Below are 72,089 nucleotides of genomic sequence, written 5' to 3'. Positions count from 1 at the left end.
ACAAAGAATATCAGACTATTTTTTGAAGTCCATATAAAAGATGAGTGCTCTTATTTTATAAGAACTAAGTTTTTGAGATAATTTTTGAAAACCAAAAGGCAAAGATTTGAAAGATCAGCATATAAAATCAGTCTACAAATAATAAATTAAGACTTCAGGTTTCCAGGGAGCCAATAAGAAGATAGAGAACCTGACAAGAATAGAGGTCAGGACCGTCTGGACCACCTGGAGGAATCACTTGGAGGAGACCAGAGATAATTTTTAGAAAGAACCTAGTCTGTGCCCACAGAAAGATTATTATGGCCAGTCCAGGAACAGATGATGGAGCCAAGCCTATGCTCAGAGCTGTCCATTTCCATTCAACAGAACCCTGAATGTCATTCTGCCCAGGAGCATTGTTAGTGTCTCTCTTATTGCCTTCCAGTGAAGATCTTCCTGTGGGAGTGGTTTGTACCTCAACCCCTGACCCAAGTATACCCCTATAGGAATATCGCATGTATATCCCAAGATTTCACTCAGCCCTTTTAAAATCTACTGATTTTTAAAAAATTTTTGCCATGCTATGCAGCATGCAGGATCTTAGTTCACTGACTAGAGACTGAACCCATACCCCCTACAGTGGAAGTGTGGAGTCTTAACAACTGGACTGCCAGGGAAGTCCCTGTATTTCTTTTCAATAACTAATACATTTTTTAAAATATAAATTTATTTTAATTGGAGGTTAATTACTTTACAATATTGTATTGGTTTTGCCATACATCAACATGGATCCGCCACAGGTTCCCCAACCTGAACCCCCCTCCCTCCTGCCTCCCTGTACCATCCCTCAGAGACTTGGATACTTGAGGTAGTGTAGTAGTATAGAAGGAATCAACACTTGAACTTCTGTGAGGAAAAAAAAGAAAACAACTCAAAACTTCACTCTGAGCCAAAATGGTAGAGACTTACTCCTGTTATGTCAGCATGAATGTTAGTAGAATGTGCTTAGACCAGTCTTCAGCTGTCTTTTACTTGGAGAATTACAACCACCACTTAACTTATCTGTCTGGAACTATTCTGTGTACCCACCAGTCTTTTCTCTATGTGAAAAAGTGAAAGTCGCTCAGTCATGTCCGACTCTTTGTAACCCCATGGACTATATTGCTTACAATAATTACCTTCTCTCCAAAATCAAATGTTGTCATGGACCTACTCTAGAAATTTTCATCACCTTGTTATTACATACAAGAGAAAGGTCAAATTTTGTAGCATTGACTGCCCTGCCCTTCAGAACCCATCCCAAACCAAATTTTTCAGCTTCATCATCTGCCTCTGCCCATGATTAAACCTATATTTCTGCCATGCCAAATAGACCTGAGCTTTTAAATACTGATGAATTTTTACTTACTGGTCCCATCTAAAACATCATGAACTCCCTTTTCTGCAAGCTTCGTCTTCCTATCACAACTTAAAGTGTCTCCTCTATCTTTCTCCCTGGACTCTGTAAAAAGGTCTTCTGTACATCAAACATGCTTCATTCGTTTAAAACATCTACCAGATTCTTTTATAATAATATACTTACTCTTTGTAACCCCATGGACTATATTGCTTACAATAATTACCTTCTCTCCAAAATCAAATGTTGTCATGGACCTACTCTAGAAATTTTCATCACCTTGTTATTACATACAAGAGAAAGGTCAAATTTTGTAGCATTGACTGCCCTGCCCTTCAGAACCCATCCCAAACCAAATTTTTCAGCTTCATCATCTGCCTCTGCCCATGATTAAACCTATATTTCTGCCATGCCAAATAGACCTGAGCTTTTAAATACTGATGAATTTTTACTTACTGGTCCCATCTAAAACATCATGAACTCCCTTTTCTGCAAGCTTCGTCTTCCTATCACAACTTAAAGTGTCTCCTCTATCTTTCTCCCTGGACTCTGTAAAAAGGTCTTCTGTACATCAAACATGCTTCATTCGTTTAAAACATCTACCAGATTCTTTTATAATAATATACTTACATCTCTGTCTCTCTTCCAGCCTGAGGGAACTTTGAGAGCATTGCATGGTCATCGTTCTATTGCATGGTCATCATTCTATCTCTGGCTCCAAGCACAGTGCCTGATGCAGAGGGGGCACTCTGTAAACATTCTCTGAATGACATGTCCATAATAAGTGACTAATTAGCTGACTAATAAAGCTTAAATACTCTTTGCTCACATAAGAGTCTACTTTCATTCTTTGTTGTTCTGATCCAGCTATCTTTTGGACTTCAGTTCATTGTATTTACTCATTATACACCACTTCTTTATATTTGGTCAATCATTCTCCTCTGATAAGATTATTTTCTTTCATCTTCTTTTTAAAAGTTTGAGTCTGTTATCCAAGGAATATACTCTCTCTTCCAGCTGTATCAGCAGCAACATTTTTATCTTGCCATCAATTTCTTCATCCAAGTTATAAATAATAATTCTGGACAGGACCTTTTACATGACATTTATCCTTCTCCTCCTTAGTATTACAGTTACTCCTTTTCTTGTTTTGGTAACTGGATTGCAACCACCTCATGGCTCACTCATTTTTATATTCCCTTAACTTCCCTGAGATTAATAAATACCATGAGATGTCTCAACATCCCTTGATGTAATCAAGGGATTATATCAAGGGATCAACCATTCTGTAACCAGATGGCCTAGGATCAGATCACAGCTCTTGGGGATAAACTGGCACAAATTTCTCAAACCCTGTTATATACAAAATGTGGATCATATTAGTACCTGTATCATAGAAGTATCCTGAGAGAATAAGAGAGATAATGTATGGAGAATGCTTAATTCTGCACTTAATACATAGTGAATGCTTCATGTTTGTTAGGGATTACTATTATTATGGGTATTAACTGAATAAAGTAAAAAGTAGAAATATCAGTATTATAAACTCTGGTAATTTGTTCATTGATGCATTAGTTTGCTAGGGACACTATAACAAAGCATCACAGTATGGGTGACTTAAAAACAGAAATTTATTTTACCACAATTCTGGAGGCTAGATATCCAAGATCAAAGTGGTGGAAAGGTTGGCTTCATTCTGAAGCCTCCCTTTGGCTTGTAGATGGTGGTCTTATCTTTGTCTTCACATGGTCTTCCTTCTGTGTGTGTCTGTCTCCTGATCTTCTGTCCTTATGGGAGCATCAGTCATATTGGATTAGAGCACACCTCAATGAACTCCTTTAACCTTAACTATCTCTTTGAAGATCCTCTCTTAAAATATGTCACATTGTTATAATTACTGGGAGCTAGGACTTCAAGATATCAACTTTGAGGGGACATAATCCAGTGTATAACCCTTAGCAATAGACATCACATACATTATAGATAATATCTAAGTAACTGTGTAAACACTAACAACTATTCTTTTAAGAGGATTGTACATCCCCACTCTCTGTAATTCAGACTGGCAGTGCCTCTGGGAGTGGGGGGTACTCCACAGTCGTGGGCTCAGCCACATGGCTTGATTTGGTCAGTGGCTAGTGGTGGTGGCACACCCTACTCCCAAGCAGAAGTTTCAAGGATCATCAATTGTTTTCCCTTTCTCTTGCTCCTTTTCCACTGCCACAGTAATGTTAAGGGATGCTCTTTCAGCCTTATGACCAGAATGAGGGAATGATGGAGCAGAACTGCCTAGATGATGAGCAGCTATTAATTTGTAAATGCAAGTGGCCAGTACATGGTTTTTTTGTTTAAGTCACTGGGATTTGAGGGATTGTTTATTATTGCACAGAAGTTGTCCAGTGTGATAACTTGCAACGAGCTAAAAAACAGATGCTTATAAATGCTTATTATTTTTCCTTGAAAAGGCACAGAAATTTAATATACCATCAATGAGGTCATTCTAATAAACCTTAACTACAAAACAAGGAGTTGAGTATAAGCAATTTCATGGGAGATCAAAGACCTATTGGAAATACTGCTATTCCCATTTATGTGGAAAACATGTCAGCCTCCCTTGTGGTTAAATTTTCCCTGAATATAAAGGAATTGTACCACTGCAACTTTTCTAGCCCTGCCTCTCCCTATTCTAGAGAGAAATCCTCTTCTGTTCATGGAGAATCACAGTGAATATAGAAAATCGGAAATGTCTGCTGTCACTTGGCAAATACTAGGACTCCCTAAACCAGTGCCACTTCACTCCAACCAGTATCAGTTTCACTAAAACACACACATTTCAATAGCCATATTTCAATCTCATGCCATTTCCCAGTTCATGCGTGAAAGTGACTGCTGAGCTAGACTCTGCTAGGAAAGGAGAATAAGGACATTTAAGGCAAAGTGCACTTTAAACAAAAGCACAGAATATATTCTGGGAATAGGAGGGTGGTTGTACTAAAGGGTAGGGAATGGCTACAAATAGGACTAAAAAGGAGCTGGAGGGCCATCCATGGCAACCGGTATTGGTGATTCTAAGCCAGGGCATGATTCAAAAACAATGGGAAAAAAGCTAAAATGGTATGGATAAAAAATTTATATGTTATACCTGATTTTCAAAGTATTTATGTTCCAAAAATATATAATATTATGTAGCAGTTTAAAGTGAAGGTTTTTAGAGCAGACAACCTGACTTCATAGCCCAGCTCTGACATGGCCATGCCCTGTTGAACTAGTGCACGTTAATTTACCCATGTAAGTTTCAGGTCCATCTTCTGTACAACAGAATGTGATAATTATAATGCTTTCCAACCTATGTCCATCAACAGATGAATGGATAAAGAAGATGTGGTATATTTACAATGGAATACTACTCAGTCATTAAAAAGCAATTTGAACTATTGCCATCTCCAATAACATGGATGGACCTGTAAGGTATTACGCTAAGTGAAATCAGTCAGACTGAGAAAGACAAATACTGTATGTTTTCACTTATATGTGGAATTTAAAACAAACAAAATGAAAGATCAAATATAACAAAACAAAAACAGACTCTCAGATACAGAGAACAGACTGGTGGTTGTCAGACATGAGGAGGATGGTCAAAACAGGTGAAGGGGATCATGAGATACAAATTACCAACTATAAAATAAATAAGTCACAGGGATGTATTTATAGTACCAGGAATATAGTCAATAATACTTTAACTTTGCATAACCTATAAAAATATTGAGTCACTATGTTATACACCTGAAATTAACATAATATTGTAAATATTATAAATATATTTCAAAAAATATTGTAAATTTCAAAAAATTTTTCGCTTTTTAATTTAAGAAAACAACAAAAATAGTACTTTCTTTATATAGTAAGGATCACTGACTATAATGATGCCTATAAGACTCTTGGAAAATGTATCTGAGTCAAAGCAGAAGCTCCTGAAATGGTACTTGCCACATAAATTATTACTAAGGCAGCTGTTCTAAAATGAAAATTTAGTGATATGCCTCTATATAGGCATATAGATATGACAACCTGTATCCTTTAATTCTCTTCAATATCATAAATATTGTCTGAAAATATGCATAAGACAGAGCCAAAGAGAAAACCCCCCATATGACGATCAGCCACTGCTGTGACCTGGGCCAAGAGGGCCCCTGCCATACCTCTCAGTTCCTGTCTCAGCTCCAAAATGGTTAAGCTCACACAATTCTGAACCAGCCATAGGCCTCACTTCCACTGTGACCACACCAGATACCACTTCAGAGCAGGGAAGAAAGAAAAAGTGCCCAGCAGCTGCTCTTCTAGAAGCTACTTGAGAAATCAGTCCTCTTGGCCACCTCTAGGCTTCTGAGCCATTTAAACTAAAAACTGTGATTCCACATAAGAAGGTAACTTTTTCTCCATAAGAATATTATTTTCCCTTTTTTTTTAATTGAATCACTGGATTCATCACTTTGGGGCTTAAGAGCTGAAATTTCTGTCTTCCTTGAATTAAACCCTGTGGTTAGGTAGTGGTTCTTTTATACTTATGCTGATTGGTACCTTTGAAGAAAAGAGGGGAAAAGAAGAAAAAGAAAATGATGAAGATAAAACCACCAGTTGGCTTTTTTTCTTCTTAAATATTTGCTAGTTTAATTTCAGATAAAACAGTATTTGGTCAATTAATGTTTAAAATATTATTCCACTATGAGAACTTTGAGATGGTATTGTCATAGGAATAGGTGGCATAATCCAGAATTATTTTTCCCTTTCCTACAAAAAATAAAACATCTGGGCATAGGTCTTGAGTGGAACTGTAAGTATTGATATTTGTTTTTGAAAGATCTTCATACTTTTTTTCAAGACTTAACCAGAAATGCTGCTTCTGTTATTAATCAAATGGTCTTAATAAAATATGCCAAGTCAGTTTATGATATGGTGCCTCATCATAATATAATAGCTATTTTTTGTTACTGATGGGTTGAGGGTTCCACTTAAATAACACATTATTATTGGATGATTCTGACCATTCTAGACAGTGTTTTTTTTTTTTTAAGGAAAAGAATTTCTCAAATCAACTCTCTTTCTCCTGCATCTATCCTCTAGCTTCTTCTCTCTGTCTCTTCTGACCACCTTTTCCTTCTCTCTTTCTCAAGGTCATTTGTTTATTCAATCATTCATTCAGTCTATATTTATTAGCACTTTAAGGGGCTCCATATACAGAGTAGGATAAACTTGAAAATAATCACAATTCGGGAAGACACAGCAGCCCCTCATTAACCCTAAAGATCAAATATCTCAAGACATTCAAGGGAGAAGAGTATCAGTTGAGATATTTAAGCTCTGATGGGCATAAACCAGGTAGATATCTAAAGTAACATGTAAGTCTATTAAGGCCTCTTTCTATATTCTTTTAAATTTTATTTTATTGAACATAGTTTATTTACAATGTGCTAATTTCTATTGTAGATCAAAATGATTCAGTTATGCATATACATACATTTTCTTCATTCTATTCCATTATGGTTTATCACAGGCTATTGAATATTGTCCACTGTGCTATACAGCAGGACTTTGTTGTTTATCCATTCTCTCTATAATAGTTTGCATATGTTAATCCTAAACACTCAATCCTTTCCTCCCCCAGCCCCCTCTCTTTTGGCAACCACAAGTCTGTTCTCTATGTCTTAAGTCTATTTCTACTTCATAGATAAGTTCATCTATATTGTATTTTATATTCCACATATAAATTATATCATATGGTATTAGTCTCTCCTTTTCTGACTTACTTCACTTAGTATGATCATCTCTAGATCCATCTATGTTGCTGCAAATGGCATCGTTTCATTCTTTTTTAAGACTGCATAATATCACATTGTATATTGTTGTTCAGTTGCTAAATTGTGTCCAACTCTTTGCAACCCCATGGATTGCAGCATGCCACTGCAATCCTGTGGTTCACTATCTCCTGGAGTTTGCTCAAATTCATGTCCACTGAGTTGGTGATGCCATCCAATTATTTCCTCCTCTGTTGCCCCCTTCTTCTGCTTCCCTCAATCTTTCCCAGCATCAGAATCTTTTCCAATGAGTCAGCTCTTTGCATCAGGTGGTTAAAGTATTGGAGCTTCAGCATCAGTCCTTCCAATGAATATTCAGGGTTGATTTCCTTTAGGATTGACTCGTTTGATCTCCTTGCAGTCCAAGAGAATCTCAAGAGTGTTCTCCAGAACCACAATTTGAGAGCAACGATTCTTTGGCACCCAGCTCCTTTATGATCCAACTATCACATCTGTGCTTGACTGTTTGAAAAACCGTAGCTTTGACTACATGGACCTTTATTGGCAAAGTAATGTCTCTGCTTTTTAATATGCTGTCTAGGTTTGTCAGGTGGTGCTAGTGGTAAAGAACCTGCCTGCCACTGCAGGAGACATAAGAGATGTGGATTCCATCCCTGGGTCAGGAAGATGCCCTGGAGAAGGACATGAAAACCCACTCCAGTATTCTTGCCTGGAGAATGCCATGGACAGAGGAGCCTGGAAGGCTACAGTCCATAGGGTCACAAAGAGTCAGACACAACTAAAGCAACTTAGCACACATACACACTAGTTTTGTCACAGCTTTTCTTTCAAGGAGCAAGTGTCTTTTAATTTCATGGCTGCAGTCACCATATCTGCAGTGATTTTGGAGCCCAAGAAAATAAAATCTGCCACTGTTTCCTTTTTTTCCCATCTATTTCCCATGAAGTGATGGGACCAGATGCCATGATCTTGGTTTTTTGAATGTTGAGTTTCAAACCAGCTCTTTCACTCTCCTCTTTCACCTTCATCAGGAGACTCTTTAATTCATCTTTGCTTTCTGCCATAAGGGTGGTATCATCTGCATATCTGAGGTCATTGATATTTCTCCCATCCATCTTCATTCCAGCTTGTGCTTCTTCCAGCCCAGTGTTTCTCATGATGTACTCTGCATATAAGTTATATAAACCGGATTGACAGTATACAGCCTTATCATACTTCTTTCCCACTTTGGAACCAGTCCATTGTTCCATATCTGGTTCTAACTATTGCTTCTTGACTTGCATACAGATTTCTCAGCAGACAGCTAAGGTAGTCTGGTACTTCCGTCTCTTTAAGAATTTTCCACAGTTTGTTGTGATCCACACTAAGGCTTTAGTGTAGTCAGTGAAGCAGAAGATGTTTTTCTAGAATTCTTTGCTTTTTCTCTGATCCAGTGGATTTGGCAATTTTATCTCTGGTTCCTCTGCATTTTCTAAATCCAGTTTGTACATCTGAAATCTCCTGGTTCAGGTACCACTGAAGCCTAACTTGAAGGATTTTGATCATTACTTTGCTCCATTGTATATATGTACCATATCTTCTTTATCCATTCACCTGTCAATGGACATTTAGGTTGTTTCCATGTCTTGGCTGTCATATGGCAACTCTATTTTTAGTTTTTTCAGGAATCTCCAAACTGTTTTTCATAGTGGCTGTACCAATTTACATGTCCATTAGTGTGGTTTCCTTTTTCTCCACCCTTCTCCAGCATTTGTTATTTGTGGGCTTTTTAATGACCAGTGTGAAAGTGGTACATCATCGTAGTTTTAATTTGCATTTCCCTCATAATTAGGGATGTTGAGCATTTTTTCATGTGCCTATTGGCCATCTATATGTCTCCTTTGAAAAAATGTCTGTTTAAGCCTTCTGCCCACTTTTCAATTTGGTGTTTTTTTGTTTGTTTGCTTGTTACTGAGCTATGTGAGCTGTTTGTATATTTTGGAAATTAAGCTCTTGTCATTAACATCATTGACAAATATTTTCCCCCAATCTGTAGACTGTCTTTTTATTTTGTTTATGGTTTCATTTGTACTACAAATAGCTTGAGTTTCATTAGGTCCTATTTGTTTATTTATGCTGTGTTTTTATTGCCTTGGGAAGTCTGTGTGTTTTTATTACTTACAATAGCCAAAATAAAATATCCAGTGCTTTTCCAGCTTATAGACTCCAAATTCATACTCCCTCTAACTAGGTTCCACTGAGTTTCCAGAGACATAGAATGGCTTGAATGTTGGTTGGCATAGATAGTGATAAAAATAGATCATCTTAATAACTGGTTGACTTGGTTTTGCTTGTCAGGCAAAGGGATACACCTCCCTGCCTGATTTTTAGGGACCTGGATGACACTGAAGTTTTGACAATCAGGGCATACTCCACTTCATCAATGAAATACAGAAGATGTGATACTCTCATGTAGGCAGCACCCAGAGTGTGTATCAGAAGTGTGTCTGGGGGCTGCTCATTTGCCCCATTCTGCACCTTCTCATGCTGCCTAGAGATAGATATGGAGTAATTTAAATATGCTTCAGCTGAGAAGATGTGAATGCCCAGACTGAAATATATCTTTTTTTTTTTAATAAAAAGGGAGGGGGAGCGAAAACACCTTTAGAGTTCAATAAAAGAGAGTTGCCATTGCTAGTTTTAGATTTATATCCATGTGGGTGTATGACTCCTCTAGTAACAAGAAATGCTCTGTATTTATGTTCTGCAAAAAAAAAAAGCTATCATCCTAGTTGCCAGCTCTTATGGAAACAACTGCCTTAATTTAGCAAAATACCTGGACAAACCACTTGGAATAGCTGAGTCACTGAGAGCCTTGGTAGGAAAAGGAAAGGAAGTAAAGAAAGAACTCAGCTCCTCTCAATTAGTAAAGAATGTGGATGTGGGAACTGGGGAGAGGGGAAAAGATAGGAGAGAGAATTATTGAAAGAGTTGGCCAAGCATCAGGGAGCAGTTTCCAAGGGGCTTTTGAAGAGCTTTCATGTTCATTCTTAGACTGCATCCCCTTCTATCTGCTTAAAACTGCAGCAAAGACCTTGAATAATTTTCTTGTTTGTCTTTTTGTTGAAACAATGGAAATGGGTTGAATCTATGTCTCAGTCAGTGCCAAGATGTGGATGGATCATAAGGAATAGCAGCAAGTGCGGAGCAGGGAATGATTTAGCAGTGTCTGGACATCATGGCTGAAGGTGACTGTGAAAATGTAAACTCTTCCAAAAATTCAGTGCACCAGTATTAGCTGCAAAACTCTGAGCACTAAGGGAAAAAAAAAAAACATCCAAAAGTGGATGCACATATATTGGGATTACCCAACACAGGAACTCACCACTGGAGAGCGATTGCTATATATGCTAATAGATTTTGTACAAAACTTTTTGGAGTCCCCAAGGAAAGAATGACGAATTGAACTGAGCAGAAAGGAATTTGCCCAGAGTAATGGGGTTTGGCTGAATGAGTGACTTGCTCAATATAATCCATTAATGATGACTAGAACAGATAATTCTTGCTGGACAAACTTCCCTTCAAATTTCATAATATAATATTTCTGTCATGGGAGCAGGGGAGAGTACAGACAATTTAAGGAAGCTGTTCCTGAAGTACTCAGAGGCTCTTCTTATAATCGATTCTTCCATACATAGTCCTTTCTGAGTTCTCTCCTGTCCTAGAAGGGTTCAACAATGGAGCACGTGAAGTATCAGCCAAATAGACAATTATGAGAATTTTGCACTCAGGTAAAATTATGAAGCATCCAAGGAAATAAAATAAGTCTACTATGACTCATGAGGGGCCTGGCAGGTGAATCCTTTTCAGTACTGAGTTAAAGCCAGTTAAAAAGAAAAACACACACAAGAGAAAACAAGTTCCATTTCAAAGACTGTGAACTGAGCCACATCAGGAGGACAAACCTAGACTAGCATTCAGGAAGAACTGCCATAAAATGGGAGAGATTTAGGGGCTAGGACAGGGTTGATTGTCTCAGTTCAACTTCGGGTTCTTTTGTTTGCCAGTACTTGCTGTGGTTTGAGTTTCTGGTTTTGTGGTTTGAGTACCATGTGATTTGAGTTTCTGGCTGACTAGTCTTAACTTAAATGTGTGGGTCAGGACAAGATATCTCAAGGAAAATGCTCAGAAAACTCGATGGTAGCTGAGTCTTCATGGGAGTGAGAGAAACCAGTATGACTCAAAGTTCTGATTTTTCACCAAATCTATAATCTAGACTTTGAGATATAATCAAAAGAACATCAACTACAAAATGAAAATGATTGATTCCCAGCCCCAAATACCCACCTTGCCAGCATGCTTGTGAGGATTAAATATTAATATATATGTGAAAGCAAATTGTGCTGTGTTTAGTAAATACTGGTTTGGATCTTTTTCTCTCTTGCTCCTTTCTTCTCTCTTTCTCCCTCTTTCTTCCTCTATTCCTTCAGATTCTCTTCCACAATAGGTACCTTAGAAGCATCACTCTCTGAGCATCAGACCCACCGGCTTCCAATTAAATCTGATTTTCAGTACTCACGTAGACCTTGCCACATCGACATTCAAATGCATTCAGCCACTGGCTAGGGAGATATGCTATGCCCACATAGACGTAAGCAGAGGGTGACTGTAACCCTGAGTCAGGGTCCCTCAGGGAAGATGAGCAGAAACCTCAACAAACTCAAAGCATGTGTTTCATGTATAAGGAGAGAGCACAAGGCAAACTATCTGTCAGCTGTTTCCACTGCTGACTGGGAGGCCTTGCTGAGAGCACCCCAGCAATCCTTGTTCAAGCCTTGAATCACTTTGTTCAAAGGTGATTCATTCTCTTTCACCCTGTGGCAAATCTGTGTTAATAGTCCAAATGATATGGGTTTAATAACATCATCTATATAGAAGTTACGCATAGCATTCCAAAACAGAGTTCAAGCAGACCTTGTTGATATTCATGTGATCAAAATTGTGTAGTGTTTATTTCATAAGCAAATAGCAAAAGGCAACTGCAGCCCAGAGAAAAAGTTTTGGAGATGTCTACAGAAGGGTGGTAGCTGAAACGATGCAATAGGATGAGATGACTCAAGAAGAGAGTGGAAGGCAACAGATAAGGAACAGACAGGAAAAAAAAGAAATAACATTGAAAAGGCATAGCCAGAGTAATAGGAAGGTACCAGAATAAAGTAGCATCTCTAAAGAATCAGGGCTCAGAATTTCAAAAAGTCAAGAGGAGTAAGGCTAAGAGTATAGGTTGAAACACAGGTTAAGATGGAGACACCTTTTGGTGGTTTCACATTTCTCCTAGGATGAGATACCAAATTATTCACAATGTCCAAAAGTTCCTTGGCTTCACCTCACACCATTCTCTCACTCTCCCACTTCCAGATCTCTGCTCCAGCCTCATTGGCTTTCATTAATTTCTCTAAGGTAACATGTTCCCTCCTACCACAGGGCCTTTGTATGTGCTATTCCTCTGCCTGAAATACTCTTCTCCTTAGGTGCACTTGAATTTGTTTTTCCAATCTCAAAGGAAGCATCATTTCCTCAGTGAAACCTTCCCTGACTAATTCAGGCCAAGTCAAATTCCTTAATTATATGCTTTTATAGAATCATTTTTCTTTCTATCCTAGCATTAATGTCAATGTATAATTATTTGTTCTTTATGTTATTTGATAAAAGTGTGTCACCCACGGGAATGTAAACTTTATGAGTGGGACTCAAGGAATTCTTAACACAGCCATTAAGATTTTAACCAAATAGCAACGGTTCTGCTAACCAGGACCAAGTCTGGTATGAAAAGAGACTTTCTGTACTCTCCATCCATTAGTACATGCCTAAATAACCCCATCAAAATCATGTTGTTGTTTCTCCATGATTTAGTATTTAAGACATACCCTGGCACATCTCCAGCCTACAAATTTGTTGATTAGATTTATATAAGACAAGCCATAAAGCAGATTTTCCAGCCACTAGTTTTTAATCTTTAGAAGGACTAAAGACTCCTTTAGGAATCCAGTGAAAGCTATGGGTATTGCTATGAATGAATTGTGTCACCTCTAAAGAGCTATATTGAAATTTAACCCCCAGATCCTGGGAATATGATGTAATTTGGAAATAGGGTCTTTGCAATTGGTTAAGTTCAAGGTAAGGTAATTAGAGTGAGCCCTAATTCAAATATAACTGGTACTCTTATACAAAAGGGAAATCTGAGCACAGAGACAGGGCTTCCCTGGTTGCTCAGTAGTAAAGAAGTCACCTGCAGTGCAGGAGATGCAGCAGGAGCCAAGAGTTCGATCCCTGGGTTGGGAACATCCCCTGAAGAAGGAAATGTCAACCCACTCCAGTATTCTTTCCTGGGAAATCCCATGGACAGAGGAGATACAGAGACATGTATAGAGGAAGACAATGTGAAGACACAACGTGAATGCCTTCTAAAGCCAAGGAGCGCCTGAGACCACCAGAAACTGGAAAGAGGCCTGAGACAGATTGTCCCTCACCACCTTCAGAAGGGAGCAACCCTGCAGACACCTGGATTGCACACCTCTAGCCTCCAGACCTGTGAGGCCCAAGTTTTCTATTGTTTAAGCCACCAAGTTTATGACCCTTTGTTGCGGCAGCCTCAGGAAACTGATCCAAATACTCTCTAGAAATAAAAGCCCTTATCAACTTCCACAGCTCTTCATGTAATTTCAGGGTGTTCACAGATCCACTGAAGCCCAGTCAATAATTCCTGCAAAGATGCTATAAAATTCCTGGACCAAAATCCCATGGGATAAGGCAAAGAAAGAAGAGAGAAAAGAAAGTTGGCATCAGCTACTATTTGCTATAAGTTTGTCCCTTCACCAGACACTTGACATTTATTTCCTTGAGCCCTCATAACCACTTCATGAAGTCCCCATTTCAGAGAAGAGGAAATTGAGACCATGAGAGATTTAACTTCATGCACAAATTCACATATCTAGAGAGTGGCTCTGCTGGGAATATGACCTGAGTTTGTTTTACCCTAAAACCAAAGCTTTTTCCATTCTTGCCCTGCCTCTGAGCATTTGTGATATATGAGATCCAAAGCACATGATGTGTGGTTTCCGAGGCTGTAAGGTTACAGAGAGACCAGGGTTATGCATGTGTCAGTGGCTTCGAGGGAAATAGGAGAATAGCTATAAAAAAAAAAAAAAGCCATTTCTTATAACTGCTTTCCTTCATTGTTTGACATTATAACTTCTTTTGAACTAAGGATTTTGGCATAGAAAGATTTTTGCTTTTGCTTGGCAAGGATAGAAACAACAAAGGATTAATTAAGTCAAACTGATGATGATAATTATCAACAGGCACTTTAAATTATGGTTTTCAGGGGTGGAACAGTAGTGTGACTGAGACAGCAGAGCAAAAGAAAGTCAATCTCTCATTCATCAAAAAACATTTTTTGATGACCCACTCGATGGTATGCTCCATGTTCTGTGGAAAAAGTCTGGCCACATGGAGCCTTGAATCTAGAGGGGGGGATATCAACAGTTACATCAGTCAATACAATAAAGTAAAATGTGTCTGATAAGCAAAGAAGAGTAAACAGTAAACAGTAGGAGTAACTGCTGGATCTAAGTTTACCTCAAAGTCCGAGTAGTGATTATCCTGCTTAGGGAGTAAGAGAGAGGTGATTTCAGGCAGAGGTCCTATGCAGAGGTCCCGCGGTAATGGAAAATATAATACATTTGAAGAACTGAACCCAATTCATCACAACCTGAATGTGGAATGTGAAGGGGAAAAAATAATTACCCCAAGGGCTGTTTGGAAGCTAGGTCATGAAGGGCCTTAGCAGCAGCTGTGTGATGGAGACTGGTTTCTCCCAGAGAGCAGGGGGAGGTCAATAAAGATTGGCAGCAGAAGAGGAGGTATTGGAGAGAGGGCTACTGGGCCCTCTGAGTCTCTGTTACTTCATGGTAAAAGATAATAAGGCCATTGTGAAGACTCAATGAGTCATTTCATGCAATACTCTTAGAATATTGTTCCAGGAAGCATCAGCTTTTATATCATAACAGTAATATGGGCCAGACTGGGGGAGCCGTATTACTGTCAGGTGCTGCATTCTAAACACCATGCCTTTCATTCCACCCATTTCCAGAGAACTCCTCAGAGGCAGGTGCCATGGTGATGCTTTGATCCTAGCCCCCAGAGCATACACAAGTTTCCAACAGATTTGTCCTATTCCACCTTGGTCAGAGAGCAAGGTTTTTCCTCGTATCATCCTCAGACAAGATCTGCAGATCTCCAGGTCTGTGGAAGGCAGGCTGTCCAGGCTTTGCATCAGGGAGGGGCAGCAGGCAGAGTTCAGGGCACTGGACACTCAACAGTGAACTGCAGGCCAGTGGCCCTGGCAGGCCCACCCTCCTTCTCAGTTTGGGGCCCACCAAGGCTTATCTTGTTTGGGGTTTGCTTTGAGATGGTAGAGACTCACCCCAGAAGCGTGCATCAGAATCTTTATGCCATGTCTTATGCTTTGTTTTACAGCTTTGAAAAAGTCTAGAAGCTTTGGTAAGGCCTATGGCTGGTAGTACTTAAAAATAACACACCATTTCATCACCATAGAAAAATCCCAGAGGATTCAGTTCACTTGAGGACTTCACTCTCGTCTCCTTATATGCAGTTTTAGAGACTTACTCAAAATACGTGCAGGTGTGAGTGATAGCTCTTCCAAACATGCAAGGTGTGGGACATGAGAGTTAAGGTCACGTTCAGGCTATTCTTATTTCCTGACACCAGGCCTCTGAGGATGAGGACAGAAGCCCTAGATAACATGGCTACCAGAGAAAGCAGACTCTCCTTGTTCAGAGAGTTTCTTGTCATTAAAGACAGAATCTCATATATGCTAAGTATCCACCATGTTCAGGGACCTATTATTAGGAAGTAATTATGATTCTCATTTTTACTACTATGGAAAATAGAGCCCGGAAAGGTCTATAGATCAGACCAGATTTTCATATGTGCAGTTTCACTCAGAAGTCAACAGACTCCCTGTACCCTCTACCCCATTGCAGGAAGAGCCTGACGTGTGTGAAGCCCAGCACTAGCACTACCTGGCTCTGTGACATTGGACAAACTACTTAATCTTGCTGTGCTTCCAATTCCTTAACTATAAAATAAATAATAAAGAATATTCATCTAACAAGACTGCTGCTGCTAAGTCGCTTCAGTCGTGTCCGACTCTGTGTGACCCCATAGATGGCAGCCCACCAGGCTCCCCTGTCCCTGGGATTCTCCAGGCAAGAACACTGGAGTGGGTTGCCATTTCATTCTCCAATGCATGAAAGTGAAAAGTGAAAGTGAAGTCGCTGAGTCATATCCAACTCTTTGCAACCCCATGGACTGCAGCCTGCCAGGCTCCTCCGTCCATGGGATTTTCCAGGCAAGAGTACTGGAGTGGGGTGCCATTGCCTTCTCCATCTCACAAAACTGCATTGAGTTAAATGAATTAGTATTTGTGAAATACTTAGGATGGTGCCTGATGATTAATTAGTGCTATAAACAAGTTAGCCATTATTATTATTATAACTGGAAAGAGAGCAAAATCTCAACATCATCATGAAACAGAGCAGGATTTTATGGTCCTTGCTGTCCACCCTATCCTCACCCCGTGTCCTTTGCCTGCCTTTTGTCTGTGGAAAACTTTAGCCAAAGAATAAGTTTAATAAGAGAAATGAGAAATGCAGAAACAAAGGAAAACAGTTCAAATTTGTTTCTGACTGTTTGAAACTGTCAAAATTGTTTTAATTTATTATTTGAAATAAATAATAAATATATACAACCAAATAATCATATGTAACCAAGTAATAATATATAACCAAATAATAATAATGTAGTCGTGAAGCATAGTCAAAGACATTTAGATCCTTCTCAAGAGCTATAGATAATATTCTGAGCCATATCCTGTGAGCTGTCCTATAGCTAGGACAGGTGGAAACCCCAGGTGGAAGAATTTAACTACATGATAACCAGACTGTACCCACGACATATGCTACCATAATTCCGAGAACTGGCCTCAAAGGAATGGGAACAAATGGACCCTGGAACTGAAGATTACCAAGATGATGCTGGTCAGACCACTGATGACCAATTTGAAGATGACTGTCAGAGCTGACTGCACTGTTTCTGCATATAACCCCTTCCTTCTGTTTGTAAAAGCTCTTGCCTCACTGGATGTCAGTGCGGGGGGTGAGGTGGGGGAAGTCAGCCTCTGAACAGATGTCTGCACTCCCCTGCAGTTGCTGTCTCCTTTCCACCAACCTGGCCTGTTTACTGGCTTTTGAGCGGTGAGCAGCCAAACGCTGTACCTTCCGTTAACGATCAGAGCAAAATCGGATATTGCCCAAGATCTCTGGTCTGAAAGTGTATGCAGATAAATAAATATATACATAAAAGGAACAAGACAAAGAACATTCAATACCCAACCTCAGTAGCTCATTCCAAGAAATCTTCCCTTAAAAGAAAAAAGAAAAAAAAAAAAACCTCCAAAGCAGATACATGAGAAGTATTGGTTTTTAAAAATTGTTTTCCAGTAAGAGCTAATTCCTTTATTTGCGTCTCTCACACCCCCTCTCATTTTCCCCATAACATAATTAAGGATCTGGATGAACTGGGTAATACCATTTTAGTCCCATGATTATCTTCCATTGTTATTGGCACCCTGAGGTAGAGCGCATCTAGAAAATTTTAAAGGAGTTTTACTGTCATTAAAATCTTCAGCCTCAAACTTTATTCAGCTTATCCTCAGCTACAACTGGGATAATGAAAAGATAAGGATTTTGTGACATCCCTTAACAGGCTTACTCAGTAATCCTAAATTGCTGCTGTGGGTAGGCGCCCAGAACTTTCTATAGGCTCTTCTCAGAGTTTGTTGTTCTATGAATTAAGTTCATTTAGCAAATCTATACTGATCATTTATCTGTGCAAATAACTATGGAGAATTTTTTTTTTAAGTTGAAGACAGGACTTGCTCTTGAGAAAAACGAAGTCTAGCTGGGAAACCATGAACTGGTCTCATATTAAAAGTAGTGTGTGACTGTCCAAGTCCGGCTAGGGTGTTAGGATGGCATCAAAATAGCTCTCATCCACTGGCTGAAATGTGATTGAAACTATCACATCATAATTTCACTTTTCAACTCAGATTTTTGCGAATCCCTCCCTCCAAAAAAAGGGAAAAAATCAAATGACTACTTGTCCTGCTCACTTCTAGGGCCAGTGGTTCTCCAAATATATTCTCCTGAATATGTGTGTTTTGGAGATAAGAGGACCCAATGAATCCATTGCCAGCAAACGGAAGACTCCAAGCTTTTAATAGCCCATCAAGTTGAATTAGCACCTTTGATAAAAGTTAGAAAACTAATACTAAGAAGATTGCCCCAACTTTCAAAGATGAATCAAGGGAGTACCAACATTTTCTTTAAAAACTAACATGGAGCCTATGCCAAGAAATGGTCAAATTATTCATTAAAACCTAAAAGTGTCACAGCTAGACTATAAGAATTTAGTTGGAAATTTTTTTAAGTTGGTGATGCTAAATGATCATCTTAATTTGGAGTGAGAATGGGGGGGGGCTTAAGAAACTTTGTAAAGCTTTGAACTTAATTTCACAAAATGCTTTCTAGAAATTCACCAACGTACAGGTCAGCTGCTGTGCATGAGTCCTTATTCCATCATCAGCCCTTCAACATCACTGGGAATTATAAACTTTTTAATATTTATCAATCAAAGGAGGTGAAAATGGTATTATATAGCTTAACTTGCACGTCTTTGATTACTACTGAAGTTGGACATTTTAATGTTTCTTAGACATCTGTCTTTCTTATTTATGAATTGTCTACTTATGTCCTTTGTTTATTTTCTAATGAACAATGAAGACTAATAATTAATAAAGTGTCATATGTTGTAGGAAGTGTTGTAAACGTTTTCCTCGATTTGTCATTTGCCTTTTAATCTTCTTTATGTTATTATATTATTTATATATGTAATATTATAGTCTATTATATATAATATAGAGATATATATTTTGTGTCAGTGTTTATATAGACAATTTTATATAGTCAATCTGTTTCTTTCTCTCTCTCTCTTTTTTGCTTAAATGCTGGAATCCAACATCAGGCTGTTTCCCTATATTTTATTTTAGTGTTCTTTTAGAAATCCTGGAGTGGTTTTATACTGTTTTAATATCCATGTCTTTAATGCACTACAATTTATTTCAGTGCATGGTATGGGTAAAACTACAGCTATATTTTGTTTCTCAAAAAAAGAATTGTTTTCCCAATACTTTTTTAGTAAGAAAACCTATCCTTTCCATGGGCTTATGATGCTTATTTTGAAATGTTAAGTTTGTGTGTCTCTTTCAAGACTGTTGTGCCTAATGATTTATGTGAATTCAACAGTCTGTCCAACTTTTTATCTAACAACACTTCATTTTATAACTAGCATTTCATCGGAAAAGTGCACAACCATGCTTCCTTTTCTTCTCTAGCCTTGATTTTTTATTTTGCCAAAACAAAATTTAAAATTATTTTGTCAAACTGCAAAGGAAAGCATTTGGGGTTAGAATTATATTTTTAACCCCTATTTTAAGTGGAAAAATGTATAGACTGCTGAATAGGTAATTTTAGGAACTGATTAAAATTATTATATACTGCTGCACATTTATGTATCTTGTTTAACGTATAGTTTCCACAAATTTCTTATAAGGGTTATTTCCAGGAGTATTTCTTTTCCTGATGCTAGTGAGTTATAATTTTTGCTCTCAGTTTATTTCTGATTATGTCTATTATTTTTTTAAACTATTGATTGAAAAAAAAATTCACCTTCAAAATATCTTCTGTCTGAACAGATGTTCAACTGAGTAATGAGAGGCCAGTCTCCCTAAGAGGCAGACACATTCAGTTTGCAGGTGTTGTGCCCAGGGGAAAGTGGGCCTAAGTTCAGAAGCTATGCACCTGCTTTCCATAGTGCCAGCCTGTATCTTTCCTCACACAAGATGAATTTATTGCATACTGATGCTGAATTTTTTAATAACGAGGTGCTTCTTGACATTGAGCTTCTAGTTAAAGTGCACTTCCTCAGAGAGGCCTTCCCTGTCTCCACCTAAAGTGGCTATTTATCCACTCTACTGCATCACTCTTTTTTATCGGTATAGTTCTCTTCACTGTCTGGCTTTTTCAATGGTCTGTGTTTTGCCTGCCCACTCACCAACACCAGAATGGAAGCTCCCTGAGGATGGAACCTGGCCTGTCTTGTCCTTCACTGTATCCAGTACCTAGAAGAGAATCTTATGCATAGTTGCATCTCAGTAAAGCTTAATGATTAAATGAATTCCTGAGACTATGAACTGATGATGCTTCTTCAGTTTGAAAACCATAATCCCAGGACCCTTTTCTCTCTCTGGGGACTTCATATACTGTTAAAAATGGGCCACTGTCTGTCCTATTTCACTCTTGGCTGCTGTTAAAAATAATATTGTTATTGTTGTTAGCCATTCAGTCATGTCAGACTCTTTGTGACCCCATGGACTGTAGCCCACCAGATTCCTCTGTCCATGAATCCTCCAGGCAAGAATACTGGAGTGGGTAGCCATTCCCTTTTACAGGGGATCTTCCAGACCCAGGGACTGAACCCAAGTCTCCTGCATTGCAAGCAGATTCTTTATTATCTGAGGCACCAGGGAAGCCCCAGAAATAGTATTACCTGGAATTAATACAGGAAAGTGATGTTATTGAGAAGTGGCATGAAAATAGAGGATAAAGGAATGACTTTGGCTACTCCAGAAATATTTTCCCCCTGCAGAGATGGCTGCTGGCTTTCTGACTGATCAGGACAGGCTTTTGGCAGAAGTAGTAATAGTGGGTGAGAACATTTTCTACCTTATTCCTGCCTGCCTGTTGCTTTTCAAAGTTTAGGAGCAGAACAGTCTTGGCCATTGCTCAGCTAACCCTCTGATAGCTAATTAGTGATCTTTCTTGCAGATTGATAAACTGTTGATGGATTCTTCCTGTTTCTAGCACTATTGTAGCTTTATATCTTTGTTTGTTTCTTTAAATGGACATTTGACCTGGAAGTCGGGGGAAAGATAAGGTTCTACCACAACCCAGAAGTCCACAGGCAGTGCTGTCAATTAAACAGAGATGATGTTCATGGTTTTACGTTCAACTCATATTCAAAACTGAATGTAGAGAACTGTGTTTTAATGTAATCATTCAGTCTTTTCCTCATTTAATAAACATGACTTTTATAAGTAATGTTCTAGCAACATATACCTAGGAAGTCAAATAACAGTTAAAAATTGTTATCAGTTGTCCCCTTAAGTCAAGGACATTGATATGAACCTCAGTGCTATCATTTTTGAGATGGGAATAATAATAAGTTTCTAGCTAAAAGGTTGTTGCAGAGATTAAATGAAGTCATCAGTATAAAATTCTGAACAGAGACCCTGACATAAAGTAAGTATTGGTTACTATTCTTTAAGATTGAGGTTGATACTATTTTAGTTTTACAGGGAGGCCTGGCGTGCTGCGATTCATGGGGTTGCAAAGAGTCGGACACAACTGAGCGACTGAACTGAACTGAATGTATCTCAAAAACGACAGAATGATCTCTGTTCATCTCCAAGGCAAACCATTCAATATCACAGTTATCCAAGTCTATGCCCCAACCAGTAACACTGAAGAAGCTGAAGTTGAACGGTTCTATGAAGACCTACAAGACCTTTTAGAACTATCACCCAAAAAAGATGTCCTTTTCATTATAGGGGACTGAAATGCAAAAGTAGGAAGTCAAGAAACACCTGGAGTAACAGGCAAATTTGGCCTTGGATTGCAGAATGAAGCAGGGCAAAGACTAATAGAGTTTTGCCAAGAAAATGCACTGGTCATACTAAACACCCTCTTCCAACAACATAAGAAAAGACTCTACACATGGACATCACCAGATGGTCAACACCGAAATCAGATTGATTATATTCTTTGCAGCCAAAGATGGAGAAGCTCTATACAGTCAACAAAAACAAGACCAGGAGCTGACTGTGGCTCAGATCATGAACTTCTTATTGCCAAATTCAGACTCAAATTGAAGAAAGTAGGGAATACCGCTAGACCATTCAGGTATGACCTAGATCAAATTCCTTATGATTATACAGTGGAAGTGAGAAATAGATTTAAGGGCCTAGATTTGATAGATAGAGTGCCTGATGAACTATGGAATGAGGTCTGTGACATTGTACGGGAGACAGGGATCAAGACCATCCCCATGGAAAAGAAATGCAAAAAAGCAAAATGGCTGTCTGGGGAGGCCTTACAAATAGCTGTGAAAAGAAGAGAGGCGAAAAGCAAAGGAGAAAAGGAAAGACATAAGCATCTGAATGCAGAGTTCCAAAGAATAGCAAGAAGAGATAAGAAAGCCTTCTTCAGCGATCAATGCAAAGAAATAGAGGAAAACAACAGAATGGGGAAGACTAGAGATCTCTTCAAGAAAATTAGAGATACCAAGGGAGCATTTCATGCAAAGATGGGCTCAATAAAGGACAGAAATGGTATGGACCTAACAGAAGCAGAAGATATTAAGAAGAGGTGGCAAGAATACACAGAAGAACTGTACAAAAATGATCTTCACGACTAAGATAATCACAATGGTGTGATCACTCACCTAGAGCCAGACATCCTGAAATGTGAAGTCAAGTGGGCTTTAGAAAGCATCACTACGAACAAAGCTAGTGGAGGTGATGGAATTCCAGTGGAGCTGTTTCAAATCCTGAAATATGATGCTGTGAAAGTGCTGCACTCAATGTGCCAGCAAATTTGGAAAACTCAGCAGTGGGCACAGGACTGGAAAAGGTCAGTTTTCATTCCAATCCCAAAGAAAGGCAATGCAAAAGAATGCTCAAACTACTGCACAATTGCACTCATCTCACATGGGAGTAAAGTAATGCTCAAAATTCTCCAAGCCAGGCTTCAGCAATACGTGAACTGTGAACTCCCTGATGTTCAAGCTGGTTTTAGAAAAGGCAGAGGAACCAGAGATCAAATTGCCAAAATCCACTGGATCATGGAAAAAGCAAGAGAGTTCCAGAAAATCATCTATTTCTGCTTTATTGACTATGCCAAAGCCTTTGACTGTGTGGATCCCAATAAACTGTGGAAAATTCTGAAAGAGATGGGAATACCAGACCACCTAACCTGCCTCTTGAGAAATCTGTATGCAGGCCAGGAAGCAACAGTTAGAACTGGACATGGAACAACAGCCTGGTTCCAAATAGGAAAAGGAGTACATCAAGGCTGTATATTGTCACCCTGCTTATTACTTCTATGCAGAGTACATCATGAGAAACGCTGAGCTGGAAGAAACACAAGGTGGAATCAAGATTGCCGGGAGAAATCTCAATAACCTCAGATATGCAGATGACACCACCCTTCTGGCAGAAGGTGAAGAGGAGCTAAAGAGCCTCTTGAGGAAAGTGAAAGAGGAGAGTGAAAAAGTTGGCTTAAAGCTCAACATTCAGAAAACGAAGATCATGGCATCTGGTCCCATCACTTCATGGGAAATAGATGGGGAAACAGTAGAAACAGTGTCAGACTTTATATTTTGGGGCTCCAAAATCACTGCAGATGGTGACTGCAGCCATGAAATTAAAAGACGCTTACTCCTTGGAAGAAAAGTTATGAGCAACCTAGATAGTATATTCAAAAGCAGAGACATTACTTTGCCAACTAACGTCCGTCTAGTCAAGGCTATGGTTTTTCCTGTGGTCATGTATGGATGTGAGAGTTGGACTGTGAAGAAGGCTGAGCGCTGAAGAATTGATGCTTTTGAACTGTGGTGTTGGAGAAGACTCTTGAGAGTCCCTTGGACTGCAAGGAGATCCAACCAGTCCATTCTGAAGGAGATCAGCCCTGGGATGTCTTTGGAAGGAATGATGCTAAAGCTGAAACTCCAGTACTTTGGCCACCTCATGCGAAGAGTTGACTCATTGGAAAAGACTCTGATGCTGGGAGGGATTGAGGGCAGGAGGAGAAGGGGACGACAGAGGATGAGATGGCTGGATGGCATCACGGACTTGATGGACGTGAGTCTGAGTGAACTCCGGGAGTTGGTGATGGACAGGGAGGCCTGGCGTGCTGCGATTCATGGGGTCGCAAGGAGTCGGACACGACTGAGCGACTGAACTGATCTGAATGTATTCTGTGAAAAATGGCAAGAACTACAAGAGCCACGCTTATTAAGAGTAAGTCACTGTTATCTTTTTTTTTTTTGAAGCCTTGATTTTTTTTTTAAATTTTAAAATCTTTAATTCTTACATGCCCTCATGGTACCTGAGTATGGCTAAGAGTGGTTGCATTTCTGCCTATGGGTGTGAAGCAATGGAGAATGGACAGAGGTATCCCAGAGGGCAGGCCAGCTAGTGGATCTATGAGCACATAGAAGGCACTGCCTTCATGGCTCACCTTAGGTAAGATCCTTAGATTTATACAGTCATAAAGGGTTGATTTTGTTGGTCCTTGAAGGGTTGGTCAGACTCTCAGGGAAAAGAAACCAAAGGTAGGAAGTATCTACCATTTTGAGGACCTATTACCTACAAAGTCATTGACTACATACTTTATACTGTTTCATTCAACCCTAACAAAATCCTTTAGTAGACCTAGAGAACATTTAGGCTCATAGAGAGTTCTAATAACTTGTCCAAGGTGATAAGGAACCTAGTCAGCATTTGAACTCAAAAAGTATGTATAATTTCAGGGCTTTCTCAGTAGCTCAGCAGTAGAGAATCTGCCTGCAATCCAGGAGCTGTAGGAGATGGGAATTTGATCCCTGGATCAGGAGGACCCCCTGGAGGAGAGAATGGCAACCCATTCCAGTATTCTTGCTAGGAAAATCCCATGGACAGAGGAGCCTAGTTAGCTACAGTCCATGGAATCACAGAATCAGACATGACTCAAACAACATAGCATGCATGCTTGTATAATTTCAAGCCCATTTCCTTTCTGTTATAGTCCATAGTCTCTCTCAGAAACTGACAAAATACTAAGTAACTTAACTTAGTTGAGACAGGCATATAAGCTAGAATGACAATGCCTTATTTTACAATGGTGCTTTGAATCTTTTCAGTGAGTAGAATACTTGCCTGTGATAACAAATTATTTAAGAAATAAAATTTCTAATCAGAAGGGAATCCACCTAGTCTGGAGGAGTAATTCTTCTTGGCCACAGAATTTATTGAATTATGCCTGATCCATAGGCCTAGTTAAATATTTCTCTCCTTTTTGGGTGTTTCTGTTCATGCAGGTTGGCTGTTGCTCTGAAGAGCCAAGGTCTCGGATAGGTGGTATTAGGCACCAAGGCAAATGCTTTCCTCCTGTGTCCTTGCTCCCTTCCTCTGCTGCCAGAGGGTCTGATGTATTGCCCTTTGGCTGACCCAGGATGATAAGATCTACTTGAGTTGGGATTGGTAGTAGAGCAGACACACCTAGTAATTTACCCTGCTCTGGTTTGTGGCTTCCTTGGCCTCTACTTCCTCTGCTTGATCTCGCCTAATTCCCCAGAGTCCTACAGAAGTGCTTGGGGGCCAGATTCCCAGCTAAACAATAGTGATGGTTCTCTTGGCTCTGTCTTCTGAGCATGCTCCTCTATGGATCCTTGACAGGAGAGGGAAGTAAAATCTGGATATTCATGGATTTTGCCCAAAGTAACAACACATGATTTTAATCTCAAAATTGTCCCCAGTGTTCTCCAGATATCTGCCAGATTCCATAGTTTTCTCTCCTGCATGCAAACAGCGCCAAATCCTTGGTCCTAGATTCCCTAACTAAATTCCACATAAACCAACCTCCTTCTGCTAAACCACTTTGTCTTCAGACAAAATGAGAACATGCTAGTGTTCTTTCATATCAGCCCAGTTTCCACAGCATCTTAATGAAATAGCATTCCAATGGCAATCTTGCTTTAATAGGACTTCATGATTTCTCCAGTTTTTCAGCCCTGAATGTGCAGACCTTCTTTTTCCATGGCTTAAATCTCTAAATAACTCTTTTATCCATTCATTATGTATTTATTGGTCCTATGTTTTCAATCACAGAGCTTAACCTTATTTCTGAGTTTGGAAGCAATTAAGTTTAGCCTATTTGTATCTGACTTCATTAAGTAAATTTTTTACTAACATTCTTCTAGAGATATATGGATCTATCTAAATAGAAAAATTATTAAATAGTTTATTTTTGAACAAACTGGTCATACCAAATAGTTATATAGGGCAAGAACCTGGGGAAATTTTTATCTGCATTCTAGGAGCACTCACTGCAAATACTTGTTTTTTTAATCTATCATTCTTATATTATTGGAACTAACTGAATCATCTAAAGACTTGTTTCCCCCTCTTTCTAACCTTTAATCTAGGAAATGCAAAGTTCTCATGACAGAACTAGAAAGATAAGGGGTTTAGAAAGAGTAAAATAGACTCACGAGTTTTTAGAATTGTATGATAATCCATTTTTAAATAAGAACTATCTATATATTAATATAATTTCCACACAATGTTAAACTAAGAAATGTCCTCCAAGGTTCAATTGCTACACACTTGAACACACCAGAATACTGAACTTCAGTTGTTCTGACAAAATAAGAGTCATTTTGAATTTTTTAAATTGAAAAAGCAGAGAGAGTACTCCCCAGATTAGTAGATTCTCATTCAGGCTGTTTTACTTTATCATTAAATGACAACATCTACTATGAGGTGGACAGATCCACAGACATGGAAATAATTCTAAATTTCTAACAGAAGAGATCAGTGGTTAGGGGCATAGGAAAGAACATTCAGTTTGTAAATGCTGTATATTAGGATGACTTAATAGAGAGACATTTGAAGTGAAAATCTCTAAGGTGCTGCTCCAGTATGGCTTGAACTGTTCTCATGTTTATTTATTTTTATATATATATATATATATATATCACAATAAACTGTGGAAAATTCTGAAAGAGATAAGAATACCAGACCACCTGACCTGCCTCTTGAGAATCCTGTATGCAGGTCAGGAAGAAACAGAACTGGACATGGAACAACAGACTGGTTCCAAATAGGAAAAGCAGTACGTCAAGGCTGTATATTGTCACCCTGCTTATTTAACTTATATGCAGAGTACATCATGAGAAACTCTGGGCTGGAAGAATCACAAGCTGGAATCAAAACTGCCGGGAGAAATATCAATCACCTCAGATATGCAGATGACACCACCCTTTTGGCAGAAAGTGAAGAGGAACTAAAAAGCCTCTTGATGAAAGTGAAAGAGGAGAGCGAAAAAGTTGGCTTAAAGCTCAACATTCAGAAAAGTAACATCATGGCATCCGATCCCATCAGTTCATGGGAAATAGATGGAGGAACAGTGGAAACAGTGTCAGACTTTATCTTTTTGGGCTCTAAAATCACTGCAGATGATGACTGCAGCCATGAAATTAAAAGACGCTTACTCCTTGGAAGGAAAGTTTTGACCAACCTAGATAGCATATTCAAAAGCAGAGATATTACTTTGCCAACAAAGGTCCGTCTAGTCAAGGCTATGGTTTTTCCTGTGGTCATGTATGAATGTGAGAGTTGGACTGTGAAGAAAGCTGAGCGCCAAAGAATTGATGCTTTTGAAGTGTGGTGTTGGAGAAGACTCCTTAGAGTCCCTTGGACTGCAAGGAGATCCAACCAGTCCATTCTGAAGGAGATCAGCCTTGGGTGTTCATTGGAAGGACTGATGCTGAAGCTGAATCTCCGGTACTTTGGCCACCTCATGAGAAGAGTTGACTCATTGGAAAAGACCCTGATGCTGGGAGGGATTGGGGGCAGGCGGAGAAGGGGATGACAGAGGATGAGATGGCTGGATGGCATCACTGACTCGATGGACATGAGTTTGGGTAAACTCCAGGAGTTGGTGATGGACAGGGAGGCCTGGCATGCTGTGAATCATGGGGTCGCAAAGAGTCGGACATGACTGAGCAACTGAACTGAACTGATATATATATATCAATTATATATCAGATATATATCAGATATATATATCAGTATATATATATATATATATATATCAGTAATTTTGGATTGAGAATTTATGATGATATATCAAATGGCTTCTCCTCCCCCCTTTCCTCCTTCTCCTCCTGTTCTTTTGTTCTTACCCTTATTCTTACTCTTCAGTTATCTTTGCTGTTTGGGACATAGACTGCATGAGCTAGAATTTATTGGATTGCTATAATCATGATTTTTTTATATTAGACACATAAAGATCTAAGTATTGCCTTTAATGTCAAGCTACCAGGAGTACTGGGGTCCATCTAAAATCTTTGCAGTGCTATTGTTTGCTTTCATATAGTGTGAATTGTGGCAATAAAAACACACGTGGTTGCTGATCTGATTAAAACTGTTAAGTGAGAGAAATTTAACCAAAAAGACACGTCATGAAAGTGCACACCTTTGTTGGGTTTGAAACACCCCTTTACTCACTCCTGTGATACTAATGTGCACCATAGGTCTTAAAATTTCCTAAGGTCTTGCAAGACAGATCAGTTTATGTTTTCACTTTTTTATCCCCAAGCCCTTGGAGCAACCAGAGCTACTAAGGAAACGCCACTTAATACTTTAGAATCAAATGTTTTGCAAAAGCGAAGGACCCTGATAATAAGATACTAAATTGCAACTGTTGATCATGCGTGCCCATCAACTAATGTGATCATAGAATGTTTCAGAAATAACTTTTATCTTAGTTGTTTTCTCACCAAAAGTTTTCAATTTAGCTTTTACACAACTTTGTTTTTCCTGGAATTTAACTGTGTTAAATTTTGCAGTAGAATTTAATGGAAAACTTGACTTTGCTAAGTGTACTTGTTCCATAAGATAGGACAGCTGTACCATGATTCCACAACAAAGGTACCACTTCCGCCACAAAAATGAAGCAAAATCAAGAGACCCTAAATATCTATTTCATATAACCCCCCCAACCCTATCCCAAGACTATACTGTTAATCAAACAAGTTTGTGTATTTAGCTAACTTGGAATTTTCCAGTTGTTTAGATTGGTGCCTTCTGGTTGGGAAACTAATGCCAGTGTTTTCTCAACCTTTCTCCAGGCTGAGAAAACTAATTAACTAGGCTGAGAGGTTATTAAATAATATTCTGTAGGTTTGAAAAACCATTTCACAAGAAAACATTTGACTTATTGTAGCTTTCTTTAGTTTTCTTTATTGATATTATAGAGCTCAAGTGAAATTCTAATGATAGCAGTCATATTTTAATAAGAAGAGTACTTGTTTTATCATTAAAAGGTACCCCAATTAAGGAAAAGAATACTTAGCTATCCAATTTGAGCAAATGGTATCTTAAATATACAACATACCACTGGGAATGCTATAGCAGCAACTGAAGCACAGCACACACAAACACATATACTCAGATAACCCAAATACCAGGAATGCTGTGTGTGTGCATTCAGTTGTATCCAACTCTTTGTGACCCCATGGACTGTAGCCCACCAGGCTCCTCTGTCCATGGGATTTTCCAGGCAAGAATACTGGAGCAGGTTGCCATTCCCTTCTCCAGGGGATCTTCCCAACCCAGGGATTGAACTCACATCTCCTGCATTGTAAGCAGATTCTTTACCATCTTAGCCACCATGGAAGATGTATCCACTGCCAATTATATCCCACTTCTTGACTGTTGAAAATACATTACACTTTTCATCTTTAAATAGGAAATAAATATGGCAACTGTGTTAATACTTGCCCTAATGAAAGCAATATGAATTTTAAAATAGTGATATAAAAGTGTCATTCTCCCTGAAAAAAATATACCACAAATTATAGCCCAATGTTTTTTCTGTACATGTTCCTGAGCTAATAATTCTGCTTTAAAACAAATAAAAGTATATTTCAGTTGTTATCATCCTAGCATAGTTCTCAAAAGATTATTGAGGTCGTTCCCTGGCAGTCTAGTGGTTAGGACTTTGTGCTTTCACTGCTGTGGACTGAGTTCAATCCTAGATCAGGGAACTAAGATCCTGCAAACCACACAGCACACCCAAAAAAAAAAAAAAAAAAGATTGTTGATACTAGGATATCCATGTATAATGTTAAAGTTAAGTTTATTTTTTGAAAGAGCTTTCCACTCACAAGGCCTTTAACTCTCACAAATTACTCAGAAGACTTTGGCTGAGGAGGCTCATAATCTCCTCCAACTGAAGTCATTTTTCATCAATAAGAAAGGCAAGGATACCCTTCCTGCATCTAAGGTGCCTTCAGTAGATGGACAAAAACACAATCTACACACTTCAAAAAACTGAAAGATACAATCATGTGACACGGGTGACTATACCAGCAAAGCGATTTAAAATAACTGAGGGAACATTGAGAGAGTAGAGTTAGTAAAGAAAATCCAGCAAGGAGTGAGTATTGAGTTTTCAAATGGTGTGGAATTTAGCTTGATGGGAAACTCAGTATGTCACAGGAAATCTCCTCAGAGATCTAAACTTTCTGCCCTTTTAAAATATTTAAATAATTTTATATTTTGAATACTGGGTCCCAGTCTTAGGAAATGCAGCATTATCTCAATTTGCAAAGCCTCTGCCAACAAAGTCACCCTGGTAATCAGAGCACTTGAGGGCAGAAAGGCCAGGCCCCCTTGATTCCACATGAGCCAGTGGGAGAGGAAAGGATGGCTCTGTCCCCAAGCAGGGGCCTTCAGAGTTGAAGGCCAAGGGTAGAGAAGACCCCTGAGCTTGCGTGGATCCTGGCAGTTTGCCTTGGGAGGGGTGGAAAGAAGTTGCTGTGATGTAATATAAAGGGTCAGAGACACAAGGGAGAGGGTCCACAAAGTGAAACCCAACCCTGGTCCTGGTCCATGTCAGGACTGTCTGCAGATAAGTGAGGCACCGGATGCTCCTCTGTTAATAGGAACCAGTCCCTGCCCTATTCGAGAGTCCTCTTATTTTTTTACTATTTTGGCCACTGGAGAATTTTATACAAAATTGGTGACTGATAAAACCCCCTGCACCCAGAAGTAACCCAAGTTTCATTTCCCAGGCTCTTGTGGCCACTTGAAAAGAGAGACCAGTGCCAAGAGCTGAGGCTGGAGAGGGAGTCAGGGCCTGATCAATAGGGCCTTGGACACCAGGCTATGGAGCCTCCACTTTTCCTGGAGGCAGTGAGGAACCACATAAGCAGGGCACCATCAGGTGTGTATTGAGGTCCCACTGGACACAAAATCCTTCTAAATGGAAGATTTAGCTTAACTGGGAAATGGCTTAACTCCCAAAGTGGACAAACTGAAAAACGAAGGGTGCCAACTTCATGTGTCCTGAATAAAATAAGAGGCCTTCCTTTCCTTTCTCGTTCGAGTGGTGATATAGTTTGAGGTGAGTGAATGCAAAATTGCAGAGCTAAGCGAAATGGAGCAGGGTTATCCTGTGGGTGGAGAGAAAAAAAGTGGGTCAAACACTGTCACTGAGGCTTTATCAAGCTGGACCACCTCAAAGGCAGCTGAGAAAATCTCCCCCATCTGTGCAGTCCAGATACTGGCCTTGGTCACAGTGCACTCTTCTCTGTGACTCTAGGAACCAGCATAGGCAATGGAGATAGCAGGGGTTCAGGGTTGGCTTATGAATGAATGAATGAACAGAGGATGGTTTCTAGAACAAGGAAAAGGTCAGAGGGAATAAAGATTTTGCAAAGATCCGCAATGCTAAGAGCTGGGATGTGGGTGTGACTGAGGGGATGGACAAGAGGCTGTACCTTTAAGAACTATTTTGGTGAAACTCAGGACACTGAGTGCTTATGAGGACTGAAGGAGAAAATATGGGTTAAGAATGACTCTGAGGCTTCTGACCCAGGAAACTGGGACTTTAAAGAGGAAAAACAGGCTTTTGAGAAAAGATAATGAATTTGGTGGATCTTAAGAAGCACTTTATTCATTAGAGGAGTGTTTTGAATGCCTTATAGCCATATGTAAGCCATAAAAGGCTCATCCCTTATACCCATGAGCACCGAAGAATTGATGCTTTTGAACTGTGGTGCTGGAGAAGATTCTTAAGAGTCCCTTGGACTGCAAGGAGATCCAACCAGTCAATTCTAAAGGAAATCAGTCCTTAATATTCATTGGAAGGACTGATGCTGAAGCTGAAACTCCAATACTTTGGCCACCTGATGCAAAGAACTGACTCATTTGAAAAGACCCTGATGCTGGGAAACATTGCAGGTGGAAGGAGAAGGGGACAACAGAGGGTGAGATGGTTGGATGGCGTCCCTGACTTGATGGACATGAATTTGGGTAAGCTCCAAGAGTTGGTGATGGACAGGGAAGCCTGGTGTGCTGCAGTCCATGGGGTCACAAAGAGTCAGACATGACTGAGTGAACTGAACTGAACTGAACTGATAGCCAGATTTATTATAAGATAATACATATTTTGAACTGTGGTGTTGGAGAAGACCCTTGAGAGTCCCTTGGACTGCAAGGAGATCCAACCAGTCCATCCTAAAGGAAATCAGTCCTGAATATTCATTGGAAGGACTGATACTGAAGCTGAAACTCCAATACTTTGGCCACTTGATGCAAAGAACTGACTCATTTAAAAAGACTCTAATTCTGGGAACTGCAGCCATGAAATTAAAAGATGCTTACTCCTTGGAAGAAAAGTTATGATCAACCTAGACAGCATATTCAAAAGCAGAGACATTACTTTGCCAACTAAGGTCCATCTAATCAAGGCTCTGGTTTTTCCAGTAGTCATGTATGGATGTGAGAGTTGAACTGTGAAGAAGGCTGAGTGCTGAAGAATTGATGCTTTTGAACTGTGGTGTTGGAGAAGACTCTTGAGAGTCCCTTGGACTGCAAGGAGATCCAACCAGTCCATTCTGAAGGAGATCAGCCCTGAGATTTCTTTGGAAGGAATGATGCTAAAACTGAAACTCCAGTACTTTGGCCACCTCATGCGAAGAGTTGACTCATTGGAAAAGACTTTGATGCTGGGAGAGATTGGTGGCAGGAGGAGAAGGGGACGACAGAGGATGAGATGGCTGGATGGCATCACTGACTCAATGGACGTGAGTCTGAGTGAACTCCGGGAGTTGGTGATGGACAGGGCGGCCTGGCGTGCTGCGATTCATGGGGTCGCAAAGAGTCAGACACGACTGAGCGACTGAACTGAACTGAACTGAACTGAACTGAATTCTGGGAAAGATTGAAGGTGGGAGGAGAAGGGGACGACAAAGGATGAGGTGGTTGGATGGCATCACCAGCTAAATGGACATGGGTTTGAGTAAACTCCGGGAGTTGGTGCTGGACAGGGAAGCCTTCTGTGCTGCAGTCCATGGGGCCGCAAAGAGTCGGACACGACTGAGTGACTGAACTGAACTGAATACATATTTATTACAAAAACAAACATATCAAAGAACACTGAGAAGTGCAATTACATTAGTTTATTGAAACAGTATAGATAAACTGTGAGTAATACAGATTGTTTTCAGCATAACATAGGTGTCACACATTTCTCCTAGCAATAGATGATGGATAGATAGATGGCCAGATAAAACACAATGTTAGAAAGAATCTAGGATGATACATTTTATTACTAGATGTCTCCCTAAAGATCATCAAACCCAATCCCATTTAGCAAATGAGGAAATTAGGACCAGAAAGGTTAGCATTCTCCATTCTACAAACTTTAGGGCACTGACCATGTGCCAGGCACTTAGTGCTGGGCATATAAAAGTAAACAGAACATGGTAACCATACTCATGGCACTTAGTCAGGCTAATGAGTCAGAGTGTCCAGGAAGCAGGAAATTTTGACACAGCCTAGTAAGCATTATCAGAATAACATGTTCAAGCTATGAGGTGCACCCAGTCCAGGCTTGGGAGCAGCTTCTGAAGGCCATGCATGAGCTGACCTGGGAAGGATGAGCAGAAGTCAGACCAACAAAGAGGTTATGAAATGCTGCCCCAGGGATGTAAGAGGAAACATAGTCTATCTAGTGAATCAAAGGAGCTCCAGTACAAGGGAATTCTCATCCTGGATTTCAGAAACAAGTCTCCTGAATCCCACCTGTCTCTTTGGGTCTCTTGACAAGTTGATTCAGCACACATATCAATACTCTTGCATAGAAAAAATGAAGAATACATGGCTCATGCTTACCCAGAAATAGACATTAAGATTTTCCAAACCCTCCTATGTAAAAATATATCTTTAGAGGAATTATTTCTTTTTACTATAGCCTTTTATTTCCTCCCCAAGTATTTACATCCATTGGGTCATGCCATAAAGCTCTTAAGGCCAGAAGGGATTTTCAGAGATCATTGTGTCAGAGACCAAGGGAGCACAGGGTGGGGGAAAAGGAGGAGGTGCTGGGGGGATGGAGCAGTGGAAGCAATCCCTACCCTGGCACAGGCAATAAGGGGGCCAGTGTGTATAGAGAGCTTCAAAATTAATACTAACACTGACCAGAGTCAATCTGCTCTTTTTATCACCATGTGCCAGCAATCCAGCAAGTCCCAGTAATGTCAGTAATAACACATTCACCCCTGATGACCCTCCCCTCATCCTGTGTATGCCACCACACGACCTATACACCTGCATACACAGAAAGCGCAGGGTCCAGACAGGCTCTGGAAATACCTGAGGTCCCTGTGTTTGCTATTTCTTCATATATTACCACATATTCTCCATTCCATTCCTTTTTTTAAACCTAGCCCAAGTAGTCAAAAACCATACATACAAAAAAAAACCGTATCAAAGAATTATGATATTTATCTCCAACGAAGACTCTCATTTCTCAAGTCTCAAATCTGGCTAGAGCTGGAGCCACTGGTATCTGATGTCCGATGCTGTCCCTTCAGTGTTTGCAGGCTTACCAGGAGCATTCTTCGCTCATCCTCTCTGGTTGGGCTGTCTGGCACGTGCTTGGCGGGGTGAACACAGATGGGTCTTTAATGCCCAGCTGTATGTCGAAAAACCGTGTGGACAATATCACACTGTAATTTTTGGTGAAGGTTTCTTGGACAGGATAACAATCCTTGACGGTATATATACCAATCCAAGTTTCATCTATAAGAGGAAGGCAAATTGAGTCTTTAATGAAGAAGACAGGCAAAATACAGTATGTTTTAATGTGGTAAAATGTAGCATTTTAACCACTTTTAAGTACAGTTCTGTGGCACTAAATAGTCACATTGTTATGAAACCATCGCCATCATCCATCTTCAGAGATTTTCCATCTCCCCCAGCTCAAACTCTGTGCCCACTAAACACTAACTCCCCATTCCCCTCTCCCCCAGCCCCTGGCAACCACCATTCTAGTTTCTGTCTCTATAAGTCTGACTAGTCTATGTACCTCATATAAGTGAAATTATACAGTATTTATCCTGTAGTGATGGGTTTATTTCATTTAGCATAAGGTCCTCAAGGTTCATTCATGTTGTAGCATATATCAGAATGTCCTTCCTTTTTAAGTTTCAATAATATTCCACTGTATGTATACACCACCTTTGTCTACTCATTTGTCTGCTGATGGAAACTTGGGTTGTTTCTACCTCTGGCTATTATGAACAGTGCTGCTGTGAATATGGATGTACAAATATCTCTATAAGTCTTTGCTTTCAGTTATTTGAGGTATATGCCAAATAGTAGAATTACTAGGTCATATGATAATTCTATGTTTAATTTCAGAGGGAGCCACATCATACTATTTTCCACAGCAATAAAGGCCTGTGTTTATGAAACACTCTTGGGGAAGTGTGTGAGCAGCATTGCAGAGAAGAGCTTCACATCTCAGTATAAAAGACACATAATGGCAGTAGATATGGTCACTACAACTTTAGTTAGTGTTTTGGGAGAAGGAAAAGGAGGTGCCCAGTTCTAACATGTGACTTAGACAAACATGTCACAGACCTTGGAGGCATCCCTTAACAGTCAAAGTGGAGAAAGTTAAGGGGGGAGTCTTAGAAGGCTGAGGGGTTTCAAATGCGATGCTGAGATCCCTGCACTACACAGCTAATAGAGTACACATGGGCACTTCAATGGAGTTAAACAATCTGATTAAGCTTCTAAATTTCCTTAACAACTACATTCCTTAATAAGCTTAAACGTTTTTTCCCTTCCTCCCTCTTGAGGTGCAATACTTGAATACTTTGTTGAATCCTTACATGATCTGGCTGACTTTCTGTCTGACCATTCCTGGACGGTGATCTGCTCCTGGGGCCCCCCTATGGAGTATTGGTCCTCAAAGGTGGAGTTCTGAGGAATGTCGAGAGGGTCCCAGGGCTCTGTCAGGGTGATCTTGGAGCACTGCTTGGTGGCTTGTTCGATCTGAAACATCACTCCATCCTTATAGAGCAAAATATATTCAAATAATCTGGAAGATAGATTAAGAGAGAACAGTCAGGACTTTATGTTGCAATCACTATATCTTTTATCAGCATAAAAGTCAAAGGCCTTTGATACAAATTACTGTTAAAATAGAAAAAAAATAGTTTTGCTTGTGAGGCAGTTATTTACTTATTTATAAACACTAGACACCTGAACAACTTGAATATAAAATAAAGCTCAGAGGTCAAAACTGAATATTCCTGAGACAATTACCTATCAATTACCTATTAACTTATCAAGTATCTATTGTATGACAGACCCTCTGCCTGGGAGACAAACACAAGGAGGTGAGACCTTGAGTTAGCAGCTGGTTTGTAACGCTTTGGCCTTAGGGACACAGGAGGATTTGATTCTTGGCCTTAGTTGAGTCCTTGCAGCAATGAGTCAGGGACTACAGGGATATGCTGTAGACAGGATGACTAGAGTTGAGGATGTACCAGGCAACTGTGCCTCACTTTCTCAACTGTCATCATAGGAATGGGCTTTGGTGAGGTGCAGCTGCACTGGGAATGAGCTGAAACAGGCAAGGGCAAAAGCTGAGGGACCCCAATCAAATAGCGTCGCTGGATTGAGTTTTTCTGCATGCTCTCAGCCTCTTCCCCTCACGCCCAGTGCACACACTTTGTGCAGAGCAAGCCAGAAGTATTCCCAGGCTGTGCTTGAGCTCACAGACTGCCTGCCATCACCTTGCATGCTGTGTGGTCATCAGCCTTGTATCTTTCTTAAAACTAAGCCATCTTGATGTTGGATGAAGCTTGCTGCGTTTCCATGCCTTCAACTGTCAGTCTAAAACTCAGGGCACTGTTACTGACCCAGTGGAGTGAGGTTGCTACCCTGACTTCAAAAGTGAAATTCGAAACATCTGAAGGCAGAAGAGCCCAGAGAAATACCTTTCCATGAGCAAATAACAACAGTCAACAGTTCATCTGTGGTACATAAGGCTCGCTCCACTCCACAGCCCCCTGGAGGATGCCTGTTTTCCATCTCAAGTCAGGGGTTGAAATTTATTTTCTTCAAAAAAATACAGTAAATGATAACTTTCTGTATGGTCAAATAGTACCATTATTAGTATTATACTTCCATTATCTATGAGCTAGCATAAAAATATGAATATAACTTCATTTTATGTATTTAGAAATATTGACCCTGCTTATTCCAGTAAGTGTTTGACATGGCTTATGAGAGTAAAACCCAAGCACAGACTTTGAGAAGTGGGAGTGATTGGAGAAAGAAGACATTTTATGCGCTATTGCTCAAAACTGGAGCAAATCTCTCATATAGAAGCAGGGTTCACATCAAACTGTAAGTCCTTTGAAGGAGTTTGGAGTTGGACTGTGGCACATCAGAGTTTAAACATTCATGGAAGGAATACAGAAATATTAGCATCAACTTTGGAGCACAGTCCAGTCATCATAGGGGATTCCTTGTTCATACACAAATCCTGCTCCATGACCCTTTCAGTGAGAGCAGCACCTATACTGTATGCCCCAAGGAGTGGTCGTCTCCATCCTCCTTCTCCTCACCATCAGCTTCATCTTATTGTGCTTCCCCAAGTTTAAGGCGTTTAGGCTAGACAGTCATGCCTAGCTTTGGCTGATGCTCTAGTTGTATGCAACTGAAAGATATGCAGCCAGGTGCAGGAAAAAGGAGCTTCCTTCTTGAAACTCAGCCCAAGAATCCACATGAGCACCAAAGTGGAAGTCTGGCAGCCATGTTTATGGATGTGAGCTGGCCACCCTCCACAGAGCTTCATAGAGCACACGGGGACATCTGACCTGGGGAGGGGTGGGGAGGTGGGGGAAACAACCAGATTGTCTCTCATTCAGACGGATGGAATTGATACCAAATGTCTACTAGTCAGTCACTTCTCGTGGCTGGTCGTGTCATAGGGAAACTCAGAAGTCATGGGAGGCTAATTTGCAATCGGTGAACTAAAAGTAATGAAGGAACAGAGAAGCAGCAGCAAGCTGGGATTCCAACAGCTATTCATTTTCTGAATGTATTTCCTCTCTGAGCCCAGTGCCTACAGATCCACCTGCAGAATTATGATGATTCCTTTGTTCTAATAACTTTCCTTTTTCTGCTTGGAACTTTTTGTGTGACTCATAACCAGGACTCATTCCTAATACAGTTGAGGATTCCACTGTTCCATCGAGAGCCTCGGGAACAGCTGCCAGCACAGCTGTTCTGGGAGAGGCACCACACAGACCACGACAGAGCCAAGGGCATGGACGGACGCCTGTCAGTGACCTGTGGGGCAAGGGAGGAGGGCAGCAGAAAAGCAACTTTGCCATTCACTGTTTGCCCGAGGCTAGATCTGTCCATACACAGAAGTAAAATTTAATTTAAAAATGAGAATTCTAGACTTGAAACAATCACTGCAAAAGGTTAACATTTGTTAATTCTGGGTGGTCTGAACACAGGTGTTTGTTATGATGTTTTCTGTACTTTTCTAAGTTTTCAAAATATTAAATTTGAAAAAAAAAGAGGGCAAAGTCTGATACTGACATTATGTTGACAGTGCCTTAAGTAAAACAGAGAATATTAATTGAATGGGAAGCAAAATAGAACTGTATAATCATCTTTTCAAAATTCCATCTGGATATTAACGCTAACACTGCCCCATTCAAAGTTTTGGAAAAGAAGACGTTCATGGCTTGTATGTTTATATGAACATTTTCACAGTCAAGATGTGGGTTCTCTATCACAACCAGGATAAAGGGGCCTGGAGCCCAATTAAGCCAGAAAGTCACAATGCAGAGATCAGCCAGGGTTGAAATGAATCATCTGTCTGGGATGCTGTGTGGGTAATAACCCGTGGATCTGAAAGAGTAACAGACTTCAACAGAAACTGGATCCTGGGAGGTGAGATCAAAGCCTGGCTCTGAAGAGAAGGAAGTTGTGAGGACAGGAGTCACAAACCACACCCCTGGGTTACAGTCAAGCAAGGTGGGGGGCTAGAATGGGTGTGAAGGACAAGGCAGGCAGGCCAGCCCTGGGTCAAAAACAGCCTGTAACTCAGCCTCCTCGCTGGCCAGACACCAAGCAAAGCACTGTTCCCAGGAGGGCCCCGACGCCAGGATCTTAGGCTCTCCAGGCCCAGCCAAGGGGTCGGCAGGCCAAGCTTTCCACAGCAACCCGATTGCAGAGGAGTGCCCAGTGCACCATTTTGCCTCCCACCTTGTGGGACAAAGGATTTTTGTGGCTTCTGATAAAATTCTCAGGCTGCATAGACAATTTCTGTTGTTTCCTGAAAAATCCATTTTCCTAAAAACTGAAACTCTAATTTACAGAAAGAACAACTCTGTGCATGTCAGAAATCTTCTGATTTCTCAATTTTAATTTTAATTGTAACATACACATAACACAAAATCTAACACCTTAACCATTTGTAAGTGTACAGTTCAGTGGTGATAAGTACTTTCACATTGTTGTGCAACCAGTCTCCATAACTCTTTCATCTTGCATAACTGGAATGCCACACCCATTAAACAACTTCACTTTTCTTCCTTCCCCAGCTCCTGGCAAGCACCATTCTATTTTCTGTCCCTATGAACTTGACTACTCTGAGTACCTCACACAAGTGGAATCATACCTTTTTGTGACTGGGCTATTTCATTTCGCACAATGTCCTCAAGATTCATGAGTAGCATGAGTAGCATGAGTCAGAATTTCCTTCCTTTATAAGCCTAATATTCCCCTGAATGTATAGATCACATATTTTTTATTAATTCACTCGAGGATGAACACTTGGGTTGTTTCCATCTTTTGGCATTGTAAATAGTGCTGCTATGAACATAAGTATGCAAATACATTAATTTTTAGTGTATGAACCACATTTTACAAAAATAATTATACATATTTTTTCTAACCTGTATTTTAAGTTCAACAGTTTGTCCTTAGTAGTGGGCTTCCCTGGAGTCTCAGTGGTAAAGAATCTGCCTGCCAATGCAGGAGACATGGGTTCCATCCCTGGGTCGGGAAAATCCCCTGAAGAAGGAAATGGCAACCCACTCCAGTATTCTTGCCAGGGAAATCCCATGGACAGAGGAGTCTGGTGGGCTATATATAGTCCATGGGGTCACAAAAGTGTTGGACACAACTTAGCAACTAAACAACAACAAAAACAACATTCTTCCAAGTATTTCCAAAAAATCCAGATGTCAAATCATTTTCCCTAATTTACTATGAAATATTTTGAAAATGCAGGAATTGAAGAACTAGTACAATGATCACCCTTATCTCTGCCATTTTGAATTCAACAATTTTTACATTTCATTGTATTTGCTCTATTTTCCAAATATCCTTACAAATAAGACTCTGTACTTCATGCCCCATCACATCAGAAGACAGGTGATGTCCCATTCCACTATTAATGCTACCAACTTTGATCACCAAGTCATGTATTACTCCAAATGTCTCCATCATAGAGGCATTTCTTTTTGCGACTGCCAAAGTGCCTGTGTGCTCAGTTGCTAAGTTGTGTCTGTCTCTTTGTGACCCCCATGGACTATAGCCTGCCTGGCTCCTCTGTCTATAGAGGAGAATTCCAGGCAAGAATACTGATGTGGGTTGCTATTTCCTCCTCCAGGGGATCTTCCCAACCCAGGGATATAACCCGTGTCTTTTGTGTCTCCTCCATTGGTAGGCAGATTCATTACTACTGAGCATCCTGGGAAGCCCCAACTGCCAAGTAATTGGTGGGTAATACCTTGTGATGCTGAAAATATCTGTCACCCAATCATTTTGGGTAAAACCATTTCCTGAATCAATTAATTCACTGGTGGCTGATACAATGTTACCAGTGGTGTAGCAAACAGCATCTATCCATAGATCTAGTATCACTTTGCACTCTTGGGTTTTTATTTAACATGCAACAAATGATTAAACTCACTATTCCATTTGATGCTCAAATTATCCCAATTTTGTCAGTAGGAGCCCCTTCTACCTGATATTTGTGACTTATAACATGACTCCATTAGTCTCTGAGTGACTCATGGCCTTCTGTGACACAAGTGTCCCAGACTCATCTTAGACTTTTCTTGCACCAAATCTAAAATCAGTCATTTCTCTAAAGATCCCTGAATCTAACTGGGAAATAACTTGGAAACCAACATCAGGGCCCCAGATGTGCTCATTGTCATTGGGATGTCTTTGTTTTGAGAATATTTTAGTGGTTGGAGCTTTGTACATTTTTTTAAAAAATTATGAGTTCATACAGATATTTCCAATCTAGATTTAATGTTATAGATTCTTCTCTATCATTTTTTTATGTTTATATATATTTTCTCTTGAAATAATCTAAAAACATAGCAAATTTATTTGCTTAATCCTACAATAGCTTTGAAATACTTTCAAAAGTGTTATCAAAGAATAAAACTGCCCAGTGAAGTTTAAAATTTCATTGTAATTCTTTTCATGCTTAGAATACAACTCAATACTGCAATAAATATTCACTTGGATTAAGCCTATTCCCTGAGTGGGTACATTTCCAGGTTGATATGTCATTAGGTTCATTTGTTTGTTGTCTGTTCAAGGACTTCACACTTTTCCTCTTTGATTTAATTTTGTTATTTAAATATGTCAAAATTGTCATGTTCCAGAACTCAGAAAAATATAAAAAACCACATTCAGAGAAGTCTCCCATCTCAACCCCTGCCCCATCCCTTGATCTCCTGGTAAACATCACTTTTCATTGGCTTGCCTGTTATTTTCCTTTATTTCCTTTCAAAAATATAAGCAAACACATGTATGTACTCTTACTGCTCTCTCTTCTTTATGAAAAAGGTAGAATACTACATACACTTCTGGCACCTTGCTTTTTCCAGTCTCTATTAATATGCTGAGGTTATCATTATTCTTTTTTATGGTCATATCAATACTTTATTGTTATTTAGTCAGTCTTCTACTGGTGAGCACTGGCTTGTTTCCATTCTTATTATATTGCCCCAAACAGCACAGTGAATAATCTTGTGCCATTTTGGAGGTATACATTTTGAATAACTCACTGATATGAAACTACAAGGACAACAGTATTTTGTTAAATATTATCAAATTTCTTTTTACAGAGTTGTACAATTTTACACTTCTATCAGTAATAAATGAGAGCACCTGTTTCCTTTGTAGTCTTGCCAACAGATCATGCTGTCAAACTTGGATGTGTGCCAATGTGATAAGTAAGAAATGTCAGGATTTTTAAACAAAACAACACATTTTCCTTTTGGGTTAGCATAATGAGCATACACTAGCCTGCATAAAGCTAAAGTGTGGAGCATGATAAAGTTTACAAACTGAAGAACTGGGACCCCCATCCATATCCAGTTGTGGCCCCTCCCAGCCACTTCCCTTCCACAATTAATAGAATAGTGCTCAGTTGCTCAGTCGTGTCTGACTCTCGGCAACCCCATGGACTGTAGCCCATCAGGCTCCTCTCTCCATGGGATTCTCCAGGCAAGAATACTGGAGTGAGTTGCCATTTCCTCCTGCAGGGGATCTTCCCGACCGAGGGATCGAATCCTTGTCTCTTCCATCTCCCACATTGGTAGGCAGACTCTTTACCACTGAGCTATCAGGGAAGCCCACTACTAAGGACAAATTGTTGAATTTAAAATAGTGTAGTTTTAATTTGTCTTCATTCATTATATTCGGTTGAAATATCTTTTCATACGTTTAAGGACCATATGACTTTCTCAGTTTTCTGTAGCTAGTGACTTAGCCTTTTGTGTCTTAGTTGCAGATATTTTTCTCTACCATTTGTCTGTTCACATTATTTACATTTTTTCCTACAATGCATATTTTTGAAGTCAGATTCCTTTTATTGCTTTCAGATTTTGTCAGATTTAGAAAACCTTTCCCTTCTCCCAGGTTATAAAAGAATTCACCGATGATTTCTCTTATCCCTGTATGGTTTTCTTTTGTTAACATTTAGATCTTTAATTCATTTGGTGTTTATTTTTGTGTATGATGTGAGATATGGGTACAATGTTATCTTTTCCCAATTGTTCTAACTCTATTGATTTAAAAGTCCACCTTTGCTGCAGTGACTTGAGATGCTGCCCTCCGTATACACCAGTTCTAGATGAACACTGGTCTACCCCAGAACTCTATTCCACTGGGTTGTCTATCTATTCATGCACCTGTGTCACTCTGCTTTAATTACAGAGACTTACTAGAATGCCATTTCATAATCTCATAGAATTTACTAGACCTCCCATAGTGTCCTTCTTTTCCAGGGCTTTCCTAAATACTTGCTTTTTAAGTTTTGTGATATGAAATTTAGAATTAACTTATTTGGCTCCAGAAAAACCCACCTTTTTGGCATTTGGGAGGACTCAACAATACTAATGTAGGAAGATTGGATGTGCTCAATTGTGTCCCACTCTTTGCAACCCCATGGACTGTAGCCCACCAGGCTCCTCTGTCCATGGAATTTTCCAGGAATAATACTGGAGTGGGTTGCCATTTCCTACTCCAAGGAAGAATGGATACCTGTATGATATTGTTATTCTATTTCCCCGCAAAAAAAAATAAAAAAAGTCCTTGTTGTTGTTCAGTTGCTAAGTTGTGTCTGACTCTGCAGCCCCATGGACTGCAGCACACCCAGGCTCCTCTGTCTTCCACAATCTCCCAGTTTGTTCAAATTCATGTCCATTGAGTCAGTGATGCTATCTAACCATCTAATCGTCTGCCACCCCCTTCTCTTCTTGCCTTCGATCTTTCCCAGCATCAGAGTCTTTTCCAATGAGTCTGCTATTCACATCAGGTGGCCTAAGTATTGGAGCTTCAGCTTCAGTAACAGTCCTTCCAATGAATATGCAGGGTTGATCTCTTTTAAGATTGACTGGATTGATCTCTTTGCAGTCCAAGAGTCTTCACTAGCACCACAATTCGCAAAATCTTCAGCACTCAGCCTTCTTTACGGTCCAACTCTCACATCCATACATGACTACTGGAAAAACCATAGCTTTAACTATACAGACCTTTGGCATCAAAGTGATGTCTCTGCTTTTTAATATGCTAATAGGTTTGTCACAGTTTTCCTTCCAAGGAGCAAGCGTCTTTTAATTACATGACTACAGTCACTGTCCACAGTGATTTTGGAGGCCAAGAAAATAAAATCTGTCACTGTTTCCACTTTTTTCCCTTCTATTTGCCATGAAGTGATGGGACTGGATGCCATGATCTTAGTTTTTTGAATGTTGAGTTTCAAATCAGATTTTTCACTCTCCTCTTTCACCCTCATCAGAGACCCTTTAATTCCTCTTCACTTTCTCCCATTAGAGTGGTATCATCTGCATATCTGAGATTGTTGATATTTCTCCTGGCAATTTTGATTCCAGCTTGTGCTTCATCCAGTCTGGCATTTCACATGATATACTCTGCATAGGAGTTAAACAGGGTGACAGTATACACCCTTGCCATACTCCCTTCCCCAGTGAGTTGTTCCATGTCCAGTTCTGTTACTTCATGACCCACATACAGATTTCTCAGGAGACAGGTAAAGTGCTCTGGTACTTTCATCTCTTTAAGAATGTTTCCAGTTTGTTGTGATCCACATAGTCAAAGACTTTAGTATAGTCAATAAAGCAGAAGTAGATGTTTTTCTGGAACTTGTAGCTCAATTGGTAAAGAATCCACCTGCAATGCAGGAGGTCCTGGTTCTCCTGGGCTGGGAACATCTGCTGGAGAAGGGATAGGCTCCCCACTCCAGTATTCTTGGGCTTCCCTTGTGGCTCAGCTGGTAAAGAATCCACCTGCAATGCTGGAGACCTGGGTTTGATCCCTGGGTTGGGAAGATCCACAGGAGAAGGGAAAGGCTAGCCACTCCAGTATTCTGGCCTGGAGAATTCCATGGACTGTATAGTCCATGGGGTCACAAAGAGCCAGACACGACTGAGCGATGTTCACTTTCACTTTCTTTCTCCATGATCCAATAAATGTTGGCAATTTGATCTCTGGTTCCTCTACCTCTTCAAAACTCAGCTTGTACACCTGGAAGTTCTCACTTCTCATACTGCTGAAACCTAGCTTGAAGGTTTCTGAGCATAACCTTCCTAGCATGTGAAATGAGTGCAGCTGTATGGTAGTTTGAACGTGCTTTGGCATTGCCTTTCTTTGGGATTGGAATGAAAATTGACATTTTCCAGTCTTGTGGCCACTGCTGATTTTCCAAATTTGCTGGCATATTGAGTGCAGCACTTTAACAGCATCATCTTTTAGGATTTGAAATAGCTCAGCTGGAATTCCGTAACCTCCACTAGCTTAGTAATGCTTCCTAAAGCCCACTTGACTTAACACTCCAGGATGTCCAGCTCTAAGTGAGTGACCACACCATCATGGTTATCTGGGTCATTAAGACCTTTCTTTCATAGTTCTATGTATTCTTGCCACCTCTCCTTAATCTCTTCTGCTTCTGTTAAGTCCTTACCATTTCTGTACTTTCATTCTTGCATGTCTTTACATTTTTTCAAATCTCGTTTTGTTATTTTGTATATAACAGCAGTATTTGAAATTTTTCTTACTCAGATTTTTAACATTTTCTTTAAATTATTCATAAGTAGTTAGTCTTTTGTTGTTTTTGATGTTGCTGTTTTAAATGAGACCTTCCATTGTTATTTGCTATTTCTAGATTATTGTTTGTATATATTAAGCCTATTGATTTTTCAGGCTAATTTTATATATAGTTACCTTACTGAATTATCTTACTGTTTGAATTATTTTATTCTTTAGGCCTTTTGTGTTTTCCAGTATACTACATCCACATCATTCAATCAGTCAGTCGGTTCAGTCGCTCAGTCATGTCTGACTCTTTGTGACCCCATGAATCGCAGCATGCCAGGCCTCCCTGTCCATCACCAACTCTCAGAGTTTACCCAAACTCATGTCCATCGAGTTGGTGATGCCATCCAGCCATCTCATCCTCTGTCATCCCCTTCTCCTCCTGCCACCAATCCCTCCCAGCATCAGGGTCTTTTCCAATGAGTCAACTCTTTGCATGAGGTGGCCAAAGGATTGGAGTTTCAGCTTCAGCATCAGTCCTTCCAATGAACACCCAGGACTGATCTCCTTTAGAATGGACTGGTTGGATCTCCTTGCAGTCCAAGGGACTCTCAAGAGTCTTCTCCAACACCACAGTTCAAAAGCATCAATTCTTTGGCACTCAGCCTTCTTCACAGTCCAACTCTCACATCCATACGTGACCACTGGAAAAAACCATAGCCTTGACTAGATGGACCTTTGTTGGCAAAGTAATATTTCTGCTTTTGAATATGCTATCTAGGTTGGTCATAACTTTCCTTCCAAGGAGTAAGCGTCTTTTAATTCCATGGCTGCAATCATCATCTGCAGTGATTTTGGAGCCCAAAAAGATAAAGTCTGACACTGTTTCCACTGTTTCTCCATCTATTTCCCATGAAGTGATGAGACCAGATACCATGATCTTAGTATTCTGAATGTTGAGCTTGAAGCCAACTTTTTTACTCTCTTCTTTCACTTTCATCAAGAGGCTTTTTAGTTCCTCTTCACTTTCTTCCAAAAGGGTGGTGTCATCTGCATATCTGAGGTTACTGATATTTCTCCCAGCAATCTTGATTCCAGCTTGTGCTTCTTCCAGCCCAGCGTTTCTCATGATGTACTCTGCGTATAAGTTGAATGAGCAGGGTGACAATATACAGCCTTGACATACTGCTTTTCCTATTTGGAACCAGGCTGTTGTTCCATGTCCAGTTCTAACTGTTGCTTCCTGACCTTCATATAGGTTTCTCAAGAGGCAGGTCAAGTGGTCTGGTATTCCCATCTCTTTCAGAATTTTCCACAGTTATTGTGACCCACACAGTCAAAGGCTTTGGCATAGATGTTTTTCTGGAACTCTCTTGCTTTTTCGATGATCCAGCCCATGTTGGCAATTTGATCTCTGCTTCCTCTGCCTTTTCTAAAACCAGCTTGAACATCTGGAAGTTCAAGGTTCACGGTTCACGTCCATATCATTAGCAGAGATCATTTTTATCTCTTCTTTTCTAATTCTCATGTCTCTAAATATTCTATCTCTGATTATACTGGCCAATGAATCAAACACAGTATTAAATAAAATGGAGCTAATGGACATTCTTGTTTTCTTCCTGAGTTTAGTGGAAAAGGGGCTATGGTTTCAACATTAAGCATATTAAGAATGATACAGATTTCATCATATTAAGGAAGCATCAATTTGTTCTTATTGAATGTTTTGTATCAAGATTGTTAATTGAGTTTTATCATCCACCTTTCACAGATGTTTATAGATTCCTTAAAACTGGATCATCCATACATTCCTGGAATAAACCTCAATCATAATGTATTCTTTTTTTCACGTGCTATTGTATTCAGTCTACTATTTAGGAATTTGTAATCAATGATTCCATCAATTTTCCTACATGACAATGCTTTACAATACTTATTAGATGCATATTTCTCTTGTATGTTTGTATATATACATACACACCATAATTTGCTTCAGTAGTTCCCTACTCATGACCACTGAGATTATTTTCACAGTTTAATATTAACAATACTAAATACAAATTGGAGATAAGCCCTCTTGCTTTCTGTTTTTATATTCCTATTTAAGAACTGGGGTTGTTGGATCAAAAGGAAATTCCCATTTTATATTATATGAGGTATTGCTGCTGCTGATGCTGCTAAGTCGCTTCAGTCGTGTTCAACTCTGTGTGACCCCACAGATGGAAGCCCACCAGGCTCCCCTGTCCCTGGGATTCTCCAGGCAAGAACACTGAAGTGGGTTGCCATTTCCTGCTCCAATGCATGAAAGTGAAAAGTGAAAGGGAAGTCGCTCAGTCGTGTCGACTCTTAGCAACCCTATGGACTGCAGCCTACCAGACTCCTCCATCCATGGGATTTTCCAGGCAAGAGTACTGGAGTGGGTTGCCATTGCCTTCTCTGATATAAGTACTACTATTTCCCAAAAACAGAACAGTGGAATTTTTAACTGGATGTAGAGTATCATGAGCTGCCGTCTGTGGGGTTGCACAGAGTCGGACACGACTGAAGCGACTTAGCAGCAGCAGCAGCAGAGTATCATTAATTTCCTCCCATTAGAAAAGGTATTAAAAGTGTATGCTACTATGAGAAAATGGGAGAAAACCTTTCTGTCTAATTTTCCTACCTCAGGATAATGTTTACAGACATTACAGTGTTAAAAGCACTGTAAAGATACTTTGGTCAAGGAATTAAGGATCCCAATCTACCAATGGTGAATTATATCATCATAATTTTAAACTATATTTTCCATATGTAAAGAGAGACTAAAATTTTATTTTTAAAAACATAAATTTATTTATTTTAATTGGAGGTTAATTACTTTACAATATTGTATTGATTTTGCCATACATCAACATGAATCCGCCACAGGTATACAACGTGTTCCCCATCCTGAATCCTGCTCCCTCCTCCCTCCCCATACCATCCCTCTGGGTCATCTCAGTGCACCAGCCCCAAGCATCCAGTATCATGCATCGAACCTGGACTGGCGATTCATTTCATGTATGATATTATACATGTTTCAATGCCATTCTCCCAAATCATCCCACCCTCGCCCTCTCCCATAGAGTCCAAGAGACTGTTCTATACATCTGTGTCTCTTTTGCTGTCTCACATACAGGGTTATCGTTACCATCTTTCTAAATTCCATATATATGCGTTAGTATACTGTATTGGTGTTTTTCTTTCTGGTTTACTTCACTCTGTTTAATAGGCTCCAGTTTCATCCACCTCATTAGAACTGATTCAAATGTATTCTTTTTAATGGCTGAGTAATACTCCATTGTGTATATGTACCACAGCTTTCTTATCCATTCATCTGCTGATGGACAACTAGGTTGCTTCCATGTCCTGACTATTATAAACAGTGCTGCGATGAACATTGGGGTACACATGAGACTAAAATTTTAAATCTCACAGCATTATTATGTAGACAATTTTAGATAATGTGAAATTATTGCATAAATGCCAGGATTTATAGCTTTGCAGGAAAGTCTGATTACAGTTGTATTTGCCATAATCAGTTAATGTTTAAAAGTAAACTGTTCATTTAACATGTACACATTAAGATGTGATCTACTATGTAACAAAAGATTAATTCATTTAGATGAAATGGAGAGATGAAGGAGACAACACTTCTGAGGCATAATGAGGCCTTTTATGGAAGACATAGCAGGCATTCTCACCCATTCTTCCTGACCTGCCTCTCAATATAGAGGCTGAGAAAGTATACTCATATACTCATTTTCTTAGTTTTCTTTGAAGCTAGGAGTATTATCAGTTCTGGTCTTGAAGACCTAAAAGTAAGTCTATGGGGAAAGGGAATCCTTTGGAAATTTCTTTGCTCTCAAAAAAAAAGAAGAGGAGAATCTCTATTCCACTTCCTTCATTTTCTTTGAACATAGTTGAGTAAGAACAATAAGGCTTGGAGTAAAGTCAGCCATCCTGAAGCCATGAAGCAACATATCAGCGTACCCTCTTGCAACTATGAGTCAGCATACTTAGAGTGGCAGAGTGGATGGATGGAGAAGACCAGGACCCCTGATGAAACTGCTGAGTCAAACCTACAAACATATATCACCAGAATTCTGAAGTAAACAACAAACATCCTTTCAATTTAAGCCAATGACAGCTTAAATTGCAGCCAAAATGAGAAATAAGTAAAAACAAATACTTCATAGATATTACCTGTTGGATACCTTATAACAAGAAGTCTATGAGAGCCTTCCCTTCCAGAATGAGCAGCATCCAAGGATTTGGTTAATCCTAGGACTCGAAATACCAGAGCCTGGCCTGGGCATAAATGAACCCAAAAGCTACTGTCTTCACAGCCAAAAGGCAACTGTTTTTCTGTCTTGAATTGGGGTAGTCAGGAAAAAAAAAATAGTGTAGGGCAGAAGTTACAAACTGGCAAATTCAGTTGGCTGACATTATTAGCTTTTTTCATTTAAAAAAAAAAAGGGATGAGAAAATATGAGGCTCGGAGCATAATTTAGTAGTAAATAATGATGCCATGATCAAACCCAAGATGTGATCTCCAATCAGCTCACTCCAATTCACACACTTTTTGCCTCCTTCCACAGGGGAAAGGAACAATTTTTCCCATTCATGTAGAAGTACTTGGCCATCCAAGATATACTAAATTACAGTAAAGGGAGTGGACAAATATTATATTGTGATTACAAAAGTACTTTGGCTTTTATGGAAGAAATTGGACAAATTTTGGATTTGTTTAATATGCAGTACAATAGATTAGTAATGCATGCCAGCTCTCTGACTCTCAGCAGGAAGAACTGAGCTGCGGCCACTTGACATGCTGGCTTATACCAAGATCGAGTTACACCCTTCAGTAATCATGAGACATAAAAGAAAAACACTATTTCAAAATTGTCGTGTTAGACACCAACTCATCATGCAGGCTGATGCCAACCGCATATAACAAAAGGAAAATTCAATTACTTGAGAATGCAGGCCTAGGAAAAGTCAAGTCAAAGAATAATTATGTGTGCAATTTAAGAAGCTGTAAGGTGATGGGCCTCCACTACTTGGATTCTAGTTCAAAAGAAGAAAAGGATGCTCAAGAAACTAAAGATATTTTTCCCCCCAAAAAAATGCATCTGGATGAATATTGGCAATGTGTAGGCATATATTCTTTCATCTGATGAAAGATAATAATAAAAAAATTTCTCATGAGGCAATAATTCAAGGAGAGTTTTTTTCCTACCACCACTAAAAGAAAACGCCTCATTAGCACTGAGATACCCATGTTGCCATGGTACATGGTGATTTCAAAAACTTCCTATCAGGGGTATTAAGGAGGTTAGGAGGATACAAGCATAGTCAGGGTCATATAGTCAGCACTCTGCTTTTCAGCAGAAAATAATAGTTTCCAAGTGGCGCTAGTGGTAAAGAACCTGCCTGCCAATGCAGGAGAAATAAGAGAAACAGATGCAATGTCTGGGTCGGGAAGATCCCCTGGAGGAGAGCAAGGCAACCCACTCCAGTATTCTTGCCTAGAGAATCCCATGGAGAGAGGAGACTGGCAGGCTACAGTCCATGGGGTCGCAAAGAGTTGAACATGACTGAAGCAACTTAACACAGCAGACACTGTGTTGAAATAAAAACACACATGCACACAGCCTTCCAGCTAACAGTTAACAAAACAAAAATACAAATCTTATTTTTCAGTTTCACTAGGATTTGGGGTTTTGCATTTAAGAAAAAAAGGAATAATGTATGACCACAAGAATAGCTTTCCAATGAAAAACATGATTATCAAGATAGAAAGTGCAGTGAAAGTAGTATGAAGCAGGCTGGCTATGGGAACCAACAAGAACAAAAAGCAGAAGCAGTGAGTTAAAAGGTGCTAATCCAGAACTCAAGTGAAAAAAACATAAAAAGTGATGAAAGGCTAATGAAAAGATAAAAAATGTGGGCAGGGGGCAGGTGTAAGAGAATCAGTACATGCTTAGTAGAGAGATATTCTACAAGGAACAAATAGAGAAGACAAAACATCAAGCCTCCAGAAATTTCCCTAGAACTGCACATTAACCAAGAGATGTTAATAAAGTTCAAAGATTAACATATACACCCAACTATCTATAAAATAGACAAACACCAAGGACCTATTATATAGCATAAGGAGCTATATTCAGTATGTTATAATAACTTATAATGGAAAATAATCTGAAAAAGAATATATATATATATATATATATATATATATATATATATATAAAACTGAACCTCTTTCTATATACCGAAACCATTGTAAATCAACTATACTTCAATAAAATTTTTTAATTTAAAAAAGTTCAAGGTTAACAAAATACAGTGTACAAAGACTTGAGCAGAAAAAAATTTTTTAAAACTAAACCAAAATTACTTTGGTATCAACCTTCTCTTCTAGAATTCTAAATGCCATAAAAAATTTAAGCAAAAATACTATTATTACCTTATGAATTATATGCACCCCCAAATTATCATTATGTGAAAAAACAATAAGATATTCTCCAACATTCAAAATCTCTGAAATTACACCACCACAGCAATACCGTATCTGAAAAAAATTAATTGAATATATTGTCTAGCTGACCAAAGCATGAATCAAATCTAGGAGTCAGGTGAATGTGAATATAAATATAAAAGAAACTGCAGTGAATAATAAAAGTAGTAAAATAATTCATGTTTCTCATTCAACAGACATTGTGGGAAAGCTACTTAGCAGTTTATACAAACACACACTATAAAAATTCCTCTGTGTTTTAACAAGTGAAGAAGTTGACCTTTTAGAGGCTTGACTCAGTGTGGTGAAAAAAGGAAAGACGAGAAGCCATCCAAACATTTTAAATTCTTTTCCACATACCAAGTGGGACCTAAATAAATACTTGACTTTTACAAAAGAAACTGTGTTCTGGCACCAGAAAAGCAGATCCCAAAGAGGACCAAGCCTTCAGGAGGGTGGCTCCTCTGGGGTCTCAGGGGTAAACCGGACAATAACCAACACTGGCTGCAGGGGAAATCACTGTCCAAAATAGAATCTGTCACAAAGAACTAGACTGAAAAGGAGGACTCCCATATCCAGAGGAAACACGTAAACCACACCAGAACACAGCACATAACATGGTGTCTCAATGGGTATTAAATGTGAGGTGAATTCTCTCCCCAGCATCCTTTGCTCCCAAGAACATAGGCTGTAGAATTTCCACTGATCCACTACCTGTTTCTCCTGAAATGAGAGTTTCTATCCCCCAGGGCTTGCTCTGCCTTTACTGCCTCTGCCTCCCCACTTCCACCAGGGCCTCTCTGCCAAGAGTGGTCCTGGAGATTCTGAAGCAGATACTGTTTCCACTTGACTTCAGCCAACTCAGATAGCTCCATGGTGGTCGGGCATCTTCCTCAGAGGAATGTCTACCTTTTCCAACTTGGCTCCTGGGTCACTGGCTTCTCAGTGAGACACTCTAGGCAGCAGGCCTTATGATTCCAAAGAATATAAGAGGTGTCCCATTAAGGGACTTGGGGGCAATGTTTTAGCAGCTTTGGCATCAGTGCAGATGGTCCTGCTAACCACAGTCTTCCCTGCAAGTATTTTCAAGCAACCTTGAAGCCCTTGCATTCATTATGGCTGTTTCTGGATGCCACACCAACTAGTCTGGTGGTTCATGATGCGTCCTATAGTCCTTGCAAGTTATAGCTCACCTACAGCTGACAAGATTACATCAGACCCAGGAACCTGCATGCCCCTTGGCCCTGTGCCACCATCTTCCCATCAGCTAGCATCTTCCTTGACGACTTCTGAGATGCTCAAGAGCAGATTCTCTAGGTCCTATGACCTGAATTTTTTTCTCCCCCAAAGTTATGTTGAAAACCTAAAGCCCAAGATGAGTATTTAGGAGTGAGGTCTTTGGAAGTTGATTTGGCCAAGAGCCTTCACGAATGGGATTATCCTCCAATTAAAAAAAAGAAAAAATTCACATAGTAGCACTCAGAGGCAGAAGGAAGGCCCTGCTGGGGCTGGGTTCAGGGTCTGCCAGCCATGGATGTTGAATGTTACCAAATGATCTTTCTATATTTCTTCAGATGACTGTATAATTTTTCTTGTTTATTCTATAAATATAGTGAGTTATATTGACTGAATTTTTAACATTAAATCAAACTTGCATAATCACCACTAGGTCAAGATCAATATTAAAACTACATACTGTCAGATTTAAAGATTCCCAGGTGGCTCAGTGGATAAAGAATCTGCCTACAATGCAGAAGATGTAGGAGATGCAGGTTCAATCCCTGGGTCAGAAGATTCCCTGGAGGAGGGCATGATAATGCGCTCCACTATTCTCACCTAGAGACTCCCATGGACAGAGGAGCCAGGCAGGCAATAGTCCATAGGGTCAAAAAGAGTCGAACATGACTGAAGTGACTGAGCATGCACAAATACACTGTTGGATTTAATGTGCTAATAGTTTATTAAGAATGTTTACATCTATACTCATGAAATTTATGATTTTCTTATAATGTATTGCTTGATTTTGTTATCATATAATCCTGGTATGAAAAAATATTTGGAATAAGTTCTGGCCTTCCTTTTTAATAATAACTTTGGTAGGATTGATATGTCTCCCTCAAATTTTATAACATTTATGAATGAATTAAAAAAAGAGAGAAATGCCAAAGAGCTAGCTGACCATGCCCACCATGTGAAGATATAGTGAAAACTCAAACCCAGAAGAGGGTCCTCACTCATTGGCAGAATTCACACTCTGGACCTTTCCCAGAAGACCTAACTTTAGCCAACAAAACAGCCTGCTATGAAAGGACAGGGGTCATCCAAGGAACTGCAGCCTTTTTGTCCAGGGGCAGCTGCTGTTTCTGTTTGGGAGCCATCTGTCCCAAGAGTTCCTCTTTTCTTTGGAAGGTCTGAGGGCAACGCAGTCACCCTGTTAGGGGTCTGATTCTTCAGAGTGCCTCTCAGTTTAAGAGGTACTGCTTCAGAAGGAAACTATTGGTGGGGTGGGGGGGGACTTCCAATGCCCATATTAGGAGGAATTCTCCAAACCAGAGGGTCAGGAGCAGGAGAAGCACTGTAAAGAGTGTTTGATGAGAGAAGAGCTGTGAGTAGCTCATGGATGAAAGGAATCTGGGGGAATGTACTGGTCATGACATGCCCTTTTACCTGTAGTGGAGTGTATGCTCCACTATAACCCTGCTTCAAAACTTTTCAAAATATGGGTAGACACTGAAATTTAATTCACAAAAATTATTCTTAACAAAAAAGATATTGAATGTAAAATATAAATGAATAATAAACCATAAAACCATCACACAAATCCATTAGCTTATTGTTAAAATGTAATTTAGAGAAAAAAATTTAAATATAGAATATTGAGAAGAAAAGGGCCTCCAATTAAAATAAATAAATTTAAATTAAAAAAAGAAAAGACAAGGGGACATTGATAGATAAGGTGAAGTTTTTTTAAGAGTTAAGAGACTACCGTGCACAAACTTGTTATGATTATAAATACAATGTTTATTAAGTAAAAGATTTTCTAGGAAAATATAAACAACCAAAACTGACTCAAACTTAAGCAGAAAGGTAAGCTGGTCAACAACTAGAGGAAAAATCCTTATAATAGCCTAGTAAGATCTTAGATCTTTGATCTTAAAAAGAGATCAAAGAGTTACTGCCGGGGTCCAGCCCCAGTGGATCCAGGGTGATTCAAAGGTGGGGACGGTGTCGGCGTCCTTGGAAAAATACATATTTAATTACAGAGATATAGAGAGATTAGAAAACGGATAGTGTAGTAGGAAAATTAGTGGAGAAAAAGAGGCTGAATCACTTGGTTTACGTGGAATAGCATCCATGCTCCAGATGGGAATTCAGCCAGAAAAACGGGGAGCAAGAAAGAAGCGACATAGGGAAATCAGTCTTTCCGGAAACTGATCTGATTTTTTTATTTTGGGGTTTGCTTATATATATACCTTTTGTTACATATAGGGATGAATACAGAGTCATGCAGTGGTCAGCAGTCTTGACCTTTTCAAAATCAGGTGCTTCACATAAATATATAAAAAAAGGTCTTAGGGATATTACATCATCTTCTGGCCATAAGACCTGCTGACATTTTATGATCCTTTCTTTCTGATAACCAAAAAACTTATTTTTTCCAATTTTTTCTTAAACCAGGCACCACCCTCCAAATAAAGTTACATTCCTATAGGATGAGGGTGTAGTGAGTTACAATCAAGAAAGAAATTTATTTAACCCAAGGTTAACATGATTAACTTAAAGGTTAATACTTATTTCTTCTATATGCTTAAAGGTTAATGCTTATTTCTCCTATATGCTAGTTATATTCAGTATAAGGGCAGGGAATATGGAGATTTAGCAGCAAACATCAGCCCAACAAATGAAAATCCTTTCACCAATGTTCCCCTTAAGATCTATTTAGTCTTAAGAGAGTGATAAAGTTACATTTTTACATAGCAAGGACACAGTGATTTATAACAAAGTACAGTGATCTATTACAAAAGAGAAAATCCATTAACTCAAAAAGTCTAGTATTGCTAACCTTAAAAACTACTGTATTTCCTTTTCTATATTCCAAATACATTGATTAATATATTCCCAGGTGCCTAAGGATATGGACACCTGGTGGTAGTCATTGACTCAACAAGAAGAAAAAGCCCTATGCTAATTAAGACTCTCAAAATACTCCAAAACTCTCTGTGCTATTTATGGTTAAGAGGTAGAAAACAATCATGTGAGTAGTGGCAGGAGTATGGATAGTCCTGTCACACAAGCTAGTCTGTCAGCAGAGAGGTTTGACCTAAGACATCCTCGTCATACCCAGGGCAGGGAATTAGCAGCAATTATTGGCACAACAAATGAAAAACCCTTCACCAATATAATTCCTAACCAACCCACTATACTAATAATTTCCAACTCCCCAAAAGAATTTGTCTTTAGTAAGTCTAAAACATCTCATGCCTCTCAGATTGGGAGGCTGTAAACAATCACATGTGGCCGGACGAACCTATGCAGGCGGGCTAGATAACCTTCAGAGGAGTCTGTAAGCTGAAACACTCCTGTCACGCCCAGGAATTTTTATTGCCTTGGAGCTGCACGTTTACTCCTTCTCCGAGAGAAGCGGTTATGGGGGAGAGCCCCCCGTAAAGTCAGAGGTGTAGGTGAGAGCATAAAACAGACTCTGGTTTTGGGGTAGATGCTCGGGAACAGGGGGTTTCCTGAGGCTTGATCACGCCTTTGCGTATGCCAAATCTCCTTCCTCATGACCTTTGCCATGGGTGGAGTTCCTCACGCTGGCCCCCAGCAAGTTACTTCTTCAAAAAAAGTTGGGTCCACATGATTTCATGAATCAGTTTTTTCCAACCTCAAGGCTATAGAGCATACAGAATTACAGAAAGATTGCCAATTCTTTTACAAAACTATGAAACTCTGACATAAAAATATAGAAAACGCAAAAATATAAGCTAGATCAAATTAAATTGTGGTTATGGATTAAAAACAAATATTAAATATTAACAAATCAAGCAGACTATTAAAAAATAATACATAATAATAGAACTTATTTCAGGAATGCAAAGATGATTAAATGTTAGACAATCCATTAGTATAAATCACTAGGCTGGGGAATTTTAAGACTCATCCTGATTCGAATAAATTCTTTATAAAATAGGTCAGAAAAATATTTACTGAAAATGATAGTGTGTCTTTGTTAAACCAGCAGCCTGTAGGAGACGTAACTGTGGCAAATTAGAGGCATTCACTTTAGAGTGAGACTCGTGACAAGGGAGTGTGACATCACTGCAGTATGTCATTCTGCCTTTCAGTTTCTTATTTATCATATTTGAAATTGCTAAAAATTAATGAGGCTCCTTATAGGTGTGAGTGGGGTAAATAAGAACATTCATATTTTGCCAGTTGAAATATCAGCTGGAACATTACCTTCCTGAAAAGCAAAGTGGTCAAAATTTCATAAATGTGTAATCCCTTTTCAACCATTTTCTTATCCAGGAATCTGTGCAAAATATTTTTAAAGTAAATTGCACACAAATACAAGGTTACACATGTAGTTATTTATAGTAGTGAAACATAAAGGAGAAAGAAATCTAACTGTCCCCTATTAAGGATTGCTTATAGAAACTGTGTCCCATCCATTAGCCAGAATATCATGCAGTCATTAAAAATGATTCTGTTAAAGATTACATGAAAGTAAAAGTGAAGTCGCTCAGTCGTGTCTGACTCTTTGCGACCCCATGGACTGTAGCCTATCAGGCTCCTCCGTCCATGGGATTTTCCAGGCAAGAGTGCTGGAGTGGATTGCCATTTCCTTCTCCAGGGGATCTTCCCAACCCAAGAATCAAACCCGGGTCTCCCTCATTGCAGGCAGATGCTTTACCATCTGAGCCACCAGGGAAGCCACAAAGATTACATAATGGCATGAAAATATGCAATGTTTTGTTAAATTTTTAAAAATCACATAGCATGTTTCTAATTTAATTTTAGAATTGTATATACAGAAATAGAAATTGGAAAATCTAGAAGAGCATATATAAGGGTTGTTAATTCTAGACAACATGATTCTCTTTACTCTATTTTGCTATTCTTGGTTACCTAGATTTTCCACCACGAACATGTATCATACTAGTAATCCAAAAGTCATAAAAATGGTATTTATTCATTCAGTAAACATTATTGAAATATACTATGTGCCAAGCACTTCTAGGTGCTGGAGTTTCGGTACTATACCAGACTGATCAATTTCTCCTCTCACTCCTGGGAAGAGAGACTCAAGACAATGTCACTCAGTAATAGTGTCCTGAGTAAAACAGAATGAGATGTGATGGAGAGTGGGTAGTGGAGAGGGCTTTATTGGACAGTCACATAAGGCCCCTCTGGGCTAAGACCTGAATGGGAAAAGCCAGGAGTTCAAAGATGATACAAGCAGACTAGTCAGTATGGATGAGCTTGCACAATATTGTTAAATGAAAAACAGCCTATTACCAAACAGTGTGTGCTACAGTATGTAAATTGTGCATCTAAAAGTCTCCTAGGATAGTTAGAAGCTGTTACAGTAGTCATGTTGGCTTGGTAGTTATGGATAATTTTTACTCTTTGCATATCTATATTTAGATATCCTTTTGCAATGAATATATGTTATCATTGTCATTCATTCTGTCATTCAGAAAAATTTAGTCAGGGCTATTCTATGGTGCTAGAAATACAGCAACAACCAGGGGAAAATCCTGGACCTAATAGAGCTTTACTTTGCGTGGCAGAGGAAATGAGGGAACAGACTTTAAAATTTAAATTAAGTTAAATAGCATATTAATAAAACATTAAAATAGTATGTTACTAAAAATATGAAATAATAGGTAAATATCTTGAAGATAAAAGGCAGTGAGGTAGCGTATATGTCATGGAGAGAAAGGACAATCTAATTTGCAAATGGGTCATACAGCTTTTCAGGGAAAAGGCTTTCAGGCAGAGGAGTCAACCACCCAAGTGCCAAAGGAGTGAGTATGCAGAGGCTGTGGGCTGAGTGAGTGAGCTGGTGATGAGGTGATAATGGATGGATGGTAGAGTGAAGAAGTCAAGACAAGGTGTGGAGGGGCTGGGGGAGCAGATCCCACAGCATGGTCAAATCCTTGCAAAACCTTTACTCTGAGACATAGAAACACACGGGAGGGTTTTGAGCAGACAAGCAACATAACAATTTTAGCAAATCACTCAGGCTGCAAGGTTGAGAATAGACCAAAGAGAGCAAGGGCAGAAGTAGGGACCTGTTAGGTGGCTGTTGCAAAAAACCCAGGCAAGAATGATGAAGGTTTGGACCAACCTGACAGTAAAGATGTGTGACAGTAAAGAGAAAGAGAAGGTAAGAAAATGAGGTAAAAGGAGGGGAACTAGAAGAGCGTGATGTCCTGAAAACCACAGAAGAAAATACATCAAGATGGAGGAAATGACAAACAGTAAAATGAGAACAGATAAAAGATCACTTGATTAGTAATGTGGAGCATACGTTCCTTGACCAGAGCCATTGCAGTAGAGCTGTGATGGAGAAAGTTTGCTTGGAGAGAGTCCAAGAGAACATGGGAGGACAAAAACGGGAATCAGCATGAGATTTGCTTTAAATAGATGGAGAGAATGCAGTTTCAGTTAGTGAGAAGATCAAGAGAAGATTTTTTTTTTTTCTTGAAAGCTGGGTAAAATAAAATAAATTATAAAGGGGGAAAATAGAAGATTTTTACTGGAATTGGGGAAATATAAGCCTATCACATTTATTCCAGGAAAAACAAACCACTAATTGGTGGAATATTTTCAGATCTTTGGGCACTTTGCCCTTGACCACCATCTTTGAGGTCAGAATCAGGAAGAAACAGTTCAAGGTTAATGGAGAGAAATAAAGATATTTCCAAAGCAGTATGGCGACCACCTCTGGCTTCTATTTATAGTCTCCTATTCCACCAGTGCCTTTAATCTCCTGGGCTTATCTTCCTTGGAATTTATTTTTCCTCATCCTTGCATCCCACTTTTTCCACATCCCAGCGTCAATCCTCTGAAATTCAGGGTCAATAGACCCACAAAATTAAGATTCTTAAAGCAAACTTTACATGCTTCCAAGAAAATCTCTTTCGTGAAGAAAAACTCAGTATTACAAATCCAGCATGGTTTATTTTTCGAGGATCAAAATGCCACAAGCAGTTAGACTTCCTGAGCTAATGAAAGAAAATACTGGCTCCAGCCTTCAGAGATCAAGGAGGAGGGAGTAAGGGCAAAAGAGTAATTCTCCTGAAATTCTGAAAGGAGTTCCTCAAATGAAAGCCCAACCCGTGCAAAACAGGGCTCAGGATCAAATAAATTTGTTTGAATATTTCATACTAATTTACTTCTCCCAGCACACAGACACATTCTGAGGATTTACAACGATGTTAGCCCCAAGAGATCCCAAAGAAAAACGTACGAAAAAATGTAACCTGACCTTCCCTTCCCCTCATTAAACAACTTAGTCTAGAGCCATTAGGCAGGGTCAAGCAAGGTAGGTCTCTGCATGGCCTGGCCTGGAGAGCCCAACAGTAAGACATCCAAGTAGGGAGCGGATAGCATAGCTATGCCTGATACCTACTGCAACTGAATAAGTGAAGTGAAGTCTCTCAGTCATGTCCGACTCTTTGCGACCCCATGGACTGTAACCCACCAGTCTCCTCAGTCCATGGAATTTTCCAGGGTAGTGTACTGGAGTGGGTTGCCATTTCCTTCTCCAGGGGATCTTCCAACCCAGGGAACGAACCTGGGTCTCCTGCACTGCAGGCAGACGCTTTACCGTCTGAGCCACCAGGGAAGCCCAAGGAAGCCAGTTTTCTCATGGTCTGAAAAGGGAGTTACAAAAAATGAACAGGAGAAATCTAGTCTGATCCGTGGTGGTAGATCAGAATTAGAGATACTAGTATAAATATCTCTGTGTATTAAAATCGGAAGCTTAGAAATAAATGTGGATGTAAATATGTATATATATGTGTGAATGAGTGAGTGTGTGTGTGTGTATGTATTCAAACCTATATCTTTTTGCTTTGTCTAGTGAGGGTGCCTGGAAAGTGCCACCCAATAGCCATGAGCACAACTAGAGCAGGGACCTTGCTTCCAAATATTATTCTCTAGTAAAAATAACCAGAGCTTCCTGAGAAATGACTTATTCCAATAATCCAGCAAGGAAAGTACAGATGATCTTGAAATATCTTGGCAGAAATCAAGGATATGTTCAAAGAAGAGAGATATGTCAAAAGAACATAGAAGCCAACTTGAAGGGCTTCCCACTGGCCAAATCTGAACATCAAATAAATAGTGATAGCAAATGGAATTCAGTGAGCATCCGTATATTCATGCTGATAAAAATAAAAGAATAACTTGACACTTTAATGAAGAACAGAATATGTACATGGCCTTAAAATAGCTCCCTATAAAATACTTATGGATTATAAAATATAAAAGTATCATTTCACACTTAAGAAATATTGCAGACATCAGTCATCAAGTTATCAAAGTAAACATCCAGATGTGCCATTTCTACCCTAGGTGAATAACTTGAATCTAATTATGAGGAAGCATCAGATCAAGGAACATTCTACTAAATAACTGGTGTGTCATCTTCAAAAGTATTGAAGTGCAAGAAAGGCTTAGGAACTGTTACTGACAAAAAGAGACTAAAAAGACACACCTAAAAGCAATGCTTAAATATAAACTGGGTCCTTCCTGCTACAAGAACATCAAAAACACAAATGACAAAATCTGAGTAAGACCTGAATTTCAGATGGTAGCAAGGAACACATGCTAATTTCCTTGTTTCCATGGTTGTGTCGCAAGACAATGTCCCTGTTTGTAGGAAATATACACTGAAATACTGGGGGCCCATGGGGGCAACAAGCTGACAACTCCCTCTCAAGACACTCAGGGGAAAAAATGGCTATGGACTAACTTTTTATGTAAGTGTGAAGTAATATCAAAATAAAATTGTGCATTTGGAGAAAAAAAACCCTTATCCTGATCCTCAAACACATATAATTGTCGAAGCTGCCCCATGTGATAACTTCCTCTGGAATGAATCTTCCACAGCAGATCCTTGGAAGGACACTCCTGTAAGCAGTCCCATTCAATCCCACAGTATACAAGGAGGCTCCACGGAGAGGACAGCCTTCTGAGTTTGGAGCCAAAGTATAGAAAGGCAGCCCATCATCTCTACCCATGAACACAGGCTTTGGTGGAAAGGTGAAAGAAGAAAGAGATGTATCTGAATTTATCTACACAAAGGGACAAGTTGAAAAATAAATTTAGAATTTATGTCAAGTTATTGCATCTTGCAAGAAAAAAGAATCAGCCGAATGTAATAAAAGTACAAGTAGTGTTCTCATGGTATTGTATAATTTTATTTGTACCTAGCTTTTAAGAAGCCCTAAATATTATTTAGTATCAATACTGTAGATATCATTAAAATCAAATTAAAAGATGAAAAGCACTGATATTCCAAGAAGGAAAGGAACTTGTGGGGGTGAAGCCAGGATTAGAAGCCATGTTTGGCATCCCATGACTGTCTAAATGGATGTCCACATGCTTTCTATTACACTAGGTGGTTTTCTCTAAGAATAGAGAAGAGAAACAATATTCTGTTCTCCAAGAAGTAAAATGCTGTGTAAAATCTGAGACAGAGATGGAACTAATCAGAATTTGTATAAGATAAAGTGGATACTTGTCACTCCATTTAAGATATACTTTTCTTTTCATCCTTTAGTGAAAAAAAAAAAAAATCCTCAAACATGTGGGATTGGTGGTTGAATAGTCCTCTGAGATACATTTCTAACTTACCAGTGTATATCCTCTCAACGCCACTCTGCTCCCTTTGCATCAATAGCTTCATTAATTCCAATTCCCAATCTACCATTTTGTAAATAGGAACAGTAAGTTACTGGTAGTCTAACAAAATTCATTCAGTATCTACACTGCCTCTCCCATGAAGTTCACTATGTTACTGAAATACAAAATAATCTTGCCTTTCCTTCAGTCTTCCAAATGTAATACTTGTGAGTTTACCGGAAAAAACAGTTGGAAACAGAAAACAAAATAGTCTCAATTACTAATATTTCCCATTCTCTGCTAAGGCTTGTCTTATCTGAAGCTTGTAAAGTTATTTAATCTTTTCCATCATCTCAGGGAGAAGAAAGCCTGGAAAATCCTAGTCATTCCACAGTAACTATCAGTGGGATTTTCCATAACTATCTGAATGCAAAATAAAAATCTTAAGAAGTTGATCCAATTCTAAAACTTACTTCTCAACTTACTAATAAATATGAAGAGACAACCCATCCATATTTTCTTCAAATCGTATCTGGTTTCTTGGCCAGACTGCTAGTACCTGAAAAAGTTTCAGAGTTTGTTCCAACAAATCTACATTTACAAGCTTAAAAATGCATCTGTGCACTAACCATTTTTTTCTGCATCTGACTTAGGGCCAGAGATGGGACTGTAAGATAAAACCTTGCCAAGAAATTGGGAAGAAAAGGAGTAAAATTGCCTTCTAAAAGCTAAACTGTGAGATTAACACTTGACGGATCAGGGCAAGTGTGAAGAAATGAGAAATCACCACATGGACACAGGGAACAAAAGTCAGTATCTGGTAATAAACCATAATGGGAGAGAATGTGAAAAAGGACATGAATATATATGTAAAACTGAATCACCTTTCTGTACCCAGAAACCCGTACATTGGAAATCAACTATACTTCAATTTAAAAAGTAAAGAAAGAAATCACCACATGGGGACAAAAAGCTTTGAGGCCAGCAAGATTTGGCTGTGACCTCAGTGAGGCTATAATATACACATCTGAAGACTCTACTAATTGATCATGGAGTTACAGGAGAAGAAAGGTTGCTAAGACAACCTGAGCAATACCTGCCCAGGCTTTGTGCAGAGTGAAGGGGGTCTGGACCAGCAGTATTGGGATAGCATAGGATCAGGGACTTTTTTGCTTCTAACTTCCCTAGTGAAAATGATGCATTGCTTAATCTTAGCCTGATTCCGCTGGGCTGGCCTCTTATGTATGATGGAAAGCTCAACATTGAGCACACAGCCCAGCCTAAAGCAGGCAGTCATTAGACTCCATGAATTTGCTCCAACTCTTCGCTCATAGCCTCCTGATTAGAATTTGGCTCTCTACATAGTTCTGCCTACAGGGAGAGAATGACCTAGTCAGATTTGAGAATTCTGGCCCCTATGCCAGCTACAGCACTCACTGAGATATACAGTGCCACACTTAAGCTTGTTTATTGTCAGCCAGCTCCCAAAGAGAGGGCCCTGGAGGGTACCACAAGGTCAAGTTTCTGAGCTCATGGGGCTGGTAGTGAGTCTCTGGGCTATGGTAAATTTACCGGGATGGCGAAGATGGTGGTGGCCAGAGGGACAATTGCCACACCTTCTACATTGCACTATGTGCTGTACATAGTTGAACTCATTTCATCCCCACAGCAAAGCAATACATTAGGCATTAGTAGCATTCCTATCTAGTAACCCAAAGACCTGCATTAGAAATTGGAATTCAGAGGCAGATTTATCTGACTCTAAAGCCTAATCCCTTAAATCATGAAAATCTTACCTCTGGGAGGTGGGGGGATGAACCCTATCCTCCTTTCCTTCTCCTGGCCTCACTCCACTGTGTCAGCAGTGTGTTTTTGGGCCATCCTGTTACCGATCAGGGTTCTTGGCCTCTTTAATCAATAGAAACTGATCAGAGGCCAGACAAGAAATTCAGGCAAGGCTTTATAGGAGCCGCTGCTGCAGTGGAGGGCGCGAGGGGAACAAGAACAAACAGATCCCCAAGGGGAGCAAACTTGTTCCTTACAGAGGATGAGGGTAGGGGTGTATCCAGGGGTTGGGTTGCAGGGGGATGGCTTAGGTGGTTTGTCCACCCCTTAATCAGTGGTGTTTTGTACAGGGGAATGCACATAATCTGCTGCTTTTGCTCCAGGCTCTTTCAAATGTGGCAATTGGATTTTGGGGTCTCTTTGTATCCTTTATCCAGAATTCACCCTAATTGTGCATGCACACGGTTATTTTTAGCCCCGTATAGTTTCTTTGTATTTTGTTGCTGGAGGAGAAGTATGTCCATGCGTGAGCACTGCAGCATAGGGTCCCAGGTGCCAGGTCTGTCTCAATCCTAGTCCATCTTTGACATGGACTCATCTGTAAGCCACCACTATACAAGGCTTCAGGACAATGCACACAAAGAGCAGTGTGCATTCTTCAGAAGTGCAGAAGCCAAATCCCGTCTCAGCAAACAGCATCACCATCTACTCAATGCCGTCAGTACCATTAGCTTTCACAAGCCAGGACTGACTTCCCCCACCACCACCCTGCAGCATACCATCTGATCCTCTGCACCTCCTTCAGTAAGCCTCTTCAGTATCCTTAAAATTTCTCAAAAGTGTCCACTTCTCACCATCACATTGCCACACCCCATCTTCCACCTGGATCTCTCTACAAACATCTCCTAGGTCATGTTTCAGCTTCTTCTCTTGTTCTTCTTTATTCTCAACCATTCATCCAGTGCTCTTTAAAAAACCCAGCCATGGCATTCCACTGTTTAAATATCCTTCCCTGGATCCCCAACCTCCCTCCATACTCCACACTTCAGTCTAACAGTGATTGGCCTGCAGTTCTTGGAATATTGTCAGCCTTGCCTGTGGCAGGATGTCCCAGAATACACCTGGATGGATCCTCCTGGATCAGTCTTCCCTCCACACCCACTTCCCCCTAATGGTCACCCCGTCCAGGGATTTGGGGGCTCGCTACTGTTCCACCCCCCTCCAGGAAGCACCTCCAGGTTAGGTGCTTGTCTGGGGTGCTCTCAAGTCCAGCTCATCCCTTACCCCACTATATGGGAATTCTTCCTTATATGATTCCACCCCCAGACCATGACCTCCCTGAAACCCAAGACCCACTCTGATTATACAAAATGACTGACACACAAAAAATGCAGACTGAATGAATAAGTAAACAAACAAGAGCCCAGTATATCATAGATGTCAGAATCCACTCAGCTTTCTCCAGTCCTAGCTCTAGATCTGAGAAAGTTATCCAGTCTCCCTTGACCCCAAATTTCTCTGCTTGTAAAATGGAGATCATAAAACCTGCATTGTCCAGTAGTTGTGATTTTTAAACTAAATAATATGGTATGTGGAACATTTTCAGGACCATGCCTGGTACATAACAGGTACTCAAATGCTGGATTTTGCTATTATTAATACAAAGTTCTTCGAGACTTAACAGAAAACATTCATCTTCTTGAAAGAGAAAAGATAATCCCAATACCCCATGATGACTCAGCTACTCCAGGCCTCCTCAACACTCATAGTTTACAATCATGTACTATTTTGCATTCTCAAATATATTGCTTTGAACAATTCTTGCATTTGCATACTGTCTTCAAGATGCCTAATACTTCAACAAACACCTTTAGGTGAAATGATATCAAATTTTCTCCACAGTTTACTGCCCACTGGAGCCTTAAACTGTGGACATTCACATTGCACCTCCTAATTATGCCAGCTCCATATGAGAGGCCAGCATAACCCTTGAAGGAACACACAGAGAGAAACAGGAATGAAGCAGAAGGAACTGACAGGTGGCGATCCCAAAATAGAAATCAAGTTATAATGGGGTCAGAACAAACTGCAGTCTCAGGAAAGAGGGTGTCCTTTGCAATAACAGATGCAGAAAGGTAAATAATCACGCCAGTGGTTAAAAAGCATTGTAGCATAACCTCTCTGTGGAATATTGTGCAGCCATTAAAAATAGGTAGGGGCCAACTATTAAAATGGCAAATAACAACTGGTAAGAGATCATGTTCTGTAAAAAAGAAGATACAGACATACAGGCTTTTTGATCACCGAATGTAAAAGTTGCTTAAAAGACATTTTAAGGGAGTAGACTAAAATTTCAACGGTTGTGACAGTTCTTTTAACTGATCCCGCACACTTTTGGTTGAGTTGTCATATTCCTTTAAAAAGGAAAAAAAGAAAAAACTCATAAAATATGTATTCGTCGTGTCTCCCTCACAGATGTCTCCTGAAAAAGCTGAGATAGTGCAGAAGACACGCCTTAGGCTGAAGGGGGCACCAGGAGTCAGGAGGCTGACTCAGCAGCCTTTGAATGTGGGCGAACCAGGGCCTGGGGGCGCCACCTTTCTTCACCGGCCACTGCCTTGCGAGGGCTCACTGAGTGCCCGCCAGCAGGCCGCCCCCAGTGTGCCAGCCCGACACCCAGCCCCCAACTCTGCTGTTCCTAAGAGATCCTCTCCGCGAAGTTTATCTTTGATGGGAGGAAGGCGACGCGAGCTGCTGGAAACCCCGCACTCCGGCGCAGCTCCCTCGACCTCGCCCTCCCCGGGCCGCCCTGGCCGCGCTCTCCGCGCCCCGCGTACCTCTTGCAGGGGATCAGCGCCTTCCTCTCGTCCAGCACCCGCACGCGCTGGTTGAGCCCGTCGTAAGAGAGCAGGGCGCGACTGTAGCGCCCGGTGCTCTGCCGGTACAGCACCTGGCGTCCCTCCCACTGCTGCGGCGCCTGACAAGGGCGCTGAGCCCCCAGAGATCCCCCAGCCCCCGCCCCGGCCCCCGGCGCCGCTGTCCCCACGCCGCAGAGGCAGCCCAGCGCGCAGACCCAGAGGCCGCCCAGCAGCCAAGCGTCCAGGGACCCTCGGGCCACGCGGAGGGGAGCTAGCCCAGGCATCGCCTTCTGCCGCGGCCGCAGTCCCCAGAGAGCCAGCCCGCGCCCAAGGGGGCGCTGAGCAGCCCAGGCACTCAGCGGGGCTTTCTCCAACTGTGCCCGAGGGCGATCTTGGCCAAGTTGCTGCTGGTCACGGCGGCGGCCTTTCCAGCTGTTGGGATCAGGATGCGCAAGGCCTGGGAGCTGGGATCGGCCACGGGAAAGCTTCCGTGAATCGTGTGAGAGCTGTTTCTGCCTGGGCCGCTGCCCGCGGCCGCTACTGTTTTCACTTGCTCTCTGCTGCCAACAGGAAATGCAGTGGCAGTGGTGCCACTAGCATCCTGAAGGGTATCCGCGTTTTAAGGGGGGTGGGGTGGTGGAGTGAAAAGGAAAGTGTTCTTCTGCTAAGTTGAGTATTCAGCAGATAACCAACACTGGAGGACAAACTCAAACACAAGATCAAGAAAGCTGGATCACTGCACTTGCTGTACCCCACATAACCCTGTCCCTTTATCAAACTGTTTTTGTTGCTGTTCAGTCGCCACCTCATGTCCAACTCTTTGCGACCCTATGGATTGCAGCACATCAGGCTTCCCTGTCCTTCATTGGAGTTTGCTCAAATATATGTCCATTGAGTCAGTGATGCCATCCAACCATCTCAACCTCTGTAGCCCCCTTCTCCTCTTGCCCTCAATCCTTCCCAGACAGGGTCTTTTCTAAAAATTCGGCTCTTCATATCAGGTGCCCAAAGTATTGGAGCTTCAGCTTCACAGCATCAATCCTTCCAATGAATATTTAGGGTTGATTTCCTTTAGGATTGACTGGTTTGATCTCCTTGCAGTCCGAGGGACTCTTAAGAGTCTTCTCCAACACCACAGTTCAAAAGCATCAATTTGTCAGTCCTCAGCTGTCTTTATGGTCTCTCATATCTCACAAACACGACTACTGGAAAAACCATAGCTTTGACTATATGGACCTTTGTTGGCAAAGTGATGTCTCTGCCTTTAAATATGCTAATAGGTTTGTCATAGCTTCTCTTGCAAAGAGCAAGCATCTTTTAATTACGTGGCTGCAGACACTGTCTGCAGAGATTTTGGAGCCCAAGAAAACAAAATCTGTCACTATTTCCACTTTTACCTCATCTATTTGCCATGAAGTGATGGGATCATATGCCACGATCTTAGTTTTTTGAATGTTGAGTTTTAAGCCAGCTTTGTTTACTCTCCTCTTTCACCTTCATTGAGGGGCTCTTTTGTTACACATCTGCATATCTGAGGTTGTTGATATTTCTTCTGGCAATCTTGATTCCAGCTTGTGATTCATCCAGTCCACCATTTCACATGATGTACTGTCAGTTCAGTTCACTTCAGTCACTCAGTCATGTCCGACTCTTCGCGATCCCATGAATCTCAGCACGCCAGGCCTCCCTGTCCATCACCAAGTCCCGGAGTTCACTCAGACTCAAGTCCATCGAGTCCGTGATGCCATCCAGCCATCTCATCCTCGGTCATCCCCTTCTCCTCCTGCCCCCAAACCCTCCCAGAATCAAAGTCTTTTCCAATGAGTCAACTCTTCACATGAGGTGGCCAAAGTACTGGAGTTTCAGCTTTAGCATCATTCCTTCCAAAGAAATCCCAGGGCTGATCTCCTTCAGAATGGACTGGTTGGATCTCCTTGCAGTCCAAGGGACTTTCAAGAGTCTTCTCCAACACCACAGTTAAAAGCATCAATTCTTTGGCGCTCAGCCTTCTTCACAGTCCAACTCTCACATCCATACATGACTACTGGAAAAACCATAGCCTTGACTAGATGGACCTTAGTCGGCAAAGTAATGTCTCTGCTTTTGAATATTCTATCTAGGTTGGTCATAACTTTCCTTCCAAGGAGTAAGTGTCTTTTAATTTCATGGCTGCAGTCACCATCTGCAATGATTTTGGAGCCCAAAAAAATAAAGTCTGACACTGTTTCCCCATCTATTTCCCATGAAGTGATGGGACCAGATGCCATGATCTTCGTTTTCTGAATGTTGAGCTTTAAGCCAACTTTTTCGCTCTCCTCTTTCACTTTCATCAAGAGGCTCTTTAGTTCCTCTTCACTTTCTGCCATAAGGGTGGTGTCATCTGCATATCTGAGGTGATTGATATTTCTCCCGACAATCTTGATTCCAGCTTGTGTTTCTTCCAGCCCAGTGTTTCTCATGATGTACTCTGCATAGAAGTTAAATAAGCAGGGAGACAATATACAGCCTTGACGTACTCCTTTTCCTATTTGGAACCAGTCTGTTGTTCCATGTCCAGTTCTAACTGTTGCTTCCTGACATGCATATAGGTTTCTCAAGAGGCAGGTCAAGTGGTCTGGTATTGCCATTTCTCAGAATTTTCCACAGTTTATTGTGATCCACATAGTCAAAGGCTTTGGCATAGTCAATAAAGCAGAAATAGATGTTTTTCTGGAACTCTCTTGCTTTTTCGGTGATCCAGCAGATGTTGGCAATTTGATCTCTGGTTCCTCTGCCTTTTCTAAAACCAGCTTGAACATCAGGAAGTTCACGGTTCACATATTGCTGAAGCCTGGCTTGGAGAATTTTGAGCATTACTTTACTAGCGTGTGAGATGAGTGCAACTGTACAGTAGTTTGAGCATTCTTTGGCATTGCCTTTCTTTGGGATTGATGTACTCTACATATAAGTTAAATAAGCAGGATGACAATATATAGCCTTGACATACTCCTTTCCCAATTTTGAACCAGTCCATTGTTCCATGTCCAGTTCTAACTGTTGCTTCTTGTTCTGCATACAGGCTTCTCAGGAGACAGGTACAGTGGTCTGATATTCCCATCTCTTTAAGAATTTTCCAGTTTGTTGTGATCCACACAGTCAAAGTTTTAGCATAGTCAATGAAGCAGACAGAGAAGGCAATGGCACCCCACTCCAGTACTCTTGCCTGGAAAATCCCATGGATGGAGGAGCCTGGAAGGCTGCAGTCCATGGGGTCGCTGAGGGTCGGACACGACTGAGCAACTTCACTTTCACTTTTCACTTTCATGCATTGGAGAAGGCAATGGCAACCCACTCCAGTGTTCTTGCCTGGAGAATCCCAGGGACGGGGGAGCCTGGTGGGCTACCGTCTATGGGGTTGCACAGAGTCGGACACGACTGAAGCGACTTAGCAGCATGAAGCAGATGTTTTTCTGGAGTTGTCTTGCTTTTTCTATGATACAATTTGATCTCTGGTTCCTCTCTCTTTTCTAAATCCAGCATGTACATTTGAAGTTCTGAGTTCACTTACTACTGAAGACTAGCTTGAAGGATTTTGAGTGTAATCTTGCTAACATGTGAAATGAGTGCAATTGTACAGTAAGTAGTTTGAACATTATTTGACATTGCCTTTCTTTGGAATGGGAATGAAAACTGACCTTTTCCAGTCCTGTGGCCATGGCTGAGTTTATCAAAATTACCACCTGCTAACTCCAAATTAAAAGTGTAAAAAAGGGTCTCTTCCTGAAGAAATTACATCAGTCATTCATTTTGGCCATTTGGCAGCCAGTAGAGAGCCTGTGGGACTAGACACTATGGGGATTAGTCTAGACCCTAGACACTGTGGGACTAGACACTATGCCTTTGCTCTTGGGCTGAGGACTCAGGAACATGCCTGGTGGCCACATCTGCAGTGAGACCCATCACCTCACCC

General features: G+C 40.2%; 1 protein-coding gene across 1 annotated transcript; it reads right to left on the bottom strand.

The window, feature by feature from the left end:
* Positions 1–35,084: 35,084 nt before the first annotated feature.
* Positions 35,085–68,424, bottom strand: EPDR1 (ependymin related 1). Its single transcript, XM_068973460.1, has 3 exons — positions 68,120–68,424; positions 36,379–36,587; positions 35,085–35,281 (listed from the first exon to the last, which is right to left on the bottom strand). The coding sequence occupies exons 1-3, from the start codon at positions 68,422–68,424 to the stop codon at positions 35,085–35,087; spliced, it is 711 nt and encodes a 236-aa protein (XP_068829561.1).
* Positions 68,425–72,089: the final 3,665 nt, after the last annotated feature.

Source organism: Capricornis sumatraensis, chromosome 5, assembly GCF_032405125.1.
Source record: "Capricornis sumatraensis isolate serow.1 chromosome 5, serow.2, whole genome shotgun sequence".
In the NCBI taxonomy this organism is placed as follows: Eukaryota; Metazoa; Chordata; class Mammalia; order Artiodactyla; family Bovidae; genus Capricornis; species Capricornis sumatraensis.
This window is presented reverse-complemented; position numbering and strand designations above follow the sequence as displayed.

Excerpts from the sequence above, each read along its gene's own strand:
- EPDR1 (XM_068973460.1), bottom strand. The coding sequence starts at position 68,424 with ATGCCTGGGCTAGCTCCCCTCCGCGTGGCCCGAGGGTCCCTGGACGCT. Across the intron at positions 36,588-68,119 it reads GCGCTGATCCCCTGCAAGAG|ATTATTTGAATATATTTTGC; the intron begins GTACGCGGGGCG and ends TCTATCTTCCAG. Across the intron at positions 35,282-36,378 it reads CAGAAAGTCAGCCAGATCAT|ATGAAACTTGGATTGGTATA; the intron begins GTAAGGATTCAA and ends TTCCTCTTATAG.